General features: G+C 46.8%; 1 long non-coding RNA gene across 1 annotated transcript; it reads right to left on the bottom strand.

The window, feature by feature from the left end:
• Positions 1-31,740: 31,740 nt before the first annotated feature.
• On the bottom strand, positions 31,741-32,597 carry LOC146809730 (uncharacterized). The gene is made up of 3 exons (XR_014965584.1): positions 32,524-32,597; positions 31,985-32,064; positions 31,741-31,876 (listed from the first exon to the last, which is right to left on the bottom strand). It is a non-coding gene; the product is annotated as an uncharacterized LOC146809730 (long non-coding RNA).
• Positions 32,598-72,089: the final 39,492 nt, after the last annotated feature.

The following is a 72,089-nucleotide window of genomic DNA, read 5'->3' as shown; positions in this document are numbered from 1 at the left end:
CACCCAGGGGCTGGACCGTGGGGCATGACAGCACACTCCCCCCACAACGCCCTCCCCCTGGTTTGGGTTTATGAGGGTACCTAAGGTGAAACAGCCGCACCAACCGGGGGGCATGCACGTCACGAGCCGATACCCAAGAGCGTTCCTCCACACCGTATCCTTTCCAATGCAACAGATACTGGAGGGTCCTACCCGCGAAGCGAGAGTCAATAACCTCCTCAACCTCATACTCTTCTGTATCTTGAACGGTGAGAGGAGCGGGCCTCTTGGGGACACGCGTACCAGGTTCAACAGGTTTGAGCAATGACACGTGAAATACAGGATGGATCTTAAGGGTCGTAGGTAGTTCTATTTTTACTGCCACCGGATTGACCAGCTCCACCACCTTGTAGGGTCCGATGTATTTGGGATTGAACTTGCGAGGACCACTGAGTTTAATGTGTTTAGTGGAAAGCCACACCTTATCCCCTGGAGCGTATATAGGTTCTAACCTCCTGTGTAAATCAGCCCCCTCCTTGTATCTCACCTTGGCCAACTCAAGATCTGTCAATGACTGCTCATGTATGTCGATTAACTTTTGTACTAAGTCAGTGGCAGCGGGAGTCGGGCTGTCAACAGGAATCCCTAGAGGTAAGAACTTGGGATGAAACCCTTGAGAGCAGAAAAAAGGGGTCAGTTGGGTGGAAGAATGAGGGCTGTTGTTATACGATATTTCCGCCATCCATACCCACTCATCCCACTCAGCTGCAGATTGTAAAGCTTGGACCCTCACATATTGTTTGAAGCACTGATTGACCCGCTCTGTTTGGCCATCCGACTGAGGATGATGACTGGAAGTCTAACATCGATCTGTAACATCCCACAGAGATTCCTCCAAAACCGAGACACAAATTGAGCCCCCCTATCAGAAATCAAGACCGAGGGAAGACCATGGAGACGGACAATATGTTGCAAAAAGACCGAGGCTAAGGCTGCTGCTGTGGGTAACCCCGTCAAGGGGATAAAATGAGCGGTCTTTGTGAAATGATCCACCACCACCAGCAAGGTGTTATTAAGCTTTTTGGTAAGCGGTAGTTCCACGATAAAGTCAAGGGAAACCGTGTGCCACGGGCCGGGAGGAGAGGCGAGAGGGAGCAGCAGGCCCACTGGGTGCAGATGAGAAACCTTGGATTGTGCACAGACATGACATGACTTCACATACTGTTCTATGTCCCTCAACATCGTGGGCCACCAAAAACGCTCACGTATAACCCTGGTAGTTTTCTTAATGCCTGGATGTCCCGACAAAGGGTGCGAGTGGTACCACTCCAATACCTGAGTTTGTAAGTCAGAAGTGGGCAACACCACCCCTCCCCGGACACAAACCAATCCATCTGTATGAACCCACTCCTCAGCCCCCACAAAATCACGCATATTCACAGAGAGTTGACAGTCACGAAGCCGATCCCGGAAGACATTCTCCTTGAGCACCCCCCCTACAAAGCACCTCTCCGGGATGACCAGGGGCACGTCAGTGGGCACGTCGGGAAGCGGAAAACCCAACCGGGACAGGGCATCGGCCTTACCATTCCTCCTCCCAGGGCGGAATCTGATAGTGAAGTCATACTCACAAAAGAACTGAGTCCATCGGAGTTGCCTCATGGACAGGGCTCTGGTTGACTTCAGATATTGGAGGTTGCGATGGTCCGTGTACACTACGACTGGGAAACGAGCACCTAATAGGTACTGCCGCCACTCATCAAAGGCTTTCTTGATCGCCAGGAGTTCCTTATCTCCCACCGCATAGTTATATTCTGCAGGAGTGAACTTATGAGAAATATAGGCTACGGGATGGCACACCCCCGTTTCTGGATCGGTTTGACTCAGGACCCCTCCCACTGCCACTTGGGAAGCGTCCACCTCGACCACATAGGGCAATGCCGGATCCGGATGACGTAAGATAGGAGCGCGCGTGAAGGCCTCCTTCAAGCTCTGAAAGGACGAGTCCGCCGCAGCCGACCAGACGTACGGAACCCCCTTACGCAACAAGGTAGTAAGAGGATGTGCCAACTCAGAGTACCCTTGAATAAAACGCCGATAAAAATTGGCAAAACCCAAGAATTTCTGCAGGTCTTTAATGGTACCCGGTGCCGGCCAGGAAAGGACAGCCTCGACCTTAACGGAATCCATGCGAAGTCCCTGTGGGGAGACAATAAAACCCAAAAAAGGCACTTCACGTGTATGGAAGGAACACTTTTCTAGCTTGCAATATAGGTTATGTGCCTGCAACCGTTCCAGTACTTGTCGGACGTGGTCAATATGTTCGGCCATGGAAGCGGAGAATATCAATAGATCATCTATATAGGCAATGACATGGCGATCCAGCATATCCCAGAGTACTTCATTTATGAAGAACTGGAACGCAGCCGGAGCGTTACAAAGCCCAAAGGGCATTACTAAATACTCAAACAGTCCGTATTTAGTACAGAAGGCAGTCTTCCATTCATCTCCCTCCTTGACACGCACTAGATGGTAGGCGCCTCGCAAGTCCAGTTTGGTAAAATATTTGGCATTGCGTACTCTGTCAAGGAGGGAGGCAATCAGAGGCAAAGGGTATCTGTTCTTAATAGTGACCTCATTCAATCTCCTATAATCAATGCAACACCTAAGACCCCCCCTCACGCTTAGGAATAAAAAACAGTGAAGAGGAGGCAGGAGATCTGGAAGGCCTGATAAACCCTTTCTTCAACATCATATCTAAATATTCTCGGAGATATACATTTTCCTTCTCCGTGAGGGCGTACACCCTACTGCTCGGGATACGGGCTCCTGCCTCCAGATCTATTCGGCAGTCATATACCCTATGCGGTGGAAGAACGTCCGCCTCCTTAGCATCAAATACGGCGCTCAAATCCCTGTAGCAGAGGGGTAACTCAGGTACGGGTTCAGTCTGATCATCCTCTACGGTCGGGTGCGCATGAGCTGCCGCTATCCTAGAATCAGTATGTGCGATGCGCCGAAACGTGAGAGTGGCGGTCTGCCAGTCGATGATGGGGTTATGTGTCTGCAACCAGGGGATGCCTAGGAGCACTGGTATTTGAGGGGAATGGATCAAGTCGAATTCGAGAGTTTCCTGATGGTCGGGATCTATATGCATGTGGAGACAGACTGTCCTGTGGGTTACCGGGCCTGAAACAAGAGAACGCCCATCAATCGTAATGACCGTAGTGGGCACCTCTTTCTTGATGCAGGGAACTAAATTGTCCCTTGCCCATTTCTCATCCATAAAATTACCCGAGGCCCCAGAATCGATCATAATGGCTACATGTAACCCTAGCTGAGCTACCGAAAGCTAAGCCGACACATATAAATGATTAACAGGTCTGGGTTCAAGTTCGGAGGTGGAGACTGTCAATTCAGATTCGCCCAGGAGTCCTGTCTCCATGCATCCCAGGCTTTCTAGTTTCCCGAACTCTTGGTAGATGTTGGTTTAACAGGGCAGGACCGCACAAAGTGACCGGCCTTCCCGCAGTAGAGACAAAGTCTGTTGGTTCGTCTCCTTTGTCTTTCCTCTGCTGTTAACGGCCCTCTCACTATCCCTATTTGCATAGGTTCGCTCTCATCAAGCCCCTTAACCGCCTCCGCTACTTTGGCCCTGGTGGGAACATATCGTGACTCTCCCTTCCCCTTTTCTTGCTTCCGCTCCTGAATACGATGTTCTATTTTTACCACAAGGTCTATCAGCTCAGGACAGGCTGTGGGGAGGTCCACTATTTGCGAAAGGGCATCCTTTAAATCATCACGCAGCCCTCTATAAAATAGGGTACCTCGCTTTTCCTCAGGCCAGTTAGACTCCACCACCAATCTTTGGAATGTGGTAATGTAGGACACCAGGTCTTGACTACCCTGTTTCAAAGCCAGCAACTCAGAGTCTGCGGAGTGTGTATAAGTGTGTTTATCAAATAATTTGCGGAACTCCCTCTTAAAGGCTAGGTAATCATACAATAAAGGGTCATCACGGTCTACTAATGGTATGGCCCAGTCTGCGGCCGCCCCACTAAGATAGGAAATCATGAACGCGACCCGGGCCTGATCAGTAGGGAAGCAGGTGGCTTTACAAGAAAAATGTAACTGGCAGTGACTGAGAAAGGCTGCGCACCGAGAAGTATCCCCTGAGAATCTTTCTGGCGGAGCTAATGGGATGGAAGTAGGGGTGGTGACCTGTATCACAGGGTTGGTGGCGTCTACTCTCCCTCCCGCGGCCCCCATGCCTTGACTACGCTGGAGGATATCTAGTCTAGCGGACAGAGCCTGGGTTTCTGCTTGCAGGTTGCCGAGCATGCCGGCAACATCGGCAAGCGTAACCACACCTAGTTCCATAACGCTCGGGCAGAATAATCTATTTTAGGCTTCGCGTTCTGTAATGATCGCGGATGTTCTGTAGGAGCGTCTGGAACGTTGGAGAAAGTCCACAGTCGTCCCCCACGTTCCTCCGACTCTATCAAACTCTAGAGTACGAAGGACCCGTCGGGGAAAACAGGGAAACAAAACAAGGATAGGTGGGGGGAACACAGGCAGGTCTTGAAGGATGATTCTGGCAGCCGAAGTAGCAGGAAGATGATGGTTCTTTACAGGAAGGAATGATCGAGCCCCTCAGCTGTAACACAAAGGTAGGTATATGAATATTTCTACAGCACTACCCTGGAGCTTTCGTCACTTCATTCCCCTCCAAACACCTACCGGGATCAACACCAGCCTCCTGGATATTGGCCTGCAGGAATAAGTAGGTATAACTCAGAACGACCCACTTATGATTGGTTCCCAGAGGAGGACTCAATATCACAATGTGTAAAGCTGTACAGGCTGAGAACAACAAAGACAGGTTTCATAAAGGATGTAAGGATATGATTCCCCATATGCTTATATGGTGTATAGGAAGGTCAAGTACCGTGATTCGTATGTAGGAAGGTGGAAAAACCTAATCCACTGCTCAATGGTCCTCGCAATAATCACCCTCGGAAGCCAGATGCAGGTTCAAGAGATTATAGGGTAGGGACAGGAAGTGGATGCGCCAATGAGGCTATTGATGCTTGAACTGGGGTAAGAGCACCAAGACTGAAGACAACTAATTCACCAGACTTGGAGTCGTTTCAGCAGGAGGTGTAAGCACAACACAATACAAGCCTGATTCTGGAAGTAGCAGGCTGACATATAACACAACACAACACAAGCCTGATATGCAGGAATAGGATTTAACAGGCTGACATATAACAACACACCACTCTCGCCAGAGGGGTAGATTCTGGAGAGGAATATCAGAACAAGGGACAGTGCAAGCTATGGGAATCACTAACCGTCATCCAACCTCAATCTCCGAGGTAAGGAGAGACGAGTGACAGGCGACCCCCGCACTGCTAAGTAAATATTAGACCTTACTTGGCAAGTCGCAACATGCTCGGCCGCTCTGATGGAAGGAGCGCCAACACACTCGGCCGCTCGGATGGAAGGAGCGCCACTACGCTTCACCAGAGGGAACTGTGGAAATAATCCCGGAGCCGGGACGCGTCAGCTTCGACTCGTCCGCGGCTTCGCGCTGGTAAACAGGAAGTACGAGTAACCGGAAGTCAGGCAACAACAATCAAGACGGAACTGGGGCTCAGAGCTAGAACGCGAAGCGGCGTCCGCACGCCCTTCGCCGTTTAAATACACACAGCACCCAGGGGCTGGACCGCGGGGCATGACACCCTGCCCGATCTGACGCTTGCCTTGATCGTGAGGCCTGCCTTGCGCAGTGGCATCAACACTTCCCAGAGATGTCGCAGGTGTTCTTTCCATGTGCCACTGAACACTGCGATGTCATCCAGGTATGCGGCGCTGAACTCGGTCAGCCCAGCCAACACCTGGTTGACCAACCTCTGGAAGGTGGCAGGGGCATTCTTCATCCCAAATGTCATAACCCGGAACTGGAAATGCCCATCTGGTGTGGAGAATGCGGACCTCTCTTTGGCCCCATCAGTCAAGGCGATCTGCCAGTACCCAGACGTTAAATCAAACTTGCTGAGGTACCGTGCAGCCCCTAACCGATCGATGAGCTCGTCAGCTCTGGGGATGGGGTGCGCGTCAGTCTTCGTGACTGAGTTGAGTCCTCTGTAGTCCACACAGAACCGGAGTTCGGGTGTGGCACCCGGCGAGGCAGCCTTTGGGACCAAGACCACTGGGCTGGCCCAAGGACTGCTGGAGGACTCAACCACCCCTAGAGCAAGCATCTTTGAGACCTCCTCTTTGATGCAGGCTCTGACCCTGTCAGTTACCCTGTAAGCTTTGTGCTTCACAGGTAAGCTGTCTCCTGTATCCACATCATGTACGCACCAATCTGTGATACCAGGAACCAGGGAGCACAGGTCAGGAAACTGCCCCAGCAGCTGGCGGCATTCATCCTGTTGCTCAGGGGTCAGGGTGGGTGAGAGGTTAACTCCATCCACTGACCCGTCTCGCTCTGAGGCTACCAGGAGGTCAGGAAGAGGCTCAGACTCCTCCTCCGTCCCATCATCTGTGGCCAAGAGCATGCCCACTTCGGACCTCTCCAAGTGGGGCTTTAGTCGATTGACATGTAGGACCCTTAAGGGGTTCCTAGGAGACTGCAAGTTCACCAAGTAGGTGACAGAACTCTTGCGCTCCACAATCTCAAAGGGTCAAGTCCACTTGTCCTGGAGTGCACAAGGCTCCACAGGGGCCAGGACCCATACCTTTTGGCCAGGTTGAAGTTCAACCAGAGTGGCATTCTGGTCGTACCACCGCTTCATTTCCTCCTGGCTGGCTTCCATGTTTGCCTCAGCAAGTTGCCTGAAACGCCTAGTCTGGTTCCGGAAAGCCAGCATGTAACTATACATTCTGGGGAGGTTTCCTGGGAGATTGCTCCCAGCCTTCCTTGACCAGACTAAGAGGTCCTCGCACGGGTTGGCCATACAAAAGCTCAAAGGGACTGAACCCCAGAGACTTTTGTGGCACCTCACGGTACGCAAAGAGAAGGCATGGTAAGAGGACGTCCCACTTACGCCTCATGGGTTCCTCAAGACCCATAATCATGCCCTTTAGGGTTTGGTTGAATCGCTCAACCAACCCGTTTCCTTGGGGATGGTAAGGGGTGGTGAACTTGTATGTCACACCACACTCTTGCCAAAGGGATTTCATATATTTCGATATGAAATTGGTCCCCCTGTCAGACACCACCTCTAGAGGGAATCCTACTCGTGAGAAAATTCCCATCAGTGCCCGTCCCACCACGGGGGCCGTCACTGTCCTCAGAGGGATGGCTTCAGGGTACCGGGTGGCATGGTCCACCAAGACCAGGATAAACCTGTTGCCCATGGCTGTCTTGGGGTCCAGTGGCCCCACAATGTCAATCGCCACTCGCTGGAATGGGGTACTGACCACAGGGAGCGGTTGGAGTGGAGCCTTCAGCTTCCTTCCACTCTTACCACTTGCCTGGCAAGTCTGGCATGTCCTGCAGTGAGTGTCAGAACTCCTGCGCATTTGAGGACAATAAAAGTGGGTGACAAGCCTTTCGAAGGTCTTGTCCTGCCCCAAATGCCCTGCTAACCGAACGTCGTGAGCCAGCCCCAGTAGGAAGGCTCTGAACTTCTGGGGTACCACCAGCGCACGGGCTGACCCAGGTTCAGCAACCTTAGGCTCTGAGTACAGGAGTTCGTTCTCCCAGTAGATTAAGTGAGTACCGGACTGATCACCATTGGCCTGGGCTGCAGCCTGCTGCCGCATACCCACTAGAGAGGGGCACTCCTTCTGCTCCCTGCAGAATTCCTCCCTGGTGGGGCCTCCTTCTTGCTGCCAATGGGTCAGCTCAGGCAGGTCCCCCAGTTCGGCTATCTGTTCCCCGGTAGGCTCCAGGGCATCCCCCTCAAGGTCTGCTTCCTCCTGGGCCGTGGGAACTTTAGGAGCCGGTTTCCCGTGCCTCCTGCGCCCTCTCCCTAAGGCCGGTTCCTGGGCCTCTCCCTCAGGCTCCAGGGTCCCTTCAACACCCCTACTGGCTGCCATCGACCGGGTGGTCACGCACGCCCAATCAGGTAAACCCACCATCCGCAGGTGAGTCGTCTTCTCCACCTTTTCCCAAGGGGAGCTCTCCAAATCATTACCTAATAGACAATCAACAGGCATGGCCGCTCTCACAGCCACTTGCAGAGTACCAGAGACCCCCCCCCCCCACTCAAAGGGAACCTGAGCCATTGGACACTGACTCTCTGTGTTGTCGGCGTTGACAACACAGCAGAATGCGTGTGGGACAACCTGCTCTTGAGACACCAGGTGTTGCTTGACAGCAGTCACACTGGCTCCTGTATCTCTAAGAGCCCTCACCCTTTGGCCATTTATGGTCACCCACTGCCCATACTTTTCAGTATTGGGGGGCAGTTGGGCCTCAGCGACCATCTCACGGTCTCCTAATGAGACTAGGGTCATCTGTATGGGATCCCCCTCCCCTTGGACATCTACCTCCCTCCCAAAGGCTACATTAGCCACCTGCTTGGGGGGTAGAGCACCAGGGGGTGCTGGTTTACCAAACATGGGGCACTTGGGATTCATGGAATAGTGCCCCAGGTTGTTACACTTGTAACATCTGGGGGGCCCTCTTTGAACAGGGTTACCTGTCGGGGCCCCGGTCTGCTTCGGGGGTGGGGGTGGCTGAGAACCTTTCCCTTGGTTCCCCTGGGAATTACTTTGGGGCCCTCTGTAGAACTCCCTCTGTTTACCCTTGTCCCCCCCACTCTTCTGCTGGGGACCCTGACCACCTTTAGCGGGGCCTCCCACGTGACCCTTGTGGACCCTGGTGCTGATCCAGCGGTCCGCCTCCTCAGCAAGCTTCCTAGGGTTAGTTAGCTTGCTATCGATCAGGTGCTGGGGTAGCTCAGGAAAACAATTATCAGACAAGTGCTCCCATGCAATTAGATCAAACAGCCCTTGGTAATCATTTACTTTGCTACCCTTTACCCAACCATCTAGCGCTCTGGAAAAAAAAGTCACATATTCTACATAAGTGGTACCAGGCTTCTTGGTGCATTCCCTAAATCTCTGCTTGTACAATTCAGGAGTTAACCCATACCTTGTCATCAGAGCTTCCTTCATGTGCGGATAGGATGTGGTGACATCAGAGGGGAGATCTAGCAGTGTGTCCCGCCCCTCACTCAGGAACCTTCCCCACAGCCCCGCTCCCCAATCTCTCTCAGGGACCCGGTGGGAGGACATGGCTACTTCATAGGCCCTGAACCACTGCCCAATATCATCCTGCTTGTAATACTCTTTCACCACATCTTTAGGAATGTGCACCCTTGACTCTGTTAAATTGCTGCCACCAGAGGGAGAGTGGTCTAAACTCCTGGCCTTGAGATCCAACTCCCTCATTTTTACTTCATGCTCCATGGCCAGCCTTTGTCTTTCCATTTCCATTTGAAGCTTTGCCATCTCAACTTCATGTGCTCTTGCAGCAATCCTGTCGGCCATCTCCTCTGGCGACAGGCCTCTGCCAGGCTCAGAAGCACCTTCTGGGGGTATCCCCTCCAGCACATTCTCTGGGAACTTGGATTCGTACCAGGCCCTCAGCGCCTTTGTATACTGCTCCTTGTTTTTCAATCCAGTTTGGTTAATTCTATACTTGGAGAGGTATCCTTTCAACACTTCACTCGTGCACCTCATCAGTGCCTTCTCCTCCCAATCTATGTCATCAACCCCAGAGAATATAGAGGCCGCTCTGCCTCCATTTTTGACTGAGCTAGGCATGGTTTCTTAAAGTGGAGATTCTTCAGCAAAAACAAAAATCAATACTGTGTGGCTGCGTTATCGGTCTGAACTCACTACGTGGTGTTCACTCAATCACTGTACATGAATCACAAATGCAAATTCAAATCCTCACCGCTGACCACCAATGTTAGAATTGGGAATCCTTGGTTGGCACAAGTGTGCACTTGTGACAAGCAGGGACTCTTACTTCTAAGTCAGGATAAGGGGATCACCCTTTTAAATAACCCCTGCTCACCCTTTAGGTAGTGTGGCGCAAGCAGTCAAGACTATTCTCAGGGCGTCATAGGTTAAGCATTTGTGAACACATACAGTAATACAATGACACACCACAAATGGACACCAGTCAAGGTTGTATAAAAATAGTTTTCTTTATATGAGGCTTAGCACAAGACCAGAATAACAAATAAAAATGACCACAGAATTATTTTAAAGTTCAATGTTCTTGTGGAAAGGCTTAAAACACAAAAATAGGCTTCTTTTAGTTAAATACCCTTCTTTCAAGGCTCTGTACGGTTCGTACCTGGATGTGCGACTCGTTGGCGTTAAAAACAAAGAAAGTACGAGTCTAACAATCGTTGCGGACTCCGGGGTCCGTGGCGTGCACGCTGCGGTGCGAACAGAACAAAGTACCTTAGTTTCGTGGGGTCCGTGACGGACAGTGCGGGATAAGTCAATGGGTCCGGGTCGTAGCTCGGCAGCGTATTCGGATGCTGGTCGGGTCGCGGCGTCAGTACGCGGTGTTGATACGGGACCTTCAGGGATACGTTGCGGATGGCCCGGATCGGCTTGCAGAGTCCGTGGCGTTCGGCGTTCGAGCCGTACCTTCGGTGCGGATAGGCGGCGACACTTCTCGGCGAACCGTACAGCGTACGGGGAGGATCGGTGCGATGCGGCTTCTCGGCTCTGAGCACGTCACAGTGCAGTACGATTTAGCAGCGTACGGACCGTACCTGCGGGACAACAAAGCTTGTGTCCAAGGTGTACAGGATTAGGCAGCCAGGGCTGTACGACTCGAATCGGCGGGGAAGGTTAGGTGCGATGCGGCCGGGTAGGATACGGTGCGTACCAACGCTTTTAAATCAGCGTAGACACACGGTGCCGGGCGGCAAAGACACGGCTTCGCGGCGGATGGGGTACGGGTTTTACTGGGGGACAAATCCAGCGGGAAACAAGCAAGAATTGTCCAGGCAACTCAATTTTGGAAGGCAGATGAGTCCAATGGTCCTGGGACTCAGTTCAGGGGGCAAGCTCTCTTCCAAGCCCTTGGAGATTGTTGAAACAAAGTTGCAAAGTCTCTTTCAGTCCTTTCCTCTCCTTTCTCAGCAAGGCACCCACTGCAGGCCAATCCCCCAGGTCAGGGAAAGTTACTCCTCCTTCAGCTTCTTCTAGGTCCTTCGAGTCAGGCAGAGTTTCTTCGTGGGTCAATCAGGATCTGATTTCTTAGGAGCAGGGCTCCTACATTTATACCAAGTATCTTTTGTCTTTACAGGCCAGGGGGGCCTTTGCCTAATCCCAGCCAAGTTCTTTTCAGTCAGGAGCACTTTGTTGTTGGGACTCTGGCTTCTTCTTTCAGCAGGCAGGGCAGAGACATCAGACGCTCCCCAGGGGGTGGAGCCAGCATTGTGGTGGCAGAGCACGGCCCTATTCAGAGTCAAGGTGCACTCCTCCCACCCATCCTGGTGTAAACTCCCTATTCACCACCTGGCAGCCCCAGCCTGTCCACTGGAACTTCCCAGCCCTGTCACTCAAGCTACACACAAAGAAGATAGCCCCTCCCAGCAGAGGCGGACTGAAATGGTTAGGCACGCAAAGGCTAACTTTCTAAAAGTAGCATTTGCAAACCCAGGATATTAAAATAACCTTTGCTAAAAGATGTATTTTATTATTCTGAGTTCTGGCATACTAAACATGAATTTCTACCATGCTTCCTGAGCCTGCTAGGATTATAGAGTGTTATAATCTAGCAGCCCATTGTGGCCTATGGATAGCAGGTAGCCTTACAATAGTGAAAAACGAAAATGGCTGTAATTCACTATTAGGACATGCCACACACTTCAGGGCATGTCCTACCTTATCCTTACAATGCACCCTGCCCTAGGGCCTACCATAGGGGTGACTAACATGAAGGTAAGGGAAGGTTTAGGGACTGGCAAGTGGGGACACTTACCCAGTCAGCATGACAGTACCAGACTGCATGCAGGTTCTGCAATGGCAGACCTTAGTCACATTTTACCCGGCTGCTTCTGTGGGTGGCACAACCAGTGCTGCAAGCCCACTAGCAGCATTTGGATATACAAGCCCTTGGCAGCCCTGGTGCACTCTACTAGGGACTGATAGTAAACCAAATAAGCCAAACATGGAAGTCAATTCACATCATACATTTTCCCATAGGGAGCACTTGCACTGTAGCACTGGTTGGCAGTGGCACAGTGCCCTGAGCAGCTAACACCAGCACAAAAATACATTGAGGCACAGACAAAAATGGAAGGGTGACCCACGCCAATGGTGCCAGGTCTAACAGAGAGGAAAACTCTTAACACAGCCATCGGCTGTGCTGTGGACACTGCACCCCTAGTGTCAATGCTAGTGTTCTGCTAAGGCATGCATGTCTTTGCGTCTTAAGCCAGATGTGCAGCAGCATCATCATCTTAAACTCCTGTTCAATGGGTAACCTCTCTTTGGAAACCAAGAGGACACTGAGACCGCCAAGTAGATAACAATCCTCCGCCCCAGGAGGATCCTTTCGTAGGCACCAGACAAGAGAAGGTACTAAGGCAATACGATCAGCCCAGGCACAATCTTCCCAACGTCAGAAGCAGGTATTTCATGACTGCCATGCAAATGGATTCTACATGGGCAGAGTATAGAGAGAACATTATGGGCAGGGGAAAAGGTGGCTGCGGCAAAGCAGCACCGCTCCCAAGTACTGACTCTCCATCCATACCACCCAATTGTACAACACGTGTTGGGCCAAGGACAACAGATTTCAACCGTCGCTGGATGGAAATCATCTCAGATCAGTGTGGTCCTAGCAAAAGTTCTGCAGGGATTTTACCTCAAATTCCAAAGCACCGCACTCAATATACCACCTCTATGCCAGAGTCTAAGTCAAAACCATCTCACCCTCTTGCAAGAAGAGATCTCAGTCTTACAATTAGAGCCCCTTTACAACAAGGAGAGAGAGTTTACTTGTTATGCTTACTCATTACAAAGAAAGACTCTTAGATCTGCCCTGTACTAGATCTGAGGTCACTCAACTGATACATCCATTTGTAACCTTATACTATAACTACTATCCAGGTTGTCAACCCATTACTTCAACAAGCGGGCTTTATGACAGCGTTCTAACTCGGAGATGCGTATTTCCACATCCCCCTGCTTATCACAAGTACCTACGGTTTGTGGTAGGTGAACAACATAACCAGTTGACACACTTGGGGTTATCACAATACCAAGGGTCTTTGCAAAGTGTTTGGCACTGTTGGCTGCCCATCTGGGTAGAGCAGAGATCCACGTATTCCCGTACCTCAACGACTGGTTGATCAGCAGCAGACATCCACGAAGCTGCTATAAAGGCAAAGGTCTACAGTGAATGAAAAGAACTCTTACTCTTCAACCTCTGCAGAATTATCACTTTCTCAACACTGTTAAATAGAGAGTATACCTTTTTTTTGTTGTCAAAATCGGTTTATTTGGTTTTAATATGACCACAGACAAGCAGCATAGACAATACATACAAACAGCAAATCGAGGGGGAGAGACAGGAGTTACAGAAAGCTAGTATGAGTGTCATCTTCGTCTCAAGGTCTGTGGCTCGAAAAAGTCCCCATTCCAAGCATATACACCAAGTATTGTTATGTGCAAGTCATGAACAGCATATCAATCGCCTCCTCCATGGGGGGGCGTTGCAGGTATTTTTGACAGATATAACAAAACAGTAAAACTACAAAAAACAAGGGTGCCGTGATGCCATAAACTAAATATGTGTATTGGTGGGGTTAGGTGTCTGTGTTCTTGTTAATTTTGGGTGGCGCACACAAGCGGCGGGGAAGCTATGCCCCTAGATAAGGAACAAGTTGAGTGCCCTAAGCCTTGGCGAGCAGGCCGTAATTGGAAGCCCTTCAGAGAGGTAGCCCACCAGCGGGGACCAGGTATATTCAAATTTCTTCCTGGTGTCATCCATAATGTCCGCCCTTCCCTCGAGGGCCAATGCCCTCCACAGCATTGCGTGCCACTGAGTCAGTGAGGGTGCCTCTGGTCACTTCCATGCAGCTGCTAGGGCCATTTTTGCGGCCCCCAGGCACAGCCGCATAACCGAATGATCACTTCGCGTTTGACGCGTTAAAAGGGGGTCTCGTATCCCTAACAGGGTGTGTTCTAGGGTCTGCGGGATTGGGTAACCTAAAATAAGCCTAATTTGAGAGAGGATCTCCTTCCAGAAAGGCTGGATATGTGGGCAGTCCCACCAGATATGTTTAAAGTCGCCCAGAAGGCCACACTCCCTCCAACATCTGTCTGAGGTATTGGGAAAAATCCTATGTAGTTTCTGAGGGTATAGATACCAGTCGTACACAACCTTGTAGTGCGCTTCCCGCAAGTACATTGATCGGTTACATTTTGTAATGTCGTTGTGTAGGCGTTCCCATTGTTTTCTCTCGGGTGGAGTATCTACGAGGGTATCCCAGAAGCCTCTGTATCTTGGGGTGGTGCGGGGGCCTAAGGACTGAATAAGAGCGTAAAGGAAGGAGATGCACCCCTTAGAGCCACTGCCTGATTGGGCATATTTTGCAATGGGAAGCAGATCCCTGGTGGCGGCTTGCCTCACCGAGGGCTGCATCACCCAGTGTTTGAGCTGTAAGTAGCGGAAGTGCTCCCTCCTTGTTAAGGCGAACTGTTGCTGACATTCACTAAACGTGAGGAGCTCTCCGTTGTGAAACAGATGTGAAATCGTGCGGCACCCACCCTCCTTCCAAGCGTCAAAAGGACCCTTGTGCAGTGCTGGGGGAAGGCTGCATTGTAATGGACGGGTGTGAAGGGGGAGGGGAAAGTGGTCAGTAGTAGCCGTGTAGTAAGCGTGTCCCAGGCCCAGAGTGTGGTGGAGATGGGTGTGCTGATATACGCATTGGCCGACCTGTCAACTATGGGCGTCAAGAGCAAGTCCCAGATAGAACGGCCGGTGAGCTGACGATCTATGTGAAGCCAATGCTCCTCTGACTCTCGGAGCGACCACTCCGTGATCACCCGAAGCTGAGCTGCTCTATAATACCCCTGGAAGTCTGGGAGGGCTAACCCTCCCTCCCGACAGGGGCGTGTCAACAGGCGATAGGACAGGCGAACCCTTTTCCCCTGCCAGATGAACTTAGTCACCATTCATTTGAGTTCTGTGAAGAGGCCCCCGTCCACAGGGATAGGGAGACCCTAAAAAAGGTAAAGCAAACCAGGGAGTGCGTTCATTTTAATGGTGTTGATTCTACCCAACCATGTGATATAGGCTGTACTCCAACTGACCATATCATTCTTCAATTGGCGAAGCAGCGGAGGGAAATTGGCTTTATAAAGGTCAGAGATTCGTGGAGTGAGTCGAACCCCTAATTATGTGATTTCCGTGGTTACACAAGAGAATGGAGTGGCACTCTATCTGACGCCAGACTTCGGCAGGAAGGGTTAAGTTAAGCAGAAAGGATTTGGTCAGATTAGTTTTGAATCCGGACGCACACTCAAACTGTGCCAGTTCTTCTTGGATGGCCGGGAGAGAAATTTGCGGATTAGTAATCGGAAGGAGCACATCGTCCACGAATAACGAAACCTTGTGATCGTCCAGACCGAAGCGCATCCCTGTGATAGCAGGGTTCTGCCTGATCTTATCTGCCAGTGCCTCAATGCATAAAGCAAAGAGAAGGGGGGATAGCGGGCACCCCTGCCTCATCCCGCGAGCCAGGGGGAACGGGGAAGATGCCACCCCATTGACTAGGACCCACGAGGTTCGAGCATGGTAATTGGCTCGGATCATCCCTATGAAGGCCTCTGGAAAGCCAAATCTCTGTAAAACTCTAAACAAGAAAGACCATTCAACCCGGTCAAAGGCCTTCTCTGCGTCCAGCGCGAGAAGAGCCGTCGGAATATGTTTCCTCTGAGTCTTTTCTATAACATGAATAATGCGTCTCAAGTTATCGTGGGTTTGTCGGCCCTTAATAAAGCCAGATTGATCCGGGGCAATGAGGGAAGGGAGCGGAAGGGAGCACCGATTCAAGGCGGGTGGCTAAAATTGTTGTACAAATCTTGGCGTCCAAATTTAGGAGGGCAATTGGGCGATATGAAGAGCAGGCCGTGGGCGTTTTACCTGGTTTGGGGATCACTGCTACTATCGCCTCTCTCATAGACGGAGTGGTCTGTTGTGTTGTGGCGATGTCATTAAATAGGGTAGTTAAAAATGGAGTTATTTCGGGAGCAAAGATATGATAAAAATGAGCCGTGTATCCATCGGGCCCTGGCGTTTTCGGAAGTTTAAGCGCATCAATCGCTTTCTGCACCTCCTCTGGAGTGATAGGAAGGGCCAGATCTTCAGTAACGGACTGGGGGGCCTGGGGAAGATCCACGGAGTCCAGATAAGACTGTTGATTCGTCGGAGGTATATAGCTTGCGATAGAAGGTTTCAAAGGCTAGTGCCTTCTCTTCTTGTGGGTGACCCCCGCGTCATCCACAATCAGCTTAATATACTCACGTTCTTGTTTGATCCTCAATTGGCGTGCAAGAAGGGACCCCACTTTATTTCCCCCTGTGTAGTTCCCAGTTTGAAGCCGTAGAAGAGTCTTTTCCGCCCTATTAGAATATATCGCCGGTAATTTCCCCTTTAACACAGTGACTTTTCGCAGTGCAGGAGCTGAAGGGGAGGTTTTATGCGCCGTTTCTGCAGATCGTAATTCAATTTCCAATAGGAGACGTTCCTCTTTTTGTTGGGACTTCAGAGTGGAGGCCAACTCAATACATTTCCCCCTGATGACGGCCTTGAAGGCGTCTCAGGTTGTGGAGTGGGAATTGAGGGCGGGGTCATTTTGCTCAAAAAATTGTTTTATAGATTGTCTTATCTCATCCTGGAGAAATCGATCTCGACATAGGAAGTTGGGGAAATACCAGCGCACGTGTTTAGGGTGGGGGTTCAGCCAGGAAAGGGTCAGTTCAAGTGGGGCGTGGTCAGATAAGCAGATCGGGTGTATGTGTGTGTGCACTACCAAGGGCAGCAGGGATTGGCTAAGGAATATATAGTCAATACAGGAGTATGTTCTGTGGGAGTGAGAGAAAAAGTTGTAGTCGCGCACAGCAGAATTACTGTCCCTCCAAGTATCTATCAATCCCAAGCGCTGCAGCTGTGCCTTAAGCGCCCTACCAACAATTCCCGCTGCCGTTCTGTTGGAATTGGAGGTGTCTAGAGCTGGATCCCATATAAGGTTAAGGTCTGCAAAGATAAGGATATCCCCCTCCGCAAAATTTTCAAGAGTCCCTAGAAATGAGAGTAGAAAGTCCTGTTCTTGGTTGGGTGTGTATAGCGCAGCAAATGTACAGGCCCTGCCCCCCAGCTCCCCTCTGACTAGGATATATCGCCCCAATTTATCAGCTTGGATTCTTGCATCTGAAATGGGACCCCCGTATGAAACAGCAATGCCACCCCATTATGTTTATTAATATGAGATGAACTAAATATTTGCGGGTAGGCCCTATGTTTTAATCGGTGTATTTCGGATTTTTTGAGGTGCGTCTCCTGCAAAGCGGCCACTTGAACATTGTGGTCTATCAAGTATTTCCACATGCGCTGACGTTTATGCGGGCAGTTAAGTCCCCGAACATTCCAAGTTACTGACTTAATAGCCATGTGTAACCTCCCCGATGTGTATACGTTGTCCCTTGACCCCGTGCCAGCCCTGCCTCGCCCCCCTCTGGACTGCCCCCCTCCCATGCAAGTGGAAAAAAGGAGAAGAGAAAAATTAAAGAGAAAAAAAAATGAAAAAAAACGGCACCACGACACCCAACTAATTTAACAAAACTACTTACACTATAAAAATGAGTGTGGAGAGTTCCCATCATAGAGGGAAGACTCTGTGTATGCACACACTCGAAGAGCGTGACCATTCCCGTATCCCATGCCCCTTGAACAGTAAACGTATTAAGGCAAACAGGTAAAGAACATGATATATCTCATGTGCGGCAGTTCGTTTTGCCTCTCCCCTTGGTTCCTGAGTAGTAGGAAGTATATGCCAGAATGTATCTCAGTCCGAGCGGCCCACCCCAGGTCATGCAACCTCCCCCCGCCTCCCCTCCTTACCACACCTCCGGCAGCCCCCGGACGCCCCGCGCGTGTTGCGCCCTTCTCCCACACACAGGCCGTCGAGGTGAAACCACAGGTGTTCCCAAAGTACACACTTATGAACGGGAAAGCGTAGGGGGGGAATCAGTTCGAGAACAGTATTCTTTTCAGGTGTTCATTGCAAGTCCTCCGCTCCATCCATTCCTCCAGGCAATCAACCGTAATCCCCTCCCGTTTTATAGAAAGATCTCCCCATGGGTCTTTCTGGCCTGCAGTTTATTTGGACTGTTTCGCAGGTTTCCTGCCCATCTGTTTCCACTGAGCCCCCTCCAGACGGTCGGGTCTTCTCTGGGCCCCCGAGTCGTCCATTGAATTATCAGGTACCTCCAGACCTAGCATGTCTGCCGCCTCCGTCAACTCCTCGCAGTGGCAAATTTCGTTGTTCCATTGAAATGTGATCCCAAAGGGGTACGTCCAGCGATATTTAATGTTCTTGCCCCGTAGAAAATTAGTGATCGGACGAAATTGCTGGCGCCTCAGGAGCGTAGCTGGGGCCACGTCTTGGTAGAGCGTGCAGGTGGTGTTTTGAAAGGAGATGGTGTCCAGTAATCTCGCCTTGTGCAAAACCCTCTCTTTTACTTTATAAGAGCAACATTTTGCTAAAATGTCTCTTGGTTTGTTAGACTCCCCCGGGCGCCGCGGCCCCACTCTATGGACTCTCTCCAGCGTGACCTCCAGGCCATCTTCCCCCAGGACATTCGAGAAGAGCCCTACCATGAACGCCTCTAGATCTGGGCCTTCGCTTCCTTCCGCCAGGCCACGAACGCGGATATTGTCACGCCGGGCACGATTCTCCAAATCTTCGCATTTGGTTGTGGCCGCTCGGATCTGCCTACGTAGTTCCACTACTCCTCCTTCCAGGGGCTTGAGGCGGTTCTCCACATCTTGGTATTTGGCTTCGAGGTCAAGCGTCCGCGTCGAGTCTACATCCGCCTGTAGAGACACCAGTTTCTCCCACACCTCTGTGCGAAATGCTTCAAATGAAGCTTCCATGTCTGCTTTAATATCTGCTCGGAGGTCCTGCCGAAATTCACAAAGGGAGGCCATAAGATCTTCCCGTGTTAACGCCATTGTCGAGGATCGTGACGTCGCTCCCTTGTCAAGGGTCTTGGTGGCCGCCATCTCTAAGTATTGTGAGACCTTATTGTTTGTGGTCTTTTTGGGCGGCATAAGGCGGGCGCCGCCGGGTCAGCCACCGGCCGCCTTGCGTTTCCAGCTGAGCGAAGGCGCTGCTGCTGAAGGGAGGCACCGAGGTTGCTAGATGTTCCTCAAGGCTCCAGTGGTCAGAATTCTTGCCACCCGTCGCGCTAGTCCTTTGACTCCTGGGTTAGGTGCGCCGCCATACTACTCTGCTTCCGGTGTCACAAGCCAGCTGCTTGATAATGCGGTCGTTGTGCTATCCTCTGGCCCCACTCTGCGGTTTTCGGGAGGTTGAGGCCATATGCTGAGATCTGGGGTTTACCAGTATATTGAAAATGGAGCGTCCTGAATGGCGGCCATCTTAGGGTCAGGCAGTAAAGGGCAATAGATTAATACATCATGCAGGCCACAAAGAAACCAACCTTGCCACCTCAGATAAAAGAGCCGGCGTAGCTTAGGTGTAGTCTAGGTCAGGGGGTTCGCCACAGTTCCAGTACCCTCCCTGTGTGCATCACTTGCCTGGTTGGAAGCTATGAAGACAGCGGCCACGTGTCAGTTGGGATCCCACAGGCCCAAGAACGATGTCCCCAGCTCTCTGTGCCAGGTTGCAACCAGACTCTGTGAAGGGGAGAGAGACACCGCGCCAGATCAGCTTCCGAGGTGGAGACAGCTCGATGTACAGAGCTCCTCGGTTACTGCGGGCCCGCCATTTTAATGAGGCAGAGCACCCGCTGCAGGCCGCCTCCCCGCCGCGTCCGCCATTTATTCCCTGAGCAGTAATGTATGCGGTTCAGTATCGTTCTCCCCCCGGCCGGGGGAGGGGGGGCGCCCGCACCCGCTCCGACAAAGCCGGCCGTTCTCCGGGTCCCATATAGATCGCAGCAAGACGCCGTCAGGGACCCGCCACAGCGGGAGGCGCCATCTCTCCCCCGCAGCTCTCCGGGTCGCTACTACCGGCCAAAGCAGTTTTCGCCACTCAGGAGCACTTCAAAGTGAACAGTTTTGGCCGCTCAGGAGCACTTCAAAGTGAAAGTCGGGCGATCCGCAGCATCCCGCTATCCGGGAGATCACCATCCGCTTCCTTGAAACCGGTAAGTTTGCCTCATAGAACGAAGTTGTGCAGGGCCTGGGACGGAGCCGATCAGAGATCCGTCCGATCGGTCATGATGATTGGCCACGCCCCCTTTATTTATTTTTTAACATTTTTAGTTTACAAAACCATAGTATGTTAGGATACATTTGGTTTGACTGCATTTTTGCATTTCCCATCATTGTACATTGCTATCTACACATTAAATGGACATGTATCCTGTCATTATGAAATTCTTACGTTAAACGATTTCTATATAGAATTGGGATGTGAAACTGGGGGAACATTCATGGGATTCTGGGTACGGATGTCAGATGGGGGTCAGGGCGGTATGTCTTGCTAGTTGGTATGCCTGTGTGTTGCTGGGGGGAGGGGTGGGGGAGTGTGGTTTGTCCAGCTCTGATGTCTGGCCTTCAAGTTTCATGTGATGATTGGTGATAATAACAAGCAACGTTACTTGTCTGCTGCAGGAGGCGATCTGGTGTGTGTGCTTGCGGTCTGGGCTTGTGACTGTAGGTCCATAGAGGCACGAGGGGAGCCGACTAGGTCGTCGTGGGTCGGTGGCAGTTTGAACTGGTGCAGTAATAGGGCCCACTCCATAGAGATGGGTAGTTTACGTATCCCCTTCACCTCTTCCTCTTGTAGTGTTTCCTCCTCTGCCGGTGCCCATTTGTGTACTGCTCCCACCCATGCCGCGACCGGTGGGCCTGTGGGGGATTGCCAGTACATGGCTATACTCCTTTTAGCCAACAAAATTGCCAGCGAGACAAATCGGTTTGGCACTTTGTGTTGCTTCCGTTTCTGGAAAATACCTAGTTTACAGGCTTCCCAGGTGTTCAAATGTGTAAGCCCTGTGAGATCTCCGAGTGATTTGTGAATATTGTGCCAATATGGTTGTTGTGTGGGGGCAGCTCCAGAACATGTGATGAAAATCTGCTTCCTGTGATCGGCATCTGGGGCAAAGGAACTGGGCGTCGGGGTAAAATATTTGGAGGCATGCTGGTGTTAGATACGCCCTGTGTAGGATGTAGAATTGTATATTTTTAAAACGTGCATTTCTAGACACCTTCTTGGGGTATTCAAGTGCCATCTCCCATTCTTTCTCATCTAGTTGACTCCCTAATTCTTCCTCCCAAGTGACCCGTAGTGTCTCTAGGGGTCTGTCTGTAAACTCCAGAATGGCTTTATAGAGCCATGTGGTCAGGTGTCGCCCCGCCCCCATATGTAAGATTGTGTTGGTGACCAGGTGAGTAACAAGCTCTCCCGTCGATAAGTCGTGGTGCAATCGATAGCTTTCTAGGAGTTGGCGGTGAAGTAGGAACTGGCCGGGGGGAGATCGTAGTCGTCCATAAGCTGATGGAACGGTCTGAGCTACCCGTCCTCAAATAGAGACTCCATTTCGGTGAGGCCACAGTCCGTCCATGTGTGAAGCATTCTAGTTGTGTAATATTTTTCATGTTTTGGCCAGCCGACCAGCGGCAGCAGAGGAGAGTACGGAGGTTTCCCTCACGACATACGCTGTATCCTTTGCATGCATTTGCGTGCCACTACTGCGTGTATGGGATATGTGCACCTCGGTTTAGGGCATGGTAGTAGCAGGCGGCGGAGTTCTGGGATGGGCACTTGGCCAGTTGCAGTGTATGTTTCACCTATATGTCTGCCTGCTGTCCAGTAGGACAGCCACTGTAGTTGTGCTGCCAGGAAATAGGACTCGAAGGATGGAGCGCCCAGTCCTCCTTGTGTGGTGGGCAGTTGTAACTTCGTTAGTGCTATCCTACATCTGCCTGTTCCCCATATTAGGGAACTGAGGAGAGAGTCTAAGTCTCGGAAGAATGTTCTGTGCGGGATTACCGGTAGATTCGTGAAGTGGTACAGCAATCGCGGAATTATTATCATTTTGACTATAGCCACACGGCCGATTGGGGCTAGTGGGAGGCTCTTCCAGAATCCGACCACTGATCTTATGCCGGCCAGTGCTCTCGAATCCCGAGGTATCGGGGGGCCTCCGCGCTCCAGGCCACTTTCTTGTCGCCCAGCCAGATATCACGAGGGGGAAGGTTCGGATGTAGTGGGTAAACTGTGGATTTATCCCAGTTCACTCTTAGCCTGGAGGCTTCTGCAAATTCTGTCAGTGTTGCCCATATAGGTGTTAGGTCCTCGGTAATGTCTTGAATATGTAGTAGAAGGTAGTCGGCGTACATGGAGACACTGTGTATGGTATCCGCTATGGGGATGCCCCAGTGTTCCCCCACTCGTCGCAGCAGTATAGCTAGGGGTTCTACGGCGAGGGCGAAGAGTAGAGGCGAAAGCGGGCAGCCCTGCCTTGTGCCTCTCTGTACCGCGAATTCTGACGATATGTATCGCCCTATGCGAATACGCAAGGTGAGTTTGGTGTATAGGTTTTGCGTGTACGCTAAGAGGATGGGACCAAGTCCTGCTCGTTGTAGGACCGAGAATAGATAAGATGGCGTCTGAGTGAGTTCCATTGTCACTCACCTCCGCATCGCTCTGACCCTCGATGTAGTTTTTCTCCGAGCTAATCCGGCAATGCGAGCAGAATTTGACCGCTCGATCTGGGGGACTAAAGGGCTTGAAGGAGGCCAGAGACCGGATGATTACGGCGGCGGAAGGAGAAATTATCGTAGCGAGGGTTGCTGTGGACGCTGGGAGTCTCTTGCCCGGCTGCTGCTAACGGTGGTTTACGGCTGGGGAATCGCTGACGGATGCCGACCGGAGTCCCCTAGCAACGTGAACGCCGGAGATCCCAGAGTGCATTCCAAGGAATCCATGGCAGCACGAGGAGCTCGAAGCAAAATGCTCTCATCAGTGCAGCCGCTGACAACAAGATGGGAACCTGACCCTAGACACGACACGAAAAAAAGATGAACAACGTCCCGGTAAGGAGGGGAAAGATGCTAGCGAAAACCCTGTCCAGTAGGGCTTAACTATGGGAGAGCAAGAGAAAAAGCAGGTGGCTATTGCGAGTTTGTTTCCATCTAAGGGCTCACATGAAAGTATGAAAGGGAAAGAAACAATGGCTGATGTAACTAGCACCCTTACCGGCGTAGAATTACCCGAATCAGCAGAGTTAGCGGACTCACAGGCTACTCCATTATGGGCAGTAAGCAGTAAAAGAGCTGAACCGGGAGCGTCGGGATACCAATGGGTGGCTTCCAGGAAGATAATCAAACTAAAGACTTAAGTGAGGGCGCGAAGGAGATAGAACTGCAAAGAATATTAATAGCAGCGCGGATTTACCAGAATGGGTAGGCTCAAAGACTGCCATGAAGGACATGCTGTTAAAATCAAGCAAGGAGCTGTGGGGCTCAGATATCATGTTAGGAATGCCTGGATCATTGGTTAGTACTCCCCAAGAAAACGAGCGGCCCCAGGAAAGTAGCCCAGATCAGTGTACCCCCACTACAGAAGACAGGAATGAATCAGTAATCATGATAAAAGAGAGGAGAAATGCCGAGTCGATCCAGGAGAAAAAACAGGAAAAAATACAATCTCTCACTGCAGAAGAGGAGATACAGGAAAAAAGCCATGAGATGGGATATCAGTCCCCAGATCCCATGGAAAACTTCAACTCCCTGAACGAGGAGTCCGGTGACTCGGTCAATGCAGTATCGAGCAGTAGTAGCAACGAGGACGATGGTGGAGATACATCCACAAGCAACTACAGCCAGAAAGGGACAAAAAGGATGCCTAGGAGAACTAAGAGGTTATCGGAGGGGAAAAAGAGCGGGATGGTGGAGAGGAAGCGGGAGAACTCATATGGGACTATTCATATACACAGCTGCTACCCTCCAATGGAGCCCATGAGTCAGAGAGGATATCTTGGAAACAGATAGGAAATCTGGTAAGACCGAAAACCCTTGAACAGTCTGTCGAACCATCCTTGTCCTTGATTTTACAGTCTGTAAAATCATTTCAAGAAGAGGTCAAAGCAGAAAATTGTCAAGCCCGACTGGCCTCAAAAAAGCTACAAGGCTCAATACGTAAGTTTGGGAAAACATGCACAGAGATCGCAGAGAGATTAAGCATGGTGGAAAATCTGACAGAAGCCCTGGAAACCACGGTGGACACATTAAAAGCACAATCAGCCTCTCAAGAGAGCTCCCTGAAGGATGTAATGTGGAGGCTAGAAGAGGCGGAAAACCGCCAACGGCGCAATAATCTAAGGCTGCTAGGAATTCCAGAGAACAGTGAAGGGAATGATATCAGGAAGTTCACAATCAACTTACTGAGAAACTCTCTGCCAGAACTAGCAGAATGGGACTGGGAGAAAGAAATCCAACGGGTCCACAGAGTCCCTTTAACAATGCAGTGTCGTCCACCGAACGACCAGTCATATCCAAGGGTCATTTTAATATACTTTGGAAACTTTCTCCTGCGACTGGCCGTGTATGACCTGGCAAGCAAAGGAATTGGGAGAATTTCTCTTTTTTTACTAGACCTGACTTCACGCATGCCACAGTATAGAGAAGATGGAGACTCAGGCAACTGATTACGCCATTTAAAAAAACAGGAGCAACAGTGTTTTTACAGGACCCTGCTAAACTAAAAGTTATCTCGCAAGGGCAAAGCTATTATTTTACCTCAGAGATATTAGCTCAGAAAGCATTGGAGGAAACCATAGCACAGAAACCTGTCACTGTCAAGGCTAAATAGTAGGCTTCAGTGTAGCCTCCAGTAGGCTAGCGACAGAGGAGTTAGGCCTGATGTTACCTGTTGTCTGTATCTGGATCTATTCAACGCAATGAAATTTGTTGTATTCTGAGCTTGTTTTGAGACACGAGGGGACGAGGGGGAGGTGGCGTGTGGGTGAGGTTGGATCAGATGCTTTCACACAGGCTCAGGATTGAGCCTGACTGCCTTAATAATAGTGGAGGGAGGGGGTGGGCGGCTGTGGAGGGGTAGAAGGGGGGAATCTCAGACAGGTAGAGGTGATAAAAGGTGCAATTAGGGGAGACCATCGTAGAGTGAGGAAGGACAAACAATGGCTAAAAGTGTACAACTGTAAGTGGACCGAGAGGGGAAATATCCACAGCAGGACATAACTTAGAACCCATATGGCTAGACTGAAAATTCTCACTATCAACATATGTGGGCTCAATGATATTAAGAAAAGGCAAAGAGTCTCTATTGGATTGCAAACAACAGGGGCTAATATTATATGTCTACAGGAGACGCACATAGAGGGGTTGCAACGGCATTTACTTAAATCTCTTGGCTATAGGTTGATAACCGCTACAACTCAAGGTACTAGGACCAGGGGAGTGGCTATTTTAGCGAAAGGGGGAGGACTGCAATTTATACGGTCCATATCGGATAAACCTGGGCGGTGGGTAATTACAGAATGTCAGCATAACAACAATCAAAAAATGATACTATGTTCATTATATGGTAGTGTCAGCGATGACCCAGATGTGTTAAACTATATTTCTAATAAACTTGCTCACTGGCCTCTCCCTCTAATAGTATGAGGCGATTTTAATCTAAATCTGCCCTGTGGCTGGTCAGTGGACTCAGGATTTAAATATCAGGGCAGGAAACCAAGAGTCTTTTAGGCTCTTACAAATTTTTGTCAAACTCATGGTCTAACCGACTGTTGTTAAACAGGCCACCCAAGGGATCCAGGATTTACCTATTTCTCCTACCCGCACTCTAAACATGTGAGACTGGAATATATAATGGTCTCAAACACGATAAGCTCAAACTGCACAATAGAGAAACTGCCTAGGGTGTTGTCTGACCACAATCCCCTTATTTTAAATATCGAATTTGGAGCATGGAACGCCAGTGTTAAAATGTGGACATTTGAAAGGGCATTGTTAGCGAAAGAGGAATATATTCTCCATATGAAGAAGTGGATACCTGAGTTTCTAAAGGATAATGTAGACAGCACTACTATTGATATAGTTTGGGACGCCCTGAAGGCAGGAATTAGAGAGACGCTCCGATTTTCACTAAATTATAACAGGGAGGCCAAACAAAAAATGATGGTACTACAGAGAAATTTGGGTATCACTGAGGAAGTATTGGTAAAAGCTATACAAGAGGGATGGAAACTGAAAATGAACTAGCGCATGTAGCAACCGCTAAAAATCTTATTATCGACAGTTTAATGGAAAAAGCCATAGCTAAGGCAACAACGCATAGGGAAAGCATATACAAATTGAGCGAACAGGTTAGACATCAATTGGCAGGTACGTACCAGAGAGCGAAGCACAGCCAATATAATAAGGGAAATCAGAGACCCTGAATATGGGCAAAGGACCGAACCGAATGCAGTAAGATCTGCGTTCCAGCGGTTTTATCAAAAGGTATATGATGACACGGATATACAGCAGGGACAAATTGAGGAATACCTAGATCAAAATGAACCATTAAGACTGGAAGCAGAGGATCAAGATAGCTTGGATGGCATACCGCAGTGGGAGGAAATCCTCCTTTCAATGAGCAGCTTAGCGATAGGGAAAGCGGCCGGAATGGATGGGATACCATCGGAATTTTATGTTAAATTCTCTCCGCAGCGAAAAAATATAATGCAGGAACTGTTCGTACATATCTTCCAGGGGGGACGCCCTCCCGGATCTTGGTCTCTATCTAAAATCCTAGTCTTTTAAAAAAAAGAATAAAGACCCTACAGAACTCTGGTCCTATCGGCCTGTTACCCTGATAAATGGGGACTCAAAGATATATTCAAAGCTATTAGCTAGTCGATTAGCACCAGTTATACATAAAATGGTATCCGACCGTCAACATGGGTTCATCCCAGGGAGATCCACAACAGATCACGTGCAAAGGGTGATATCACTGTTTGACAAATCGGAAGTTGTAGGAGACCCTATGGCACTTATATTATTAGACGCTGAAAAAGCTTTCGATAGGGTCTCCTGGAAATATCTCTGGGCCGTAATGTTAAGAAGTGGTATTAGGGAACAATTTATTAAAGCAATACAAATGATATATATTGATCCAACGGCAGTTGTAATGGTAAACGGGTCAATGTCAGAAAAGATAACCATCACTAGGGGGAAAAAGACAGGGATGCCCCTGCTCTCCTCTTCTATTTGCGCTTTTTAATTGACCCATTCATTCGTAGACTCGGCAACAACATATCAATACCCCCAATATGGGCATGAAACTGGCCTACAAAAACGTTAGCGTATGCGGATGATATCGCTCTAGTTACGAGTGATCCTAATAACGCAATAAACGCAATAGAAGAGGAGGCTACATTTTTTTGACAGGTGTCCGGGTATAAATTGAATCAGCACAAAGATCATCCTCAATAGTAAAATCAGGATGAGCGATGAACGGGTAGTGGAGAAAGCTACATATTTGGGTGTTAGCATCACAGCTAATATGGAGAATTTAGTTAATAATAATCTTGACCCATTAATACAGCACACAAAGAAAGAATTGAGCAGGCTGAATAATTTACATTTATCAATTGGGGGCAGGTGTAACCCGATCAAAATGCTTTTTCTACCTAGATTTTTATATTACTTTAGAACGATTTGTTTGGAATTTCCACCACAACTGTTTAAAGTTATGGACAGTATGTTCTCTCAGTTTATATGGAGCTATAAAAGACCACGCAGAGCATTGAAATGTATCATTCTATCTAAAGTCAGAGGTGGACTGGCATTACCTAATTTTAAACTATAGTAAGGGGTTACCATATTAAAGTAATGTAGAGAATTATTATTAACTCAAACGGATAATAGGATTAATAACAACGTTCCAACACCGCAAGAATTGATATTGGGCGACGAAACCAAAGGGTGTCTCTGGCGACACCTAAACAACAGTTACTTTAAGAAATTTAGATTCAAGACTCTCCATGGCATTTATAAGGCCTGGTGTAATGTACGTAAAATACTTGTAATAGGGCGGCTATCTTACTACACACCTATAACTAAAAACGAGAACCTCCCAGAGATTTTTAGAGACATTTGTATGGATAAATAGATACAAGGAGGGATCACGCAGCTAGGCTACTTTTACTCTACTATAGGCTTGAAGTCTTTTGAGGAGCTACCGAAGGATTATGAAATAGGGTATAGGGATTTCTTCAAATTCCTACAGGTTAGAGATTGCTTATGGAGGAAAAGGGGTGGTGGAGCAAAATTTCAAGGAATTCAAATCATTGAGAAGCTGCTTGACTCGTTAACCGCGGCGGTAATTCCGCATAGGTGCGTCCGTTTTGCGGAGTGGGTGGGGCCGCGTCGGCCAACGGACGTGCGCGGCACTACGGAGGTAGTGCTCGCAACGGCTGTTGGCCGATGAACGCATGGAAGGGGTTAAAAGCACAACAACAACAATAGGAGAAATTTATTAATACATGAATGCCTCCTATCCAGATGATATGGATAAGTGGGTGTCAAAATGCTAAGATAAATTGGGGGCTTCCCCCGAAACCCTCCACCACTCTTATGATCTATCCCTGTCTTGCTTAATGTCTACTAAATTACAAGCTCAATACAATAAAACATTTTTCTCATTATATTATACGCCTTATAAGATAGCCAAGTGGGGGACGGGAAAAGGTACATCATGTCCACGCTGTGCACTATTTGATGCCGACGCTGTACATATTTTCGCATCTTGCAATGTTATACGTAATCTGATTGATGAGATATCAGGTTATCTATCAGAGATTTTAAAAGCAAGAATAGAAATTACAGTGGAGGAAATAATGTTAGGCCCAGCGAATATAAACCGATCTAAACATTTGCAAGTTCTGATCTTCGTGTCAATGGCATGTTTAAGGATGTGTATAGCGTCAGCCTGGTTGGATCCAAATCCTCCTGCGTTTCAACAGTGGAGAGCCAGACTATTGGCAATGTGTAGCCTAGAGGTAGCCATCTATAAAAGGAAGGAGCCCAATAAACGCATAAGAGGGTTAGCAATATGGGACTCTTTAAGGCTGTGGATGCAAAATCATACGTAGAATGGTTAAGTAATGACATATGTATTACGTTTGTTGGTGGAAACCAAATATGATTTGAATCGCAGTGATTGTAAGGGATAATTTTCCACCAGAGGAACTAAAATCTACTTTTGTGATATTCATATGTATGTAATATGTAATAAATCTTAGGTGTGGGCAATGTCTGAGAAGTATGGGGGTGGGAGATGGGTGTGGGGGGTTTATTAATGTATAAAACAATAAAGAATATAAAAAAAAAAAGGACAGAGAATAGATATTGCCATGTGAGGGTATCAAAGGCCTTCTTGAGGTCTAGGATAAGGCAGGCTGCCCTGGGGAACGCGTCACTTACTTGATCTTGGATATGGAAAAGTTGATGTATATTTTGGGCCGTGTTTCTGCCCGGAATGAAACCACATTGATCCAGGTGAACCAGGGGTCGTAGGATTTGTGTGTATCTGTCCGCTAATATCTTCCCTAGGATCTTACAGTCGGCGGATAGAAGCGTGATGGGGCGGTAAGAGGCTATCTGTTGCGGGCCACGGTTTGGTTTCAGGAAGGTTACGATAACTGATTCCTGGAGGGATCTTGGTAACTCTCCTTTTTCTAATGCGGTCGCAAACATCACCACCAAGCGAGGGACCAACAGGGGGGAGCAGGTTGAGTAATATTCCAGGGGGAAACCGTCCAGCCCCGGTGCTTTGTTGCGAGCTAGTGCGTGTAGGGCTTGAGTGATATCAGCAGATTGTATTTCTGTGTCCAATTCGTCCTGTCTGCTTTTGTGATTTTGGGGATCGTCAACGGTCAAGAAAATGATCTAGTATGTCCTGCCCGGTTGGTGCTGGGCTATGGTAGACATCTGAGTCGTATTGATGGAACGCCAAGAGGATCTCAGCCAAGGACCACACTAGATTTCCAAGGGGGTCTATCACTTCAGTTATGGGTTTCACGCCGGTGTCCTGTTTTGCTAACCATGCCAATAATGTGTCCGTTTTATCCCGCTCCTTATGCATCCGGGTTGCATACACCCTGAAGTTGTATCGACGGAGGTCGACACAGGCAGCTAGGTACTCTGTCTTTGCTTTGGCTATTTGTGTCGCCGCCTCTCCAGATAAGTCGTCTCGTTTAGTAGCAGTGGCTAGTTGCGTTTTGGCTCTTGTGAGTGCTTGTTCTAGTGTCCGTTTTACCCCAACTATTTGTTTAATACATTCTTCCCAGGCCACTGCTTTGAATGTGTACCACTCCACTAACGTTGAGGACGCTGTCCCTGTGTTATTAGTAAAGTAGTCCTGTATGCTTTGCCCCTGTTCGTGTTTGAAGGCTTGGTCTGTCAGGCAGTCCTGTGGTAGTCGCCAGGTGGGAACTGGGGAGTGTGGGGGTCTCCAGTTTAACCGCAGAATCTGGGCGTCATGGTCAGAGAATATCCTACCCAGGTAGTCTGTATGCTGAATTTTGGATAGAATCGCCGCTGAGCATAAAAATCTGTCTAGTCGGACTAGCAGGTTATGTGGTATGGAGTGAAACGAATACAGTTGAGTCTGTGGATGACGCATTCTCCATGCGTCTGTGAGCACCCATTGTGTGACCCAGGCTTTAAACCTGTCTGTTTGTATATTGGCTGAAGATTGTGTGGGTGGGGGGTGGGAGCGATCCAGGGTGAGGTTTAGTGTGCAGTTATAATCGCCCCCTATTATCCACGGTATGGAAGCAAATTGGGCCAGAACCCCAGTGAGGCGGTCCCAGAACCTGTCTTGTTCTACGTTCGGGCGTATATACTGCCCAGGAGTACTGATTGCCCATCTAGGAGTCCCTCTAGTAGGGTGTATCTATCCTCCTTGTCCACCACCCGTCTGAGTTCCTGAAATGGGGTCCCTGGTCGAACCCAAATCAGCGCCCCATGTACGTATGCGGAGTATGACGTGGCACATATCGTTCCGCCTCCTCAACAACAGACCTGTTTCATCTCAATGTGTGAACAAAAACACAACGTTCACCTTAAACTTTTAAAGGAAACACATAACTTACGTGTCCATGCAGAGAATCCAAATTATGCTTCTGCCCTCCAATGACCTAAATCACTGCTTATAATTGTGGTGTGTACTGTCTATTGATGCAGGATTTCCCACCAATGTATGGGTGAATAGAAAGGAGAAAACAGGTAAAGAACTAAAGAAAAAGGTGAGGAAAAGTAGACCGTGCATCACGGCAGCAACACCAAGGGAGGTTACAGGCTGGTACTCGCCTGCGTCCTCAGGTTCTCATCATTAGCATCTGCCAACTTAAAAAATATATAGAAGGTGGTGAGGAAAAAATGAACCAAGTATTTGAAATAGATTTAACAAGTGACCCGTAAAAGGAAAGACCGGGGTCTAGCATAGAAACCTGGTGTGCCTCAATTTAAAAACGAGCTAGACACGCTGGCTATATTAATTTATTCCTTGCTGTGTGTCTGCTCAAAATAAAACCAACATGTTTCATTGCCTTGTGGATTTTATGGCAATTTCGTCAGGGTTAGGGTCAGCGTCCTCACTGCACCTCTTTTCTCCGTTGTTTATACCTGCAAGTGACAGCACACCACATTTCGTCAGCACATTCCTGAACACACATCATCAACTTAAAAACTCTCTCTCTGGGGAATCGAAGGTATCATATGTAATATAATTACCGAATGGTTGCCCCTCTTCGGCATACCTGCAACCACGGTGTGTGATTACTTAACAGCTCCCGTTACTGCAATAAGTCAGTCTGTGCAGAGAAAGTGAAAGAAAATTAAAAGCTCATACCCTATATATATGAAGTTCAGTTGACCGTACTCATATGTAGTGTCTAGCTGCATCCCCACTCTTGGACCCTCAGTTGATTACCTTCGCTATATGTCCCATCTACAAGTATATAATGCCCCTTTATGTTTGGTTCTACCTGTTCTTCAGGGACACCATAGCCTCAAATATCTTGAAATGTTAGCAGGACCCCCTAGATTATGTATGCTTGCACCCCTGTCGAGCGAGCCCCTAATCACAGTGAAAACGCTCAATATCACTCAATCAATACTGCTATCCGCTACGTTAAAAGTTACGAGCAATCTGCTCAGCCCGTAAGAGTTAACCCGCTTCTTGTTCGTGTTTACTCTTGGGCGTCTCTCGTAATCGGCAACAAAGCCGCGATATGCCAAAAAAGTTCCCTTATTCAGAAGCCCTGTCTTACCGATCTGTCGGTGTACGGCCAAAGCTCGGTCCCTAATGTTTAACTGCCCAGAAAGCTCTTTTTCTCACCAGGAGTACGTGCCGGACTCAACGTGAGTCACGCCCTACTTCCGGTTGAGATCCTTGTGTGCCGGGACTGATACTATAACGGCGGCCATCTTAGAATGTCTAAGGTAGCCTGGCACCTATATTTATGGGCTCATATCATATATACCCCGTATGTGTTAAAATCCAACAGTGGCAAAAAGTCAGTGTATAGATCGTACATATTTGAATTTCCTATTTAGTTGGTCAGTCAGAGTATTTATACGTAAAATGGGTTTTTGTACAGTTCCCGAGAATTGTGCTCATTGTATGGAGTATATTTTTTAATTTTTACTAATTTAGGAAAACCATTTATTAACCAATGGGCTTCACATGCAGATGTCAAAAATTAGAAAGCATAGAAATTATCAAAAAATATATATGAAAAAGGCCCTCATTAAGTGGCTAGAGGCAAACCAAGTCACATTACAACAGTTTCTTCTGCCTGTGCTTACCTAAAAAGGTGCCACTTTGTTCCACTCTATATGATCATTAAGCCCTTCTTGGTCTACCCCCTCTTCGTAGATCCAACGGGCATCCTTCATGATGAGTCTATTCTCCATGTTGTACTGATCACCTAGTACCTTTTCTAGTACCACCCATCGTATATCTCTGGGTCGATGTTTCTGAGTGACGAAATGTTGGACCAGTTTTGTCGTGAGTTTCCCTGACTTGAGGGTACTGACATGTTCCTGAATTCTGACCTTAATTTTGCGTGTCATGAGACCAATGTAGTGTAAGTCACATGGACATGTTATCCTGTAAATTACATTTGTCGTGTTGCAGTTACTAAACCTGTTCAAATGCCAGGTATTCCCATGTGTTAACCCTTTCGATGCGAGTGACGGAGCGGTTCCGTCATGCGCGTCGGTTGCGCTGTGCGCATGACGGAACCGCTCCGTCATGGCCCCGCCCGCGCACGGAACCTTCAGCACAGCGCGGTAATCCGCGCCGCGCTGAAGGTGTTAAACTAACGCTCTTCGTGGACATTGTGAGTTCACAAACTGAACATCCCCCACAGGGGTAGTGCCCCGAAGGTACACCCGATTCTCTAGGTTCCTGCATAGGGCGTGTGTGGACCAACCGGTCCCGAAGGTTTGTAGATCGTTTAAAAGCAAACCTTGGTTGGGGCATTTTATAGACGCAGTGCTAAGCAGATGCCAATGTCTTCTGATGATTTGTCTGATTTTGGTAGAACATGGCCCGAAAGTCGTAACCACTGGAATGCAATCATTATTGGTTTTATCATTCCTTTCAAGTAAGACACTCCTTGGTGTGTTGAGGGCTCTTTTCCTAGTTTGTTTGATGATCTTACATAGGCCCTCTCCTCCAATCTTCTAGACAGTGCCTCTGTTTGTTCAAAATAACTCTGGGTGGACGAGCAGTTTCTGCGCTAGCGTAAAAATTGACCCACCGGTAAATTATCTCGCAACGCCCTAGGATGATAGGATATATAATGGAGTAGCGAGTTTTTATTGGTGGGTTTTTGGTGTACACGTGTCATCAATTTGTTATCCATGGCATCAATGTCTAGGTACGTGGCAGTATTTCTGTTTATTGCCCACGTGAACTTTAAACACTCATACAGGCTGTTCAACCAGATGAGGAACTCCATAAGTTCTCCTTCCGTTCCTGACCAAATACACAGGACATCATCAATGTATCTCTTCCCGACATATCGCTCCGCGCCATTTGATATGTAGTTTGCCTATTTCGGTAGTGGTGAGATGCGTCTCCTGCAAAAACGCGATCCGTGCGTTTTGGCGTTTAGTATATGAGTATACAGTGTAATGTTTGCTCGGTGTGTGGAGGCCTCTAGTGTTGAGTGTTAGAAAGCTGATATCAGTGTTCTGTGTTGTTATAGCTATGTGGTGTGGTCCGTACGTGCCAGAATGGCAAGTATCAGCTGGAGCATAGTGCCCGACGATTCCCCAGCAGCGTAAGGAACACATGTGATACGCGTTGTCGCCTATTCGTGTGTTGCGGATACCCTATCGTGTGAAGTTCCATGAGGGGACGGGACTATTCTAAACGGGGGTAATGAACTGTAAACTGGGGTCGGGAAACAGTCCCAATACCATGGACCTATCGCTTGCGACGATACGTCCAAACCTACTCTCATGGAGGAGGAGATTATAACAGTATGTTGTGGGGATGGCAGTGCGTGTGTGCGAGGCTATTCGCTCACCGTGCATTTGCAGGATCATTGGGCGTCGTCTGGAGTGTGCTTACCCATTGAGCGCACTCAACGCAGACATGATTGAGTCTTGGTTGCGCTAGTCGTTGGAAGAGTTGTCAGATCATCTCATGCTGAGAGGGTGTTCGTTTGCCCATCCTGCATGGCATCAGCTGTCTGGGGGGTGACCAGGGGAGGCGTAATTGAGTCTACTCAAGATAGCGTGCCGTCGCTGTGGTCCTCTCCCTCCAGAGAAAAAATGTGTGGGCGTCGATCTGTGTCCTCCGTGAGTGGGGAGGTCTGCAGCTCGGTCACCGCTCAGAGAACCTCCCGTCGCTCCTTCATGATTTGTTCTAGGTCCGGAGAGTCTTGAATGCGAGTCCCAGTCACCTTATTTGTCCCGCTGCCTTGCTGTTTCGGGTTGTGTCTCCTGGTGCACGGGGATTTGAAACTTGGGCCGCGTGTGGTCTCTGCTCTGGATTGTTGCGTACAGTGTTGATCCGCCTATTCGTGCGCCTCTTCGGCGTTCGTGAAAAAGATGGCGGAGCCATTATGGAGAACTTTGAGGCGGGCAGGGAATATTGTGTAGTGTTTGCCCGCAATCGACTTTTCACTTCCAGAAACGATGATCTTTGTTGCAGTACAGCCCGTGCGTAATCGGGGAATATCATTATCTGTTTGTTTTCCACATGCAAGGGGCCTGCTTGTCTGGCGGCTCGAAGTACTGCATCGCAGTCTCGGAAGTGCAGGAATTTTGCTAGCATCGGTCTGGGGGCGACTCCCGGCATGGGCCTGCGGACATGGACCCTGTTCTATGGAGAAGAATGCCATCCGGTCAGCCGTGGGGGTGAAAGATTTCATCCATGCTTCTATGTATTCCAACGGGTTCGAGCCTTCGATTCCCTCTGGGAGACCCAGCACGCAGATGTTACAGCGCCTCGAGCGTCCTTCTAAATCGTCTGCACGCTCCTCCATGGTGGTCAGATGGCTAAAGGCATCTTGGAGCGTCGCTTGGTGTGCCTTGACGGTGGGTTGCAGGTCGGCTAGTGTCTTCTCCCCATCCTTCACTTTGTCGGCCAGTTTTCGATGGTCATGCCGGATGAGGCTGATATCTGTCGTTAGGGTGCCAAGTCGCTCCTCCATGGACACCCTGGAGATTTCGATGGCTGCCAACACCTGATCCAGTTTGTCCGAAATTGACGGGTCAGACTGATGCACAGTAGTTTTGGCCCATGTCCAGGTATTTGGCATGTTCTCCGGTGCAGTCTCGGGCACTGTGGTATGTTGTGATGCTCTCGGCTGCCCCATTGCGGTGACTGGGAAGGTCTTGTGTGCAGCGAGCGTTGTCAGTGGCTGTGGAGTATGTGGCTCGCTTTTGAAGTGTCCCGATGCCTGGCTTGGTGGTCTCGCTGGATAATAGGCACTTACCGGGCAAGGTGAGAGAGTTGTAGCAGTTCAGTGATTGTCTGGGCGGGGGGAATCTCTACTCCGGTCGCCCCAACATCAGGCCTGCTTCCTTGCGGTTTTAGGGGTGGGGGGCGGGCGCTGCCAGGAGGGGTGTGATATACTGTGCGTGTTGTTCAGGGATAAGTTCCTTGCGGGGATCGTGGGTGATCTGGCTGCCAGAGCAAGCAACCCTCCGAGGACTTGGCGTGCAGGTTCGACGTGAATTACTGAGCCGCCATATTAAGGTCAGGCATCGTCTGTCTCTGGTGTGTTCAGCTTCTGCAGCAGTGGGCGGGGGTCACTTGTGCGTTGACTCTCGATTCGGGGGGTCCGCTGCTCACCTCTATCTCGTCGGTGCTGTGTGTTCACGGGTGGCCCAGGGACTCGTCTTCAGTCCCGCTGTTCGCCACGCTCCCCAGGTGCCATTTTGAGATCAGGTGGCACCGGCAGAGTACTGTCCCATAGTTCGCCGCTGGGCTGGCGGCGGTAATCAGTTCTCCGCCTCCGGGTCACTGGAATCATGAGTTGGTGCCTCCGGCCCTGCTCGGTTGCATCGCGGGTCCGGGAAGCTGTCAGAGCAGGGCTGCAGCATCTAAGATGGCGGGCCGTCGATGGTCGCCACCGCCGGTATTAGTCTTCTTGCGTGTTCCCGGGGCGGGCGCTGAGTATTTCCAATGCCGGGATGTCCCCTCACCGCCACCGTGTTCTTGGCTGTTTGTTTTGTGGCACCTGCCTTCGGTGTGTGTCGCTCGGTACAAGTCCGATCTCCCTGGGCCTGCAGTCAGGAGCGGGCGGGTGCCATCTTGCCGCCGAGGGTCAGGGTCCCGATAATTTCGATTTTCGGTTGGGAGTTAGCCCAACTGTCGGGATTTTGAGGCACCGCTGGGTGTTGTATGTGTTCCGACACCTGGATGTCGGCTCAGCTGTTCGATGCGATGCAGGGAAGCGGGCAATATGCTAGCCCGATCGCGGAGCCTCAGCAGGACATGTCTGACATCGTAGCCTGTTTGGCCACGCCCCTCATAGAGAGCATACCTTAATCAGCAGAGAGTGATGGCATTTCAGCAGGTGGCTCCTCTTCATAATCTTATCCCATAACTGTAAGGATGATAATGAAGCTCCTAGGTAGCTCCTAGGTATGATGGGATCCTGAATAGCCATTGTCCCAAATGCCACACTGCAGATGCGTCTACTTCAGCAGTCCCGTGCAATTCAATGGTCTTAAGTGGAAGTTCAGTGGGAGGATCTTCTGTTGATTAAGGCCAGGACTGGTGGAACAGGAACAATCTGTTGATGGGCATGCCTTTGGAAGGCCCTCTTCCACATGTGACCATTAGTAGAGAATCGTCACTTACTGGATGGGGTACACATCTAAACAGTATGACTGTCCAAGGCACTTGGACTCCACCTTTCACCAGGGGAGGCATATCAATTGCCTGAAACTCCTCTGTTTACCTAGCTCTCAAAGTCTTCTACTCCTTGTTACGTCACAAGGTGGTACTTGTGCACACAGACAACATGACTAGGCAGCTATAACCATCCAGCTCACAAGAAGGCTGCAGACTGTCCAAAAAGCTGCAAGCAGGCTATTCTCAGCCTCCTACACCGAGCCAACATCACACCAGAATTTAATTAACTCCATAACACAGGCCCTGCCTACCTGAATGGGCAAATTCATTTCCAAAAACCTTCCAGACAACTCCGCTCGGCCTGGTGCTTCAAGTAAGCCCTTCAGTGCTGGCCTTATGCACCCTCAACAGAGCACCTGGAGCTCGCTATGAAAACTACCTTCCCCTCCGTGTGAGACCCCACTCTTTAACTAATTTGCCACCAACAGAAAATGCAAAAGGCCAAAGCTATACATCCAGGTACCCACATCCACAATTGATAGGCAATGCACTATGGGTGCATTGGCCAAGAATATTTCCTAACACTTTTCCACCTCTCCCAAGTGATCAGGAAGATGAGGTAGGTATCCACCACTCGAATTCTGGTGACCCTGACTTGGCCCAGACAACACTGTTATTCAGTGCATCTAGAAAGGTCTATCAGCCCACACCCAGAAACTCCCAAACAGACAGAACCTTCTTACTGAGAAATTGGGTCATATTAGATACCAAGACCCTAGGCAACTCAACCATGCCATATGGCACCTGAGATCTTAGAACGTGGGTACTTACCTCTCAGATGACTGTAAGGTCATCTTACGAGGGGTGCAGGCTCACCTCTAAGACCTGTTATACAGTCAAATGGAAACTATTCAACCATTTTGGCTTTTCTAAACAAACAGCTCTATTTATGGTTTTTGTTCAGGATATTGTTTCATACATTTTCCTCCTTCACAAAGCATATCTAGCATATGACTCACTACGCCTTCACTTAGCTCAGTGGTCTTCAAACTTTTTAATGTCACACTCCTGGAAAACAAAACACAGATGAGGTCCCACCCCAGAATTTTTCACAATTATTCTATTAAATTTGCAATGTTTAAATATGACTTATTTAAATATTACAGTTATGTTAAGCCTTTTAAAAATGTAATCAAATATATGATTGCCAAACATACTATTCTGGTTAGCTAGGCCATACTAACGTACATGTATCCACAGTGTGTTTATCTGAAATGGGGGGGGGGGGGCGGAAATCTTAGAAGAATATTTCAAGTCTCTTCAATCAATCAATTAGGGGTGGGTAAAGAGCAGCTGCTCATCCGTGAGGGTCTCAAGGTGCTGTGGGAGGGGGAAGGCTCTGTTGAGTGCTGGGTTCATCCGAAGAGCCAGGTCTTGAGGTCCTTTCTGAACTGGAGCAGTGTGGGTACTTGACGGAGGTGGAGGGGGAGGTCGTTCCTGGCCTTTGCTGCGAGGTAGGAGAAGGGATTTCCTGCATGCTTTGTGGACTTAAAGTCAGCTTTTGATTGTGTGCCCCGAAATCACCTATGGAAAAAACTGGCAACGTGGGGTATTCCAAACAACTTACTGAGCACCATTAAAGAAGTATATACTGATACCTGAACTCAGGTGAAAATATGTGATGGTAGTTGTGTAACAAAGAAAATAGGCACCCACAACGGGTGCGTGTTAGCCCCAAGCCTTTTTAATCTGTATTTAGCTGATCTTGAAGAAGCACTTACTGGAGTAAACAGTCATCCACGAACGTTAGCCACAGAGGAAATTAGGTGTTTACAGTATGCTGACGATATAGTGCTTTTCAGCCAAACCACAATAGGGCTACAGCGCAGTATGAGCACACTAGGGAATTGTATGGATCAGCATGGATTCGAATTAAATGTATCTAAAACAAAGGTAGTGCGGTTAGTGGATGCCAAATTAAAAAAACACGTTTTTGGACGGAAAAAATAAAAAGTTGAGGTTGTTGCCTCATACAAATTCCTGGGGTTTAAAATCGAGAGAAAAATGAGTTCTAAACATCAATCTCTAGCAATGAGGGCTAAAGCGCAAAGTCTTATCTATGGCTTCAATTTATTAAAAAAGAAATTAAGCTGACCATCTTACAGCCACCTATTATCTGTTATGTCGGCACAGTTAATGCCTTCTGTCACATATGGTAGTGAAATTATATGGGATTGTGAAATCGCAATCTTAAATAATATCCAAACGAAGGTTTATAAAAATGTCTTCCTCATACAGCCAGCAGCATCACCAGCTTAAGTCCGTTTAGAGTTTGGTCTGACCAATAAAATGCATCAAATTAAATTATGTGGAAGGCTTAAAGCAGCCACAATTGATTCTATTGAGAATTTGTGCTGGAAAGAAATAGAAGCTCAGGGAGAGAAGAAAACACAAGGTTCCTGGGGCTGCTACTTAGCACAAGTTGTTGATGATCTTTGTGTTCAAGAAATTTGGAACTCAGGTATGGGGAAACAGGCCTTTAACAAAGCATTAAATCGGTCAACAAAAATCCTGTCTAATATAAAAGATGGAAACAGCTTATTACAAAGACGCCATGCCCGGACAGTGATTAATTCATATGGTACCATGAAACCGCAGGTTTATTTATCAGCACATTTCTCAAAAATTTTAAAGAACCAATTCATGAATTTACATTTTGGTATGTGGGAAAAAAGGATTTGATCCCCTCCTGGAAATATCATTACCATAATCGAGACTGCAGATTGTGCAACTATAAACATGAATCCCTATCACATATTCTCTGTGCATGTCCGAAGTTATTAAAAGAAAGAAATATATTTTTGAAAGAAATATTCATTAATATGAACATACAAACATGCAGGGAAGCTGTAACCACCTGGTTGGGTGGGTCTTTGATTCCGCTGGTCTGCAGGGGGTTACATTCATAAATGTGTTTCTAAAGGAATTAGGAAGAATTGTAGAAGAAAACCAAATAATTTATTATACAGTTTTATGATGATGGTTTTTAAGATGAGGATGATGTTGTGGTGCAGCACTTTTTGGATAGGTCGTTGCTTTTATGAAGTGTAGAATAATGAATGCAGATTCTATTTTGTTTTATAAATATTCTTTTTTATATATTGGATTCGGGTGGGATCCATATGAAACTCTTTCAGAATACGCGGAGGGTGTTGAAGCAGGCCGAGGACACGGCGTTGATCTGGTGGTTCATCGTGAGCGATGAGTATAGTATGAATCTGAGGTTTCGTGTGTGGTCTGTGGGGGTGGGGGATTTCCGAGGGTAGGGGGCCACCACGTGTTGTCCCATGCAGAGGGTGTGGAGCCAAGAATGAGGACTTCTGTTTTCTCTGAGTTGAGTTTCAGGCAGCTCTTCTTCATCCAGGTAGCAACGGCTTTCATCCCTTCTTGAAAGTTTTGCCTGGTGATGTTGGGTTCTTTGGTGAGGGAAAGGATTAGCTGGGTGTCATCAGCATAGGAGACAATGTTGAGCCCGTGGTTTCTGACGATGGTTATGAGGGAGGCCATGTAGATGTTGAAGAGGGTGGGCCTGAGGGAGGATCACTCCGCATCTGGTCTTTGTTGGTTCCAAGAGGTAGAGTGGGAGTCTGACTCGCTGAGTTCTGCCTGTGAGAAATGAGCATATCCAGGCAAGTGGCTTTCCGTGGACGCCGGCGTCATGGAGTCTGGTGGCTAGTGTGGGGTGGTAGACGGTGTCGAAGGTGGCCGAGGTGTCCAAGAGGATGAGGGCTGCTGTTTAGCCCTGGTCGAGGTGGGAGCAGATGTCATCTGTGCCAGTGAGTAGAGCGTTCTCAGTGCTGTGGTTGCTGCGGAATCTGGATTGGGAGCTGTCCAGGACGTTGTTGGCTTCGATTAAGTTTGCTAGATGGGTTTGACTGCCTATTCGATGAGCTTGGCTGCCAAAGGAAGCAGGGAGAGGGGCCTAAAATTCTTGAGGTCCGTCGGGTCTGCGGTGGGTTTTTTCAGTTGGGGTTTGACTTTGGCATGTTTCCAGTCATCCGGGAACATGGCGGTTTTGAGGGAGCAGTTAATCGTCTGGCATATTTCGGGTGCAGTGGCCGTGGCGGCTTCGTGGAATATGTGGGGTGGGCAGGGGTCAGAGGTTGCTCCGGAGTGAATACTCTTCATGATCTTTAAGGTGCCTTCGGTCATGAGTGGAGTCCAAGTGAGCCGGGTGTGTTAAGTGGCGTCATTGGGGGTGGGAGCTTGAGTGGTGCGTAGGTCTTGGTTGTCGAAGTTGTCATAGAACATCTTAATCTTGAGGTGAAAGAAGGTGCTGGGTCTGTTGCAGAGGTCTTGGGAGGGTGGGACATCTGTTGTTTCACTGCAGGGTTTAGTAAATTCCTTGATTATGTATAAGAGTTCTTTGGAATTGTGGGTGTTGGTGAGGTTTCTGTCTTGGAGGAAATTCTTCTTTGTGGATTTGATGAGTTGGTGGTGTGTTGTGGTGGCTGCTCTGTAGGCGGTGCATGTTTCTGTGGTTTTGTTGTTCCTCCATGGCTTTTCAAGTCGTCGGCAGGAGCTCTTGGATTCTTGGAGTGCAGGGTCGAACCAACTTGCTTTCTTGATGTGTCGTCCTGTGGCTTTCTTGAGGGGGCGAGGGGGGGTTAAATTCATAACTTTGTATCTAAAGGAATTAGGAAGAATTGTAGAAGAAAACCAAATAATTTAATATACAGTTTTATGATGATGGTTTTTAATTTGAGGATGATGTTGTGGTGCAGCACTTTTTGGATAGGTCGTTGCTTTTATGAAGTGTAGAATAATGAATGCAGATTCTATTTTGTTTTATAAATATTCTTTTTTATATATTGGATTCGGGTGGGATCCATCTGAAACTCTTTCAGAATACGCGGAGGGTGTTAAAACAGGCCGAGGACACGGCGTTGATCTGGTGGTTCATCGTGAGCGATGAGTATAGTATGAATCTGAGGTTTCGTGTGTGGTCTGTGGGGGTGGGGGATTGTTATGTTATGTTATGTTATATTGTGTTGATATAGCGCACGGCTACTCAGAAAGAGTGTCCCGGCGCTTTCCACATGCAGCTCAGTGTAAAATAACACAACAGACCAATAACAGACCACAAGGCAAAAAAGGAAAAAAGAAAACCTAAAGGTTAAAAAGCCAAGTCTTCAGGCTCTTCCTAAACTGAAGCAAATTAGAAGTGCTGCGTAAAACCAGCGGAAGCGAATTCCAAAGCTGAGGGGCCTTGAGGCTAAAAGAGCGCCCCCCAGTGCGGGCCTTCCTCACACGCGGAACCACGGCCATGAAAAGAGATTCTGACCGCAGTGAACGGGCTGGATGGTAAAAAGACAGCCTCCGTTGCAAATACCTAGCGCCAGAGCCAAAAAGTGCTTCATGCATCAGCGTCAAGGATTTAAACATAATCCGCTTCCGGATGGGCAACCAGTGAAGCGTCTGCAGCAGCCCGGATACTCGTGCTCGCCTGTGAAGGCCAAAAATGGCACGAGCGGCAGAGTTCTGCGCCACCTGCAGGCGCTGGACCAAATAATCCGGGAGGCCAAGGAAGAGGGCGTTCGCGTAATCCAGCCTCGATCCAATAAGAGCTTGCACAGTGATCCGCCTGTGCTCCACAGAGAGCAATGGTAGAAACTTGCGGAGCATCTTCAAAATGCCAAAGCAGGTGCCCGCCAGAGCAAGAACATGCGCTCTCAACATAAGCTTATTGTCCAGCTTGACTCCCAGGTTTTTGGAAACCAGCGATGACTGTGCAGGAGGACACATATCCAACGGCCACCATTTCTGCCACTCCGGGTCGGTAGCACAGCCGAAGAATAAAACCTCCGACTTGCTGGAATTGGCCTTCAGGCTATTCCGCTGGAACCAGTCGAAGACCATTCCCAAGCACCCCCGAATACTCTCTCCATCAAATGCCTGATCTTTTCCGCAGGTGAAGAGGAGTTGCGTGTCATCTGCGTATGACACGATCTGGGCCCCATAAGCCTCCACCAAGGGCGCCAGAGGGGACATGAAGATGTTGAACAACGTCGGGCTCAACACAGAACCCTGTGGAACTCCGACTCCCAATGGCGGCATCTCAGCGGAGCTCTGGGAAACCCAGATCGTCTGGCGGCGGCCCTCAAGAAAAGATGTAAACCATTTGAGCACCGTCCCCCTAAGGCCGATGTCATGGAGCCTGGCGAGGAGCGCCACATGGGGGACGGTGTCAAAGGCCGCCGACAGATCTAACATGACAAGCATGGCCTTGCCTCCAAAATCCAAAGTCTCGCGAATGACCTCCGAGACCTCCAGCAAAGCCGTTTCCGTACTTAAATTAGGACGAAATCCGGATTGGGATGGATGAAGTAGATTGTTTGTTTCTAAGAAACCAGACAAGATGCCATGCACATGTTTCTCTGTGATCTTCACCAGAGCCGGGAGAAGAGAAATTGGCCTGTAGTTGGCCAGGACCTCGGCGTCCAAACCGGGCTTTTTCAGGAGGGGGATCACCATCGCCCTTTTCCAGGTGCGTGGGACACTCCCCTCCCTCAAGGAGGCATTGAGAAGGAGGTTGACCAGTGGGTTCACCATCGCCGCCATCCTGGCCAAAAATTTGGCAGGGCAGGGGTCTAGCGGCGAGCCCGATTTAAGGCTGGCCAGCAGCAACAGGGACGCATCGCTAGAAACAGATGGAAAGTCCGACAGCACAGCAACAGGCGTGGACGATGGAACGCGTCCCGCCCCGGAGCCGCAACACCCCTCCTCCGACCTCTCCAAGAAGGAGGCCTGAATCGCCTTGATCTTATCTGTAAAGAAGCTGGCAAGATCACACGCCCACGAGTCAGGAGAAACTGGAAGGGGCAAGTTGGAGCTGGGGGTCGTGAACTCCTTCACCACAGTGAAGATCTCCTTACAGGAGTTCACCGACGCCTCGATCCTCCTAGCAAGATATTCCTTCTTTGCACACAGGATGTCCCGGTGATAAGCCTTCACAGCCGACCTATAGGCGAGTTTGGCCTTCCCGTCATACTGAAGGCGCCAGGCCCGCTCAGCAACCTTACATTGGCTGCGAGCCACACGCAGCGCCTCCGTAAACCACGGCGCAGATCGCCGTATTGCCGTGGACCGGGGGGCCGCCCTTGGGGCAAGATCATTCAACCTTTCAGTCAGCCACAGCTGCAGAGCCTCAGTGTCCCGTTCCAAATCGCCCGAGAAGGGGCATGGATGATCCACAAGCGCCTGCTCCAGCATATCGGGCGTCACTCTATGCAACGCTCTCACAGCTGGTCTGGGCAGTATGGGGGCGCTGCTGTTCGTTCGCCCGTTCTCCAACACGGAGAACCTAATCAGCCTGTGATCCGTCCAGAGCACGGGCAGGGTTTCAATATCAACAATCGGGATTTCCGAGGGTAGGGGGCCACCACGTGTTGTCCCATGCGGAGGGTGTGGAGCCAAGAATGAGGACTTCTGTTTTCTCTGAGTTGAGTTTCAGGCAGCTCTTCTTCATCCAGGTAGCAACGGCTTTCATCCCTTCTTGGAAGTTTTGCCTGGTGATGTTGGGTTCTTTGGTGAGGGAGAGGATTAACTGGGTGTCATCAGCATAGGAGACGATGTTGAGCCCGTGGTTTCTGACGATGGTTATGAGGGAGGCCATGTAGATGTTGAAGAGGGTGAGCCTGAGGGAGGATCACTCCGCATCTGGTCTTTGTTGGTTCCGAGTGGTAGAGTGGGAGTCTGACTCGCTGAGTTCTGCCTGTGAGAAATGAGCATATCCAGGCAAGTGGCTTTCCGCTGACGCCGGCGTCATGGAGTCTGATGGCTAGTGTGGGGTGGTAGACGGTGTTGAAGGTGGCCGAGGTGTCCAAGAGGATGAGGGCTGCTGTTTAGCCCTGGTCGAGGTGAGAGCAGATTAAGTTTGCTAGATGGGTTTGACTGCCTATTCGATGAGCTTGGCTGCCAAAGGAAGCAGGGAGAGGGGCCTGAAATTCTTGAGGTCCGTCGGGTCTGCGGTGGGTTTTTTCAGGAGTGGGTTGACTTTGGCAGGTGTCCAGTCATCCGGGAACATGGCGGTTTCGAGGGAGCAGTTAATAGTCTGGCATATTTTCGGGTGCAGTGGCCGCGGCGGCTTCGTGGAATATGTGGGGTGGGCAGGGGTCAGAGGTTGCTCCGGAGTGAATACTCTTCATGATCTTTAAGGTGTCTTCGGTCATGAGTGGAGTCCAAGTGAGCCGGGTGTGTTAAGTGAAGTCGCTGGGGGTGGGAGCTGGAGTGGTGCGTAGGTCTTGGTTGTCGAAGTTGTCATAGATCATCTTAATCTTGAGGTGAAAGAAGGTGCTGGGTCTGTTGCAGAGGTCTTGGGAGGGTGGGACATCTGTTGTTTCACTGCAGGGTTCAGTAAATTCCTTGATTATGTATAAGAGTACTTTGGAATTGTGGGTGTTGGTGAGGTTTCGGTCTTGGAGGAAATTCTTCTTTGTGGATTTGATGAGTTGGTGGTGTGTTGTGGTGGCTGCTCTGTAGGCGGTGCATGTTTCTGGGGTTTTGTTGTTCCTCCATGGCTTTTCAAGTCGTCGGCAGGAGCTCTTGGATTCTTGGAGTGCAGGGGCGAACCAACTTGCTTTCTTGATGTGTCATCCTGTGGCTTTCTTGAGGGGGCGAGTGTGTTGGTGCAGTTTGTGATCCAGTGGTGGAGGTTGCGTGCCGCGGTGTTGGCTTCTTGCATCATCTGTGGTAGGGTGCTGATGAGGGTGGAGGTGAGCTGGTCTTCCAATACTTTGTTCCAGCTTCTACGTGGGAGGCAATGGGCGTGCTTGTGTACAGTGGGTTTTCTGAAGGAGACGTTGGTGCAGTGGTGGTCTGTCCAGAGGAGTTCTGTGGTGTGGCTGTAGGAGACGCCATTCCCTTCTGTAAAGATGGGGCCGAGTGTGTATCCCGCTGTGTGCATGGGGGTGGCAACAAGTTGCTTCAGTGCTATGTTGGCGAGGTTCTCTAGGAGGGCAGTGGTGTTGGGGCTGTCATGATTGTCCAGGTGGAAGATTTGGTCCCTGAGTATGATGTAGTCTGTGGAGGCAAGAGCATGGGGTGTGACGAGGGTTCCGCTGAGAGTCATTTTAGGGTTGGTCTGGATCTGGAAGTGGAGATGCTTCATGGGGGTCATAGTGTCGCCCGGGCCGGTTGTTGTCATGCGAAGGGTTCTTTTGTGGACGATGACTATGCCTCCTCCTGGGCGGGTGGGTGGTCTTTCTGCATGATCTTGTATCAGTCAGGAATGGCGGTGGCGATGTCGGCGCGGAGTAGCCGTTTGTCCAGCTTTCTATGAGGAAGGCGACATCAGGCGTGTGGGTGTTGAGGAGGTCCCAGATTTCTATGTCGTGCCTGTGCAGGGTGCGCACATTGAGGAGGATGTACTTAAGTGGTTTGTGAGCGGTGAAGTCCTGTAGGCTGGGGGCTGCTGCTGGAGTCCTGAGGTGAGTGAAGGTGCAGGGACAATGTCGACAGGAGATCGGGCCTTGGGTGTTGCTTGGCGTCGAAACCTGGCATATGTTGCTGCGTCCGGAGTTGAGAGTGTGGTGGGTGCTGGAATCGTAGCGGAGGCGGGTCAGAAGAACAGGGTCCCTGGCCCTGGTTGGGTTGCAGACAGGTGCAGATGGGTTTGCATTTGGTGCGCCCACTGCGTGCAGCCGCCATTAAGTAGGAGTCGGGGAGGGCGGCCAGCTGGGAGTTGGGAAGGACACACTGGAGGGGGGCGGGGCAGCGGGGGCAGCAGTGGTGTGGACTACCCAGGTAGTGAGAAAAGGGAAAAGAAAGAGAAAAGAGAGCAGAGAGAGAAAATGAGAAAAAAAGGGAACAGAAAAAGCCAAGCGAGGCAGAACAGCAGGAGAGCGTTGTGCTCTCTCACTGGACCACCAGAGATGAGGCGCAGGCAGGAGCCTGTGGGTGGAGGAGGGCCTTGAAAACCCAGCAAACGCAGAGCTCAGAGGGCGGCACTTAGTGGTGGAGCTGCGTGGTGGAGAGCAGTCACACTGGCCAGGTCAGTGGTCACAAAAATAGGTGCCTAACATATAAACAGTAAATCATCCAAAGAGAAAATGAAAGAATATGTAAGAAAAAGAAAATGAACAAATAGGATATTGAGGGATTCCTTATATACCATTCTCAAGAACACACTTGCTATCCATTACTAGGAGTGATTTTAACAGAACCTAACCCTTCAGGTTGCCATGTGTCTATGGTGTCACTAAGAATCCTGAAATTACTTGATGGTCTATTGAAATTTTTCCCAGCTGGACTCCTAACATGATTAACCTTACAACCAAACTCAAATTGTAAACTTTACCTCTAAGACAAGGGTCTCCACTGTTTTCACAATTAATCATGCATACATGAGTGACAGATCACGCAGGCATTGGATACTCTGTGGTGACCCGGAGACATTTTTATGTGATCTAACTGCTCTGTACCGATAGACAAATATATCTTTCAGCATTTGTGCACCCCACTCTAGTGGAAAATACCTAACCTATATAACTCAATTAAAAAGCAAACCCAGCTAGCGGGAGACAAATGTAGCAGGTAACACTAAAATATTAACAAAATGAATGCAGTGCAGCCAGAAAGGTTCCTATAAAAAGAAATAAGCAATAATGTTAAATATATTTCATGACACGAAAATATACAGCCTACTGGACACCCTTTATCGACTCTGCATACCTTATTCTCCCCAGGGATATCGTATCTAATTCCCACCAGTTGTACTGCGGACAGTTCACCAAAGGCCTCCTCACGGACCAAGCATACCAGCCCATATGGATCCAATTCCTACAACACAAACTGCAACCTCCAACATTTATATGTATAACTGACTTTCCAGTCGACCAAATATTTCATCATCAACCCACATCAATGAAGTCCCGATGTGACGCTGGACTGGTATTGGCACCTGTACCCTCTGCCGCATAACAGTTATCTCAACCACTCCAAAGGCTATGTATGTGAAAGAATAAAAGGGAATACGTCTGTAACCAGCGCACTTATATATATTCTATCAACATGTCAATTAAACCCAGCTCATCTGTTATTGTTATTTTAATTTTATAAGTCGCACAGCTACCCTAGAGTTTCAAAGAAAAAGAATTAGAACTACATGTTAAATAACCAAGTTTTTATGCATCTCCGGAAGATCTCATAAGAAGGCTCGCTTCGGAGACCTGCCAGAAGGGAGTTCCATAAAGAAGGTCCCAGGTGGGAAAAAGAGCGATCGCCCATACGCACTAGTCTCATCCTAGGAATGACAAACTTAGCCTGAGTAGCTGATCGGAGTGTGCGGGAAGGAACATAAAGTGCAAATCACTTTATGCAAACGCAGTACCTTCCACCTCAACCACCGCGGTTTCAAACACCATACCCTTTTGACACGTACTCTCAGCGAGATCTAAATGGCAAAAGACGTTAGTGAAGGCCCACTACAAGAGGGGATAACTGCTGATCATTTGTTTTCAGCTTAATACAAAGCACTGCTATCAGCATGATCCTTCTTTTGACCAGAGCCTGATGCCCGTCCCTGGGATCAGTTAAGGCCCCCCTAGGGGACCCACCCGCTAGTTTGAGAACCCCTGACTTAGCTGCTGTAACTGCATACTTGCAAAACAGGGAGCACTCATCTCTTTTTCACTTTCCTGTAGACAAGGAGTTCATGGTAAACAAGCATTGGCATAGCCATCATCCTTGGGGACTTTAATACTCACAACATAGGGGCTACCCAAAGCCATCTCCCCGGGGCAGCAAACGCTTTCAATGCTATAATTAAATCATATAATTTGGCTACTGCTCACGTGGTCTACTTAAAAAATCATCCAATGGCCGCCGTAGCCCCCACTTTCAACAATCAAACAACGATTGACTACATCATTTTAAGTGAAAATCTTCAACCTCTACTGTCAAATTACACAGTTCACCCATGCAATGAAAGCGATCACGCTGCCCTAACAATTACCTTGAACCGCACAATGGAAACCTGCCCTAGGATGAACTGCCTCGGGACTTCTACTGGTGAAGAACTGTACAACCTTCCGAGATGAATTAAATGGGGGCCTGTGCCGGCCACCAAGTTCGAGGTCTGGAAACAAGCATGGGAAGGTTGGCCATTAAGTCCCAATCCTGGGGGCGTTATAAAAGAATGGGACAGATTAGCTCCGGATCTAGCCCTTGTGCTCCGCGACAACCCAGCAGGTTGTGCCCGAACGTATGTACCCCACAAACTAGGTACCATTACGGCAATCAAAGAAAGCGCCCGAATACTAAACGCCCTACGCAGAACACACAGAAAAACCGGCTCTGCACAAGATAAAATGCGATTAAAAACAGCCGCAAAAAATCACTCAAAAACGGTGTGGGCTGCAAAGCGCGATTACTCAGATGCCCAATGGCTGCGAATTTTTGAACTGTTAAGACCTTGTAAAACCCAAGAGTTCTGGAGCTATTTAAACACCCTCGCTCAAGGTCATAACCACAGAGAAAACTCACTTGATGCATGTTCCTGGATCAGCCACGTAGAGACACTATATCAAGACGACCAACATAGTCTCCACCCAAATTACGACCACGCTGGGATTGGCGAATTAGACTCTTCCGCCAAATTGACCTTGAGACAGCTTTAGTCACCAGAATTCTAAAAAAAATCAGTCACAACGGAGCCCCGGGTCCTAACGGCCTGCCTGGCTCTCTGTTCAGGGCAAACATAGAATTCTGGTCCGAGACTCTGACGCTTCTCTATGCAGAATGCCGGCTCCTGGGGGATGTGCCAGACTCCTGGAGAGGGTCGCTTCTTCACCCGATTCATAAGAAAGGTCCAAAATCCAACCCGAACAACTATCGCATGATTGCTCTCCTGGACATCGAGGGCAAGGCCTACGCCAGCTCCATCTTGGTTGAGTTAACCCACTGGGCAAGTTCCGAAGGTCATTTACCATTCTTTCAAACAGGGTTCAGATCTGTGGCATCGACTATTGATAACATAATAGCCCTTTCTTATCTGGCCCACCAAGCAGTTATCCGCAAAAGTCTCCCTCTCTTTGCCTGCTTTATTGATTATTCAGCAGCGTTCGATAGTGTTGACCGAACAATCCTATGGAAGAAGCTGGCACTTTGGAACATCAACCCCGCGTTGTTGAAAGCAATACAATCATTATACCATAAAACTTGGGTCAGAATTAAACTCTCCAACACCTCAGCAACAGAGAAAATAAAAACAGATCGGGGTCTAAAGCAAGGGTGCGTCCTAGCACCGCTCCTGTTCAATCTGTATACCACTGATATGGGCCAAGCCTTGACAGGAGCAGCATTGGCTACGCCGAGGATCGGGGACACTAAGATACAGCTTATTCAATACGCCGATGACTTGGTACTTTTAGACCACACCAAAATAGGTCTACAAAAAGCACTGTCAGCTTTGGCAATTTACAACGTGGCCCACAAGCTGGTGGCCAACCAATCTAAATCTAAAGTCGTCATCTTCGGCCATCACCCGAAAAAGAAATTAGCAAGATGGAGCCTCGGCCAGCTGACACTGGAAAGTGCACAAAAATTCAACTACCTGGGCGTCTGGCTCACTGAATCAGGGCATCAGTGTGCTCAACTGCACAAAATCCAAACGAAAGGGAAATGCATTACTTATGCTCTCTGCAAATTACAAGCTACTTTGCACAGTCCAACCACGACGGCCATCCGAAGAGTTTTACGCGCAAAACTAATGCCCGCCCTCACTTACGCCCAATTAGCATTCCCCCGAAAACTAACGAAAGAACTAGAAAAAATACATTGCAGTGCCCACAAAAGGCTGTTTCATTTACCTGCGTGCACCCGTAATACATTAGTGCGCCTAGAATTCTCCTTGAACCATCAAACGCTGGAAGAGATGGCCTCTCTGTGCAAATATTATTTTCTCACTACAGCGGCCCAAGAGAAATCTATGAAGGCGGTTTTAAAACATATTTTCTGCGAACCTGGGAATCCATGGTCAACTGCCCTCGCAGCTGGAGCAGACCAGCTCAAATTAGCCCTGGAGAACTGGAACCCCAAGATTATTAAGTACTCCGCCATCAAATGCACACTTAAAAAACAAGTTTGTATCCACTCTCGCGCTCTAGACCTGGAACTGTTGGACAAAAAAGGCCTGCACGAAAGCCAAACCCTGCCACAAAAAGGGTTCAATTCTAAACATAACCTCACGCAGGCCGTGGGCAGAGCAGCCTTACTCAGGATCTTAGCATCCAGATTACACCCTCTGCCACTCCAAGAAATATACAACACTAAACTGAGAACATCGGTGAGTAAGGGCTGCCGGCTCTGCGATTACAAACACGAGTCTCTGGCCCATCTTTTACTTTGCTGCCCGGCTTTGCACACAGCCCGCAGTCTCTATCTATGGCCAATTCTATTACAACTGGGCACCCGTACAGCCAAGGAGGCGATTCATCAATTGTACACATTGAACACAGTAAAACATATGGCCTCGTTTGGCAAATTCATCAAACAGACTCGATTACTGCTGAGGGCTCCACCACGGGGAGCCCCAGTCAACTGCAAGTCTGCTTGACATCCATGGACTTTTAATTATTGCCTTCTTTTAAATGCTGATATTTTCTGTTTTATGCTAAGGTTTTATGTTATGGTTTTAAGTAACCAGCAATAAATATATTCATTCATTCATTCATTCATTCATAGCCAATAGGTCTCGCCTTTGGGACCTTATAAGGGTTAAGCCATGCAACACTTGATGTTGTTGCACCAAGGATATTGTACTGGATAATTAAACACTTATAAGGGTCCCAAAGGGGAGACCTATTGGCTATGCCTATGCTTGTTTTTTTTTTAAAGGACAAGCAGTGCTATCAGGCTTCGGCTGCCACTTAGTCCACCGCATCCCACGTAGATGCTGCAGCCATCTATGAGAGAGGTAGAGAGAGAGGTATAGAGAGAGAGAGGTATAAAGAGAGAGAGGTATAGAGAGAGAGAGCTAGAGAGAGGTAGATAGAGAGAGGTAGAGAGAGAGAGAGGTAGAGAGAGAGGTAGAGAGGTGTAGAGAGGTAGAGAGAGGTAGAGAGGTCGAGAGAGAGGTAGAGAAAGGTAAAGAGGTATAGAGAGGTAGAGAGGTGTATAAAGGTAGAGAGGTGTAGAGAGAGAGAGAGGTAGAGAGGTAGAGAGCCAGGGAGGTAGAGAGAGAGAGAGAGAGAGAGAGAGAGAGAGAGAGGTAGAGGGAGAGAGAGAGAGGTAGAGGGAGAGGGAGAGTTAGAGGGAGAGGTAGAAAGAGGTAGAGAGAGAAAGAGAGAGAGAGAGGTAGAGGGCGAGGTAGAGGTAGAGAGAGGTAGAGATAGAGAGGTAGCGAGAGAGAGGTAGAGAGGTAGAGAGGGAGAGGTAGAGAGAGATAGAGAGGGAGAGGTAGAGAGAGAAAGAGAGAGAGAGGTAGAGGGCGAGGTAGAGGTAGAGAGAGGTAGAGATAGAGAGGTAGCGAGAGAGAGGTAGAGAGGTAGAGAGGGAGAGGTAGAGAGAGATAGAGAGGGTGAGGTAGAGAGAGATGTAGAGAGAGAGGTAGAAAGGTAGAGAGAGAGAGAGAGAGAGAGAGAGAGGTAGCTAGAGGTAGAGAGGGAGAGGTAGAGAGAGAGGTAGAGAGAGAGGTAGAGAGAAGTAGAGAGGTAGAGAGGTAGAGAGGTAGAGGGAGAGAGGTAGAGAGAGAGGTAGAGAGAGAGGCGCCGTGAAGTCCGATTACAATTTTTTTTTTTAAAGAATGCCGGCATCGCAAGTGCGCATAGGGAATGAAACACTCTACGATGGTAGTGGAAAACAAATTTCTTACCTGTAACTACAGTTATCCAGTATTGGTATCTTTCATATATTCACATGCCTGAATCATTCCCTGTCGCCGAGGCGGGAGTCCCACGGTAAATTACAAAAGTAGTGTTATAAGTAAATAACAGTAGTAGGCTAAAAGAGAAGGCCTAAGGCCTAAATCTTAGAAGCCTATCTACATCATTATAGTAAAAAGAACCAAAAGTTATCTCCAACCAATCAGCTACCAACACCCTCTAGAACACTCTCAGGAGAGTCAGTTCTCCTCAGATTTTCTTAGCACAAGTGGGAAGTAAGATTCCCAAATCTTAAAGAACTGACTCGCCGGGGAGGAGGGTGGGTGCATGTGAAGCTATGAAAGATACCAATACTGGATAACTGTAGTTACAGGTAAGTAACTTGTTTTCTTATCCAGTATTGGGGTATCTTTCATAGATTCACATGCCTGAATCAGAGTAGCAAGCAGTAAGCCAAATGTATTGTCGTTTGCGGATGGTGGGAGACAAGTGTTCATAAACTCCCAAATTGCATCCACAATGGTTGACAAATTCTTAAAATAACCAAGCCTTTAATAAATCAAAATCTATATTAAAAGACATTACCGAAATAAAGCATGAATACATAAACATATATAATGTATGTTACATGAAACATGGTAGCATATAAAAGAGAAGTACCTGAATCTGACCTTAATGAAAGAAATGGCGTAGGACCACCTGTCCCACAGCTGCATCATCTTGTTGAGCAGATTGAAGACAGTAATGCTTTGTGAACGTGTGGACATTTTTCCATGTTGCAGCACAACAGATATTTTCCAGAGTCACTCCAGCAAACAATGCTGTAGAAGCTGCCACAGTCCTCGTAGAATGAGCTTTGGCTTTCCTCTGTAAAGGCTTGTTGGCCTTGTCATGGCAGAAATGAATCGTAGAAGCCAGCCATCTGGCTATTGTTGCCTTTGTCACTGCAGTCCCAAGTGTCGCTTGACCCTAGACCACGAACAGTTGGTTGGATCGTCTGATGTCTTTAGTTTTCTGTAGGTAGAATTTTCAACAGCGCTCAACATCCAGAGAGTGTAATGCTCTTTCAGCTGGAGTGGATGGATCCGGAAAGAAAGTTCTTAACCTTACCGGTTCATTCAAGTGAAATTGAGACGGTACTTTAGGGATGAATCTGGGATTTGTTCAAAGGGTTACTTAGTCCTTAGTGAAATGTAGAAAGGGTTCTGTGATAGTGAAAGCTGGGATTTCACTAACCCTTCTTGCAGAAATAAGAGCCAGGAGAATGGCAACCATCCACGTGAGGAATTTGAGATCAGCTTTGTGGATCGGCTCAAATGGTTGCTTTATTAATTGCGCCAGTACGGTATTGAGTTCCCTGGAGGGGGTGCTCGCACTGGAGAGAAAGCTCGGAAAAGCCCTTTCATAAATTGTTTGACAAGTGAAGATGAACAGAGAGAAGGAAGCTTGGCGCATTTTCTGAATCTGGAAAGAGCAGCAAGATGGACCTTGACCGATGAAAAGGTAAGTCCAGACTTGGTTAGAGAAAGCAAATAAGGAAGAATTTGTTCCGCAGGAGCTTGAACTGGGTGAATTAACAGCAAAATCCCTTCCATTTTAAGCGAGAAGTTTTGATTGTGCTCTGGGCATGAGATTTGGCCAAAATCTCACGACAGTCCTGAGAGATGTTAAGTGCCTTGAACTCTAAGAAATCAGGAGCCATGTGTGCAAGTGCAGGGACTGTGGGTCCGGATGAACCACTTGGCCTCTGTTCCTCGACAACATCGTGGGCGTCAGAATAAGGCGAATAGGTTTGTCCTGAGACAGTAGAAGAAGTTCCTGGAACCAATACTGTCTCGGCCAACGGGGTGCAATCAGAATCAGACGGCAACCCTCCAGCTTCATCTTGCGGAGCACCTTCGGGATCAAAGGTATTGGGGGGAAAAGTGTATGCGCAATTCTCTGACCATCGCATGGACAGGGCATTCCCCCTTGAGCCCTGTTGAGGGAACCTGCTGGCGTAGTATGGGCATTTCTTGTTCTCTCTCATTGCAAATAGATCCAGTGCTGGTTTGCCCCAAGCTTGGAAAAATCTGTTCACCTACTTCTCCTCCAGTTCCCACTCGTGACAGTCCGATTGAGATCTGCTCAGCATGTTCCCCAGAGTATTGTGGAGACCCCTGACGTGTTCAGCTCTCAGGGTTATGTTGTGGAATGTGACCCACTCCCACAATTCCTGAGCTTCCTGCGAGAGCGTAGCTGACTTTGTTCCTCCTGGTTTGTTGATGTAATACATGCTGGTCGTATTGTCGGTATGGACCAGCACTGAGGAACCCGCGATCCTTGGGAGGAATGCTTGCAGGGAAAGAAAGATGGCGCGGAGCTCCAGTCTGTTGATATGCTGTTGTTTATGAACTTGAGATCATTTTCCTTGAATTTGCAAATCTTTCAGATGACCTCCCCATTCCTCCATGGAAGCATCGGTTGTTAAAACAAAGTCTGGAATGGTTGGTAGGAATGTGAGACCTTGGGCCAAATTCACTGTCTGAGACCACCAATGCAGAGAATCTATCATGCGCGAAGTGTCCCTAATGGAATCGTCGAACAAACCCACGGCTTGTTGCCATTGAAGATGTAATTCCTCCTGAAGAGGTCTCATTTTGAGCCGTGCTTAGGGTATGAGATTTATCGCAGAGGAGCACATCCCTAGAAGTGAAGCTGAGAGACCACACCTGAGGTATGAGACCCTTGTCCTTGCCCTGCCAGCCTAATTTGTAGGACATTTTGAATTGACCGGAGGGTCCTGTTTTACTATATAACAAATGCACTGGGCCATCCTTGTCACTCAGCCAGTATGAACCCCTACGTAGGCCCTGCTAGCCTTTTGTTAAGTTGACCAGAGTTTTGCACCCATTTTACTGAACAGCAGGCTCTAGGCTTGTCTGACCAAGAATCAGAGCCAGCCTCTCTCAGCGAGTCCTCCTGCTCCAAACTAAAGAGCCCACCCTTTCCGTGTGCAAAGTTCACTGGCGCTGAGTTCACCGTCTCTCTATTCTGTCGACATATAGCACATCATATCCTGGGTCTGTACATGAAAATAGAGAAGTTCCCACCGCAGCCGCGTCAAGCTGGGGTGATGAATAACCAAGACACATATCCATATATGTATATTTTATTCCTTTGCATTACATATTTTCTGCCTGCCCTATGCAATTTATGACGAGCGCTTGGCCTGAGAATATAACCTTTCACCTAGTCTACGTTCCGCATTTAGTACAATAGACACGACACGTCTGATAAAATTTGCAAACCATGCACTAAGTGACGTGGGTAGAAGTGGCGTGAGATGACGTTACTGTAGGCGATTCTCATAGCCTTAAAATGTATAAAAAGGGAGCTCAAACAGTCCTCGGCGGACTACCCCACCTGTCTGTTAGTAGATGGCAGGCGGGTGTGGGGGGAAACAACCTTTACAACGCAACTTTTACAACGCTATGCTATTACAACGCATTTTTTACAACGCAAAAGCTTTTACAACGCATGCATTTACAACGCATGCTGTTATATGGTAAGTACTTTTACAACGCATATACCATTACAACGCATACTTTGCAAAAGCCTTTACAACGCATGCATTTACAACGCATAATCCTTCAGGCAGCGCTACTGCATTTGCTTCACCCGAACTCCCTGTCATTGGGGTCCGAGCAGCCTGACAACGACGGGGTCCCTACGCTGTTTGTCTCTCCCGCTGCCATTCAACACCATTGGCCGTCGCGGGGGGAGACTACAGCTCCCGTGATCCCTAGCGAGCCGGACTGCTCCAGCGTTCCAGCGCGCCCGGAGGCGCTTAAAAGCGAGTGATTCCCTGGTGGAGCGGGGGGCCATAATCCTTCAGGCAGCGCTACTGCATTTGCTTCACCCGAACTCCCTGTCATTGGGGTCCGAGCAGCCTGACAACGACGGGGTCCCTACGCTGTTTGTCTCTCCCGCTGCCATTCAACACCATTGGCCGTCGCGGGGGGAGACTACAGCTCCCGTGATCCCTAGCGAGCCGGACTGCTCCAGCGTTCCAGCGCGCCCGGAGGCGCTTAAAAGCGAGTGATTCCCTGGTGGAGCGGGGGGCCATAATCCTTCAGGCAGCGCTACTGCATTTGCTTCACCCGAACTCCCTGTCATTGGGGTCCGAGCAGCCTGACAACGACGGGGTCCCTACGCTGTTTGTCTCTCCCGCTGCCATTCAACACCATTGGCCGTCGCGGGGGGAGACTACAGCTCCCGTGATCCCTAGCGAGCCGGACTGCTCCAGCGTTCCAGCGCGCCCGGAGGCGCTTAAAAGCGAGTGATTCCTTCGCGTCGCGGGACGCGCGCGGGCGACGCCGGGCTGAGCCCGGGCAGAGGGCGGGCCGTCTGTGGCCGTCCGGGGCCGGAAGCGGCCGGGCTGGGCCACACCTCTGACTTGCGAGCTGGCACACCAAGGTACTGTATTGCTGAGTTTCTACCTTCCCCAGAACCAACCTGGGCCCATAATATACTATACAACACTGCCATCTGTGAGAACTTGAACTAAGTACTGACGTTGTATACTGCTCCCTGACTATACACTGTTCCCAGGTCTGTGGCATTGCTGTTAACCTCCATTTCCCTTGTGTTCTTACCATGGCCAAAAGGAAATCCATGGAAGGAGGTGGGGGTAATGCTTCCAAAAAGGGGAAGAAAGCAAAAAAAGCCAACCATGCTGCTGGCAACTGTATACTAGATAGGCTTGAAGCTATTGTGGACGATTGCCAAGTCATACTAGAGGATTCTAGCTCTACTCCCCTTAGTATTGGGGACTCGACCAATGATTTGCCATCTAGTCTCTCCATTCGTAAGATCCCTAGCATGTTTACTAAAGCTAGGGAAGCCCCTTCCAACGCACCAGCTTCCCGTACACTTATAGTCCATAATCATGAGTCCTATCAGGAAGACAAACAGGCTACACAAGGTCTTACACCAGACACCGAATCTCTCTCTTCCACCACTCAGCTTGACCTCACTTGCACTAATAGGTTCGCTATCCTGGAAGATTTAGAGGAGGATACAGCTGCTTGTCAAGCGGCTGGTCCCTCGCCCCCTAATGAAGCTCAGACCTTTGTTTTGCATGGGGTCTCGATGGAACAAAAAATCGACCAGTTATTGTCAGAGATAGTATCCCTGAAGAAGATAGTCATGGAATTGAGCAAGAGGGTCTTATTAATTCCTATGCAGCCTGCAACGTCTAGTAGCCCTGCGGAGCCAACATCACTTGCACCTCAAACCACCGTCCAAACAGGCCCTTTGTCAGTTACTCGCAAGGCCAAAGATCAATCCCATGCTACAACTAACTTCACTAGTCAGATTACTCTGCCCCCTCCTAGCTGGAGTATACCATCAAATAGGGATGCTGTAAATAATCTGAGAACTGACAAAGTTACCACTCCTACTCCATCTTTAGCTGTAGGAACTGGACAAGGGAGACCCAGTAGCCAGAGGTTTGTGCCATGCCTGAGAGACGATATCGCACCCAATACTACTCTCGCTAGTCTACTGTCCAACCCAACTGTAGTATATATGACTGGGGTACCAAGACTTACCAACAACCAATCTCACGAGAATGTGGACTCCCTTACAAATAAAGCCATACATTGGGTTAGGCATGTCAGGGGTTGTAGGTCTATCATTCGAGAAGACATTACCAAGGCCAGGAGACTGTCTCATCATACTAGCCATTTTGATTGCATTGAGCTCACTCTTTCTAACAGTACCCTGGCCGAGAATTTGGTACTCCTCGAGTATCGCACCTCGGCCCCGGACCACTCTAGTATCCAGATAAGGCGCATTCCGCCTTGGATCCCAAGCAATGCTTTCCCAGCTGGTAGACAGAGGATTTTCAGCAACGATTCCAACCTGAATAGTGTTGACTGACTGGCCCAAAATCGCAACGACATCACCACAGCCCCTGAAAGTTTGTCCACCTCTTCTCTGCCCTCCCCGTCCTGTGAGATGCCCCCGGTTACACAGTCTACTATCCCACCTGCAAAGCCTATGCCCCTTTTTAATCTTGTGTCATGGAACGTTGCGGGGCTCACCAAAAAGCTTTTGATCCCGGAATGGCACGATTTTATTGGCACATTCGACATATGTGCGTTCCAAGAGACATGGAGTACAACCCCGCTATATAAATCAGGGTATTCCACATATTTCTCACCGGCCATAAGCTCAGGGAAAGGTCGCCCTTCCGGGGGTCTCCTTGTGTGGATAAACATTAAGCACAATTGGCAGGTTCAGCGCCATAACAATGTTTCTCCGGATTTGCTACATCTGACAATAAAAGGCACGCACGGTGGCCCCACCCTACATCTCTTCAACATCTATGCTAGAGGTTCTTTGGGTGGACAGATCTCCCAGACAGTGGTTGCTCTGGAACATGAACTTACACATATCGACCGGAACTCCACTATTATTATCTGTGGAGATTTTAACTGCACTTTCGAGCCCCTAGCCTCAGAAGATTTACTCGGGCTTAGCGACTCAGATCTCACTTGGGGAATCCCGTCTTTGGAACTTGCTCCGATTAAGAAATGGTCACAAAGGGCCATTCAACTGAATGCACTCACACATGAATTTAATCTACGTGCAGTGAATGGCAGATCTATATCTGACAAGGGTGGCGCCTTTACTTTTAACAGATTATCCTCGCCATCACGCATCGATTATATTCTTGTCGATGTCCACTCATGGGGGCTCATCATAGATATGGTCGTCAAAAATACAATAGATAGCGACCACAATCCACTATGTCTACAAGCCAAAGACCCTTGGATGATAACACCCAATGTGGCCAACGAATCACCACTAATGGCAACCAAGGAGGTGTCACTGGCAGGGTGCTGTCGACGCCTTAAATGGCATGGGATCTCCCAACATGAGGAGAAGCTTGTTTTGATCAAGGAGCTCCTAGATAGGAAACTTACTGAACTCCATGAAGCCAGCACTAAAATGGATGATCCCCACCTAATAGCTTCTGTCTATTATGACACCATTAGCAAAATAGGGGACTTCTTTATTGTGGGGGAGAAAGCCCGCCCCAAGGTGGACTCCTCAAGGAGCGGGAACCCTTGGTACTCCAAAGGCTGTAGAAGGGCCCGAATTACTCTGTCCCATGCCTTAAGGAAACAGGACAGAAACCTAATTAGTAAGGCAAGACAAGACTATGCAAGAACATTGAAGGATGCCAAACGGGATTGGGAAGAAAGTCACTGGCAGGAACTCAAGGAGGCGGCTTTAAACCGGAATTCTACAACCTTCTGGGATATTTTGAATAAAGCCAAAAGGGCCAAATCAACAAGTATCCCTAATCACATAGCGGAGCTGCAATGGTTCGACCATTTCTCTGCTATATATGAGGGGGTGACTGCCTCTGATACACCGGTGGCGGAGGATTCGCCAATCAATGTCGAGTTCCCAGCGGAGACTAACTTTGGGATTCACGAAACCATCTTGGCCATCAAAAGCATTGCCCCAGGCAAGGCGGCTGGGCCTGATGGCATACCAGGTGACCTCCTCCTACATGACCCAATCCCCTGGGCCTCATTCATTGTTGTCGTCATGAATGCCATAGCTAAGGGCTGTATAGTACCCGCGTCCTGGAAAGCCGCGGTGGTGGTGCCAATTTTTAAAAAGGGCAATAAGGAGGACCCTGCTAACTATAGACCTATCAGTCTAATTGATGTAATACAGAAGGTAGTTGGCAGGGTTCTCCTAATGAGATTGAGATGCTGGATTGAGAATGGGGATGTTTTATCACATTTTCAAGCAGGTTTTAGACAAAAGGTAGGCACTATGGATCAAGTTTTTAGATTTTTTATGATTTATTGGAAAACGGTAGTCCTAGGCAAGGGAACCCTATATTTAGCTTTTATTGATTTAAAGTCGGCATTCGACCTAATTCCCCGCCAACGTTTGTGGCAGGTTTTATTTCAACTAGGCGTTCCCCATGAGATTCTTGCCTTTTTAAAGCTTTTACATGAAAATAACCATGCCAATATTAGATGGGGGGCCCAAGGCCAGCTTACAGGGAGTGTCGCGGTGAACAGGGGGGTACGCCAGGGCTGTGTGCTGGCTCCCACCCTGTTTTCTCTATACATCAATGGGGTGGTGGACTTCCTTAGAGAGGTCCCTGCCGATGCGCCAGCCCTGGCTGGCGAAAAGATCCCCACCCTCCTGTTCGCCGACGACACTCTCCTGATTTCAAAATCCCCGGCTGGCCTACAAAGAAATCTAGATAGATTTGCTCTCTTTTGCAAATCCTATGGGCTCATTATCAATACTGAAAAAACTAAATTAATGGTTATAAACTCTCCGAGACGTTTTAGTTATACTTTTACCCTTGATGGCACTCCCCTAGACATTGTAGACTCTTTTGATTATCTAGGGATACGCATTGCAAAAGGGATGAAGTGGAGTGCTCACTTGACCAAGATGCTTCTGTGCCACAAGAGGGCTTCCGGTGCCATTATAAGAGAACAACACCTCTCTACTAGTCGACCTGTGGCACCGGCTCTTGTGGTATATGAGGCCCAGGCATTGTCTAGCTCCATGTATGGGGCTGAAATCTGGGGTTACGAAAACGTTCACGATTTGGTAGTCTCTGAGAACAAATTTATGAGGAACCTTATCTCCATCCCAGTATCATCCCCGTTAAAACCATTGCTGCATGACCTGGGGAGACACTCCATCCAGGACATTGCACGCCTACGCCCTTTACTATTCTGGGCCAGATTGCGGAGGACCCCTGAACTTGCTAAATATGCGGCAGGCCTAGATGATCTTCTATCAGCAGACACTGGGCGGAGGTTAAAATGGTTCACCCACATAAAGCAAACACTGAAATCCATTGGCTACGAAGATTCCTGGGTATCTCAGGTACCCCCTCAGAAACAGGATCTTAAGGAAGCTTATTGGAGTTGGGTAAATACAAGAGATCTGAACAATCCCAAATTGGGGAAGTTGAGTGTGGCTTTCTTAGAACATAAGCCCGTTTGTAAACTTGAGGCATATCTCGACTTCATCCAGTCCCCTCTGGACAGATCCCTGTATGTACGATTCAGATTAGGGTCCCTCCCCCTTAATTGTGTGACTGCTGGTTGGAAGCGATCCCCACTCCCATCTGCTGGCTGTCCGAGTTGCACAGCACCTAGTGAGTCTATCCCTCATTTCCTATTTGCTTGCCATCACTATCGAAGGCCAAGAGCTAAATGGCTCCGTCCGATCTGCAGAATGTTGGGATGTCGTGACTACTGTACTGCGCTACGCATTTTGCAGACGGATACCTCATCCCTTACAATTGTCTGCGGCATTGCCAAGTATTTGGGCTGTGCGTGGTTATTGCGCAAGAAAAACATTCCATCCCAACTGCACTGACCCATTTATGAGATCGACGGCTGCCATGTATTTTAACGAACTCTAAATAACCAAGCACTTTATTCTCTGCTTTTTATATGTTGTTTTTAACTGTTTTTATACCTTTTTAAGACGTTTGTGACTACTGATGTTTTTTATGTACACTTGATCCTCTTTTCTATCATTGTATGTTGTGCTTTTATGATATTTTATATCGAATAAAGCTTTACCTACCTACAACGCATGCATTTACAACGCATGCTGTTATATGGTAAGTACTTTTACAACGCATATACTATTACAACGCTTTTTTTTTTAATATTGAGATTTGTAAAAAATTTAAAAAATATTGTATAATTTAAAATAATTACTATATTTGTTAAATATGTTAGAGTAATTATTGAGTATAATTTATTTTTTAATTTTGAAAAAATTAAAAATGTGAGTAGTTTAACAAAAGATTAATACTTGAGTATTTTTCTAATTTCAAAGAGTATTTTTTAAGTTAAATTAAATAAATATATGATTAATACTTGAGTATTTTTCTAATTTCAAAGAGTATATTTTAAGTTAAATTAAATAAATATAAGATTAATACTTGAGTATTTTTCTAATTTCAAAGAGTATTTTTTTAGTTAAATTAAATAAATAAAAATTAAATAATAAATGATTTGTCTTATGAGAAATTAATACTTGAGTATTTTTAATTTTATTATAATATGTTAATAATTTAAAAATAGATTTATTATACATTATTTATACTAGAGCTTTATTAAAAAATATATATAAAAATTTATTTAAAAATTAGTATTATGAAAGATTCATACTTGAGTATTTTTAAAAAATCAAAGAGTATTTTTTAAGTTAATTTAAATAAATATAATTTTATTAATAAATGAATTGTATTATGAGAAATTAATAATTGAGTAATTTTAATTTTAATTAAATATGTAATAAAAATAAAAATTAAAATTATTATAAATTATTAATACTAGAGCATTTATTAAAAATTAATATCAATAAAAAAATAAATTAATATTAGTATTATGAAAGATTAATACTTGAGTATTTTTAACATTCTTATATAAAGTGTAATGTTTGTTAAAACATTTAAAAAAAAAGTAAGAGTACTTTTGGAGTATTATAATATAAAAATAGAGAAATGTTAAAAAAAAAGATAAAAAAACTAAAAATATTTATAATATTAAAAGAGTAATTAGAAATGTATTTCAAAAATAATTAAACCGAAAGAAAATAGAGCAAAGAAAATAGAACTCAGTTTAAAAAAAAGTTCCCACGCTTTTGCATTGAAGTCTATGAGCTTATTTGTCCTTCATTTATTTTGGCAGCTTCAGAATATACAACCCGCGGAACAAGAAAAGAAGGATCAGAAAGAGAAGAATGCGCAAGTTTGGAAGGAAAAAGAAAGTAGAGTCGAGGTAAGGAACACATTTAGTAAATTTACATTTAAAAAATACCATTTTACATGATTAAATTACAATTTTAAAAAATAATAACAGTAAACAAATAATGTTTATAAAATATTTCTTTATTGAAACAAACTTTAAAAATAAACCATATTTTTATTGATTTTTGGAAAATAATGTACATTTTTAAGAAAACATATAAATAATTTAATTACATTTTTAAACATTTATTTACAGATTAGTTAAATAAAGTAGTCCGTTATAAACATTGAAGCGCGCGATGACGTAATGACGTGAGCGTCGACGTAATGCGCCATTTTGAAGAGCATCGGAGGAGGAAGCAGCAGGAAGCTGATCTGCGTCCAGGTAGGAAACATTTTCACTTTTAATTATAGATTAAACCTTTAATAGTGATACATATATAGTAAGAAAAGAATAAGGAGAGGTTGCGGAAAAACTAATTGATGTTTTAAATGTTTTAAAACATGTCCACATTTATGTCATTAATGTATGCCTATGTCGGGTCGCCCAAAGGTATTGGTTCATTTAAAAAATGTATGTAACTGTAAAATTATTTAAAGTTACTGTTCACAAAGTTTATTTCTTAACTTCGGAACTAAAAATAGTGATTTTGATCTTCATTTCTAAGAGAAAAATAATAGCGTATTCGTAAATTTTGGAAAATAATGATTGAATATAAATTGGTGTTTATGCAGCAATGTGCATTTTGGATAATGGCTTGACATGTACAATTTTGATTAGTTTGTTTTTTGGTGAATTTTTAGGCCGGTAATTAATAAAGAAGTTTTCTGTAATTAAACTAATGGCGTTTGGTTGTTGAAAAATTGGTCCAATACTATGGAACAGTAGATTTGATCACATTGGTAGTTTTGCTAGAAATGAAGATTTGAAAAAAAAAAAAAAAAGGACCCGTCTTGTAAGTTTTAAATTTTTTTTAGAAAAAACATTGTATGCCAATTGTAATTTAAAAATATTTAAATTTGAAGCAAAGCAAGAAAGTAAGTACAAAACTAATTTTAGAAAGAAAGAATGTTAGAAAGATTTTCCAGGTAGTCTATAGCCACACACAACGAAAATTGTTGTACAATAGCCAATAGTCTCTCAGACATTTCCTTTGTTTTGACAGTTACTCGTGGGTTTAGACTACCTGCAAGTGTTTGGGCTATTCTCATTTCTTGAAAACTTTGCTCCTTCTTCAAAGTTTCCAAGAAAGAGTAGAAGTTTGGATGAGGTTTGCCAATTGTGTGGTTGAAGGAGTTATGCCATCCCTCAATGGCATTGTTTGTTTTTGCTTCTCCCTCTAAACAACTTGTGTAGCAGTTCCACCACTCCACAAGGAATCGTGGCTTCCTCCTGCGACCCGATCTGCTTAGGTGTCCAATCCATGTGTCCTCGAAATAATTTAGAATGGGTGCCAATTTTTCTTCGTTACTTGTATAATAAACAGATTCTATAATTGCAGTGTAGTACTCGTCCACACTATCGGGAGCAACAAAACAAAGTGCTGTTAATTTTTTTAGTTCAAATTGTAGTTTGCTATCACGAGAATATTCTGCAACTAGGGATGTTTTCTGTAATTTACGCCAAAATGCCTGGGAAAAATGAAAAAAACATCCCTGAATTTGGGTATCCGTGTACGTTTTATTGATCATATTGATCATGCTCAATTCAAAATCTATAATTATTTTCCTAGGACTTTGAGATGTTTTACTTTTAATCACTGATAAAAGTTCAGTGTATGTTGCAGAAGTCTTATCAGGTAGCAAACTATATACTAAGGGGATTACACTATTGTTAATTTTGGCATGTATAGTGTAAATTTGAGTGAAAGGATGGGGTGTACTTTTAAACGTCCCATCCATCATCCAAATTTCACTACTTTCTAACTTTGCAAGGTTACGTGGGGTACTAAAAATTAGAATTCGTTTCTGAGGGTTTTCGTTGTCATGCAGAAGGAAAGGTTCATCAGAAAAAGAAATAGAAAGATCATGTGGAATTCTAATGTCAGAGAAAGAATGTGGTGTAGATAATTGAATGTTACTTGCCTGCTTTTGTCTTTGTATAATTCTTCTCAAATTAGGAATTATAGGCATGTTACTAGCAACATGACTGGGGACATGCTGTGCAACCTCTCTTAAAATGGATCCTGTAGAATCATTGGAGGTGCTTGCAATAGCTTTCATTTCGTTAACTGTTTCTCTAATTTCTACCTCCATTGCAGAGGCAGAGTGGTTATGTTCTGTTGTTTTCACAACTAAATTATCAAGAGTAACCGCTCTGCCACTGCAATGGGTAGTGTAGTATTGCACACACCTCCAATGATTTCTAGTTAAACTTATTCTTTCCTTACTATATATGTATCCTCCATGGTTTAATAAATTGTTTCCCTTCCTGGATTTAATGTACTTCGCTGCTTCAAGACTAGACATTATCTGAAAAGAGAAGAGAAGAAAAACAAATTAGGATGAAAAAGTAAATGCAATACCTCAAATGTTACCCATACACCTTCCCACACTTTCCCTACTGTTGCACCTTCCTGGAGTAAGAATAGTAAATTATACCCCAACACCATCCAACACTTTCCCTACTGTGCACCTTCCTGGAGTAAGAATAGTAAATTGTACCCCAACACCATCCAACACTTTCCCTACTGCTGCACCTTCCTGGAGTTGGAATAGTAAATTATACCCCTACACCATCCAACAGTTTCCCTACTGCTGTACCTTCCTGGAGTTAGAATAGTAAATTGCACCCCTACACCATGCAACACTTTCCCTACTGCTGCACCTTCCTGGAGTTGGAATAGTAAATTATACCCCTACACCATCCAACACTTTCCCTACTGCTGTACCTTCCTGGAGTTAGAATAGTAAATTGCACCCCTACACCATCCAACACTTTCCCTACTGTGCACCTTCCTGGAGTTACAATAGTAAATTGCACCCCTACACCATCCAACACTTTCCCTACTGCTGCACCTTCCTGGAGTTGGAATAGTAAATTATACCCCTATACCATCCAACACTTTCCCTACTGTGCACCTTCCTGGAGTTACAATAGTAAATTGCACCCCTACACCATCCAACACTTTCCCTACTGCTGCACCTTCATGGAGTTTGAATAGTAAATTATACCCCTACACCATCCAACACTTTCCCTACTGCTGCACCTTCCTGGAGTTAGAATAGTAAATTATACCCCTATACCATCCAACACTTTCCCTACTGTGCACCTTCCTGGAGTTAGAATAGTAAATTGCACCCCTACACCATCCAACACTTTCCCTACTGCTGCACCTTCCTGGAGTTGGAATAGTAAATTATACCCCTACACCATCCAACACTTTCCCTACTGCTGTACCTTCCTGGAGTTAGAATAGTAAATTGCACCCCTACACCATCCAACACTTTCCCTACTGCTGCACCTTCCTGGAGTTGGAATAGTAAATTGCACCCCTACACCATCCAACACTTTCCCTACTGCTGCACCTTCCTGGAGTTGGAATAGTAAATTATACCCCTACACCATCCAACACTTTCCCTAATGTGCACCTTCCTGGAGTTAGAATAGTAAATTGCACCCCTACACCATCCAACACTTTCCCTACTGCTGCACCTTCCTGGAGTTAGAATAGTAAATGGTACCCCTACACCATCCAACACTTTCCCTACTGCTGCACCTTCCTGGAGTTGGAATACTAAATTATACCCCTACACCATCCAACACTTTCCCTAATGTGCACCTTCCTGGAGTTAGAATAGTAAATTGCACCCCTACACCATCCAACACTTTCCCTACTGCTGCACCTTCCTGGAGTTAGAATAGTAAATGGTACCCCTACACCATCCAACAATTTCCCTACTGCTGCACCTTCCTGAAGTTAGAAAAAAAAATTCTTCCAACTGAAAACCTTATGTTATACATTTTGGGAATATTTTAAAATTAATAAGTAAATTGTTTGTCTAACTAATTGATGGTTTAAATACAATGCTGTATAAAAATACCTTGTTTTTTTGGAATTGGTTTCCTTGGTGAGGCTTCTGAAGTGGAATTGGCCTGCTGGCTGGAGTTGACACTTATGTGTTGGACGGAATCGTACAACAAAAACAATTGTCTGGAAAAGTGAAAAAAGGAGAAAATGAGAAAACTGAACGTTGTTGACAAATGCAAATTTAAAATAACTTTTTGCAAATATGATATTCAATATAACTAATAGTACATGACACTTTCCCTACTGCTGCACCTTCCTGGAGTTGGAATAGTAAATTGCACCCCAACACCATCCAACACTTTCCCTACTGCTGCACCTTCCTGGAGTTGGAATAGTAAATAGCACCCCTACACCATCCAACACTTTCCCTACTGTGCACCTTCCTGGAGTTAGAATAGTAAATTATACCCCTACACCATCCAACACTTTCCCTACCGCTGCACCAACCTGGAGTTAGAAAAAAAAATTCTTCCAACTGCAACTCTTATGTTAAATATTTTGGGATTATATTAACAATAAAAATTAAATGGTTTGTCTAACATATTGATGGTTTAAATACAATGCTGTATAACAATACCTTGTTTTTTTGGAATTGCTTTCCTTGGTGAGGCTTCTGAAGTGGAATTGGCCTGTTGGCTGGAGTTGTCACTTATGTGATGGACTGAATCGTACAGCAAAGATACAAACAATTGTCTGGGAAAAAAAAAAGAGAAAATAAAATAACTTAACGTTGTTGACAAATGCAAATTTTGAATAACTTTTTAAAATTATGACATTGAATATAACTAATAGTACATAACACTTTCCCAACTACTGCAACTTACTGGAGTTAGAATAGAAAAATGTACCCCTACACCATCCAACACTTTCCCTACTGCTGCACCTTCCTGGAGTTAGAATAGTAAATTGTACCCCTACACTATCCATCACTTACCCTACTTCTGCACTTTACTGGAGTAACAATAGCAAAAGGAATGACTATTACATTGTGGAAATTATAACACTGAAAATATAAAGTACCTTTTTCTGTTGTTGTTTGTTTTCGTGGCTTTTTGGTAATGCTGGCTGCAGGATTAAGTTATTTTTTAAATTTATTTAATCCACAAAGTTGCAACCGATTTACTGTGGAAATGAAAAAATGTTTTATAAATTAATGTTACTTAGCCAACGTTGGTTAAAACAAAAAAACCAATTTATTGTAAATATGATATTTGACAAATGAGTATGAGTAACAATTGGTAAAGCAAAACATAATACACTTTGTATGCATTATTAAATAAGAGTAATAATGGATACACCTACACCATCACTCAATTACTCTACTGCTGAACATTCTGGGACTTACAATAGTAATAGTTACCCCAGTAACATGAAACGCTTTTTCAAATGTAGTACCTAACTGAAGTCATATTAGTAATTGTTACCCCTGCACCATCGCATAATTTCGTTTACGATGTAGTGTGAATGAGTAAAAAATTAATATAATCCCCTTTACCATACAACACTTTTGCTAATGCTAAAAATATATTTTTAAAGTAAAATAATTACAATTAAATAACATTTACCTTCACAATAGTAAAGGTGAGTCGATTACGTTGAGGTGATGCAAAATTAGGTACACGAATTCTTGATTTGGAAAAAATAGCAAGTTTCTGTTTTTGGAAAAGAAAGTAGTTGTTTTAAGTTGGTATATATTTTTAGTGATAACAAATTAGAAACAGTACATTTTAAAAGTTAACATAAAAATTTTAAAAACATATTTTGTATGGAAAGCAAACATATTTTACGCTAAAGCAAGGTGTTAAAATATTTTAGTGACTTACTAGTAGTTGCAAACTAATAATGCTTTTCCAAACGAATTCAGTGCTCTCTCAGTGGAGGTCGCAGTGGAGGTGACAGAGGGTCAGGTTTTGACGTCTGGTCTCTCTGGTAGTTGATAATCAACTGATTGCAAAATGGTGTCTTCCTGGTATTTATAATTTTTTTTCAGTGTCACTATTAATTTTTTTAAAAACTGCGTTCGTTGTGTTTTTTATTATACTTTATTTTACTGTGGAAAATGATAATTTAAAAAAGCATTTAAAAAAGTATTGTTTTCATTCATTTGCTCCGTTTTGGCATCCATTTTGGAACATGTCTTTTGCTATTGTTTTCATAGAAAGTGTTGTAGGACAAGTTTTACAAGTGAGATGGATAAAATGGCGCCTATGTGTATGTGTCTTCTGTTTTACTCTGTTTACTTACTTTCCGATGTAATCATGATAAAAATGTGTATGTACTGTTGTTAAATCTTTCGTTCTTTGTGTAAAACTTTGAAATGTGTGAAAACGGAATTTTAGGGGGGATTTTGAGTATTAATTTTAATACTCGAGTATTAATTTTAATACTCGAGTATTAATTTGGTAATGCATTTCAGTAGATTTACGTACAGTTTTTCACCACATTTTAATACACTTCCCCACCCTAAAACCCCTAATTTCCCTGCATCCCGTGCCAGATTTTATTGTACTTTTTAGTTAAAAAAAATTTTTTTCGCGTTGTAATGGTATGCGTTGTAATAGATTTCGTTGTAAAGTAAAGCGTTGTAGTAGTATATGCGTTGTAAAAAATGCGTTGTAATGGTATGCGTTGTAATAGCATGCGTTGTAACGTCATACATCCGGGTGTGGGTGCTCCCCAAGAGCTCTTGTTTTTTGTTTTTGAAATACAATTTAACTTGCCAATATATTTGCTGTATATGCTATGTATGCTATTTTGCTATGCTATTTTGTCCCTAAATTGGTGTTTCCTTATTGAGCATTTCATACTTATATTACATTTGCAAGGCTGCTTTCTTTTAGGTTTTAGGTAGGTACGTGAGTATTCTCAGTATTTTAGATCAAGTGTATTTTGCATTCTGAGAACATTTTCCTTGATTTACCTCATGTTTTTCATAATGCATTTATAAATGTGTCTTTGAGGTTTTCTGAAGTGTCTCTCTCCAAACGAGTTCAATGCCTTCTGATTCATGCGAGGTCACTATATTTGTATTTTGTATTTTTATGCCTTTTTCTTGAAGTTTATTGAAGTTGCACCTTCTAAATAAATCTGTTAAACTTTCAGTCTCAGTTTCCATGGCTCACATATCTGTTTCCTTCATTTTTAGAGCGAGCGTTCCCAGACACCCCTGCTCAAATTAAGGTGCCCCTTTTGCCCCAAACTCACTCCCTCGATCATACAGTGAAGGTTCCCTGAGGCCTGTGCTTAGCCCCTGCCGTCTTGACCCTTAAAAAAATCTCCCTCCAACATTTGGTGCCCAGTGACTCGGATTGACAGGAGACAGCTGGGACCGGGAGGAGACGCGCACTAAACACTTGTGCCTTCTTTCTTACTGAACCACAGAGAACAACGCTCGGGTAAGTTTATGTTGCCTGATGTGCTTGTGTCTTTTTTTGGTAACAGTTTGAGGGGAGCGCTTGTGAGACATCTGCGTTCCTTTTCCCTTTCAGTTTTCTTCCCTGCCTAGCTGGTTTCGCAAAATTCTCAAGCTGAGGGAAATTGTGTGTGAAGTGGAATTCTGAGCCAGAGAGTGAAGTTAGGAAGTTATGTGGTTTGCGTGTTTTTCTTGCTATAAATAGACATACGTTATTACTGTGCCTCTCATAGAGCCAGAGGGAAGACTGCGTCTGGCATCTTTCAGTGCTCATTTTTGCTTTATCACAAGGACCTGACAGGGAAGGGAAGATTGCGTTGCGTTTGGCGTCTTTCAGTGGTTATCTATGTGTTTTTTTTTTAGAATACCCCTATCTTA

The sequence above is a fragment of the Triturus cristatus genome, chromosome 7, assembly GCF_964204655.1.
Source record: "Triturus cristatus chromosome 7, aTriCri1.1, whole genome shotgun sequence".
NCBI classification, from domain to species: domain Eukaryota; kingdom Metazoa; phylum Chordata; class Amphibia; order Caudata; family Salamandridae; genus Triturus; species Triturus cristatus.
The sequence above is the reverse complement of the archived record's forward strand: the minus strand, read 5'-3'. Positions and strand labels throughout refer to the sequence as shown.